The sequence below is a fragment of the Nicotiana tabacum genome, chromosome 15 (genome assembly GCF_000715075.1).
Source record: "Nicotiana tabacum cultivar K326 chromosome 15, ASM71507v2, whole genome shotgun sequence".
NCBI classification, from domain to species: Eukaryota; Viridiplantae; Streptophyta; class Magnoliopsida; order Solanales; family Solanaceae; genus Nicotiana; species Nicotiana tabacum.
Genome location: NC_134094.1, coordinates 81873191 through 81945279, shown reverse-complemented (window position 1 = coordinate 81945279; position 72089 = coordinate 81873191). Strand labels below are relative to the sequence as shown.

The 72089-nt window shown below is 36.8% G+C and overlaps 3 protein-coding genes and 1 long non-coding RNA gene across 6 annotated transcripts in view; 2 read left to right on the top strand and 2 right to left on the bottom strand.

The window, feature by feature from the left end:
• The window catches only part of LOC107804673 (uncharacterized), a 9757-nt gene extending 1545 nt beyond the window's left edge, over positions 1-8212 (top strand). The window contains exons 2-4 of the long non-coding RNA XR_001652281.2: positions 624-750; positions 6808-6990; positions 7477-8212. This is a non-coding gene — a long non-coding RNA (uncharacterized LOC107804673). The remainder of the gene's footprint in view (positions 1-623; positions 751-6807; positions 6991-7476) is intronic.
• A 19099-nt stretch (positions 8213-27311) lies between these two features.
• LOC107804531 (F-box protein At2g26850) lies at positions 27312-31290 on the top strand. Of its 2 annotated transcripts, none has more exons than XM_016628473.2 (5): positions 27312-28977; positions 29197-29282; positions 29722-29894; positions 30017-30091; positions 30833-31290. In XM_016628473.2, exons 1-5 carry the CDS (start codon positions 28312-28314, stop codon positions 31018-31020), a joined length of 1188 nt encoding a protein of 395 aa, XP_016483959.2. In that variant the 5' UTR covers positions 27312-28311; the 3' UTR covers positions 31021-31290. The 2 variants fall into 2 exon arrangements, with proteins under 2 accessions (XP_016483959.2, XP_016484020.2); XM_016628534.2 differs by having other exon boundaries at positions 27803-28977; positions 29203-29282.
• A 440-nt stretch (positions 31291-31730) lies between these two features.
• Positions 31731-38112, bottom strand: LOC107804396 (uncharacterized). Of its 2 annotated transcripts, XM_016628374.2 has the most exons (7): positions 35783-35909; positions 35056-35151; positions 34601-34693; positions 33865-34098; positions 33325-33427; positions 32699-32928; positions 31731-32163 (listed from the first exon to the last, which is right to left on the bottom strand). In XM_016628374.2, exons 2-7 carry the CDS (start codon positions 35094-35096, stop codon positions 31941-31943), a joined length of 924 nt encoding a protein of 307 aa, XP_016483860.1. In that variant the 5' UTR covers positions 35097-35151; positions 35783-35909; the 3' UTR covers positions 31731-31940. The 2 variants fall into 2 exon arrangements, with proteins under 2 accessions (XP_016483860.1, XP_016483797.1); XM_016628311.2 differs by lacking the exon at positions 35056-35151 and having other exon boundaries at positions 35783-38112.
• A 1715-nt stretch (positions 38113-39827) lies between these two features.
• On the bottom strand, positions 39828-46708 carry LOC107804306 (CDPK-related kinase 7-like). Its single transcript, XM_016628213.2, has 11 exons — positions 45313-46708; positions 44514-44644; positions 43933-43974; positions 43747-43855; positions 42438-42516; positions 42058-42354; positions 41665-41777; positions 41069-41176; positions 40860-40922; positions 40568-40735; positions 39828-40394 (listed from the first exon to the last, which is right to left on the bottom strand). Exons 1-11 carry the CDS (start codon positions 45796-45798, stop codon positions 40257-40259), a joined length of 1734 nt encoding a protein of 577 aa, XP_016483699.1. The 5' UTR covers positions 45799-46708; the 3' UTR covers positions 39828-40256.
• Between the last annotated feature and the right edge of the window lie 25381 nt (positions 46709-72089).

Here is a 72089-nt window from a genome sequence, read left to right as displayed (position 1 = left end):
GTAGAGTCCAGGGTTCTGATCCCTTCTTGAGAAAGTTAAAAAACTCCGCATGTACTGTGGAGAATGGTGGATGTATACGTAGCCAGTAAATCAGCTTTATGGTCTATTACCGAATGGAATATTCACCACACCCTGCATGCAAATTTGTTTAACTTTTGTGAGGGTAAACTTGAACTCCGAAATGCACGACATCTTCCTGACTCTGATCCCACCCAGTTGAAAAGGATATCTTGTCCAGTAATGGGCTCGAAGCCAATTTATTTACTCGATGACTGGCCTATCAAACAAAGTTTGAAATACGATCATCTTAAAAGTTGAACTAGGACACCTAGAATTGCTAAATCAATTGTTGTTGGAGACTCAGAAAACCATTTGAATGTTGCAATCAGATTTCAATTTTGAACCCTTTTCGTTATCAGAAAATGTGATTTTCCCTTTAAAATACTTGCAGGGGTTAAAAAACCTGGTTGTAGGTGGTGGCTACATTCTGACACTTCAGTTACCAATGCATACACTTTTAACTCTCTTATGTCAAATGAGTTTACTGTAACTTACTTGAAAAGTATGGTTTTATACTGGTTTTGTAATTATCCTGATAATTTGCTGCTTTTGAGATGCTACAGAGTAAGTAATTCAGAATGAGTGGAACAAGAGAGAATTGATCAGCAACCACCAAGACTCCAGCAGATTTTCTGAAGTCTATTCATGGACGACCTGTTGTTAAATTGAACTCAAGTGTTGACTATCGAGGTTAATCACTCTGATGATTCCTTTTGTTTCTTATATTTTTTTGAACTTGCTTTCCTCTTGCTTATACATTGTTTTTATTTTGTAGTGTTATATTCAACAACATGACTAAGCCATAGCACAAAGTATACTAATAAGAAATGTAGCGTAGTTGCCCTTTTCTCACTTTAAGATTTGTATTTGGACCTCTAATAATTAGTAACAAGAGTAGATGAAAAGGTCCTTGAGATACTAAAGCTATGACACAAAATAAGGTTTTACTAGAGTGAGAAACGTTGAGTATTCTCGCGTTACAGATACTTATTTTCTTATCATCACATTTCAAATATTTGTTAGTCCAGATGACCACCATTTGCCTTATCAATCAAAAGATTACCGCCATTTGCATTGACTATGAATGGTCAGTAGACCAAACTAGCGCTAATCCCAGTACACCTGTGTAATAAATATCTAAATTGATGGATTGTAAAGTAGGAGTTGCTCTGTGATAAAAACTATACTAATACTTTGTGAAAAGTTGATCTTGGTCGTAGGCATCCGTGGCATCCATTATGAAAGTGAGACTAGTAGCCTGTTTTGCCAAGCTTCTAAAATCAACTTATTTCGAAAAGTACTTTTCTCAAAAGTGCTTTTCAAAAAAATTACTTTTGGTGAGAAGCAGTTTGTGTTTGACTAATTAATTGTAAAAGCACTTTTGAGCAGCAATTAGTATTTGGCCAAGCTTTTAAGAAGTGCTTCTAAGTTGGATATCTTTGGACATAAGAATTGTGAAATTCCGGAAATGGTATTTGAAAATTAGAGTTGTGTTTGGACATGAATACAATTTGAAGTTGTTTTTGAAATTTTGTGAGTGATCTGAAGCGAATTTTGAAAAAAACCTTTTGGAGTTTTTCAAATTTTCGAAAAATTCCGAAATTCAACTTCAAGTACAATTTGAAATGGCCTAACACTGATTCCGAAAAAAAAAAGTGAATTTTTCGAAAAAAGTGAATTGTTTAGGGTCAAACTTGCCCTAAGTGTATTTTTTTCGAAACTGTTTTTCAGAAAAATGCTTTGGGTGAGAAGCTACTTTTTCAGCTTCTCAAAAACTGTTTTTGCTTTTACTCAAAAACACTCTTTTTCCTTCTAAAAGCTTGGCCAAACTCTTCACTGTATCTTTGAAAAAAGCACTTTTAGCACCAAAAAAAAAATATTTGGTCAAAAAGAAGCGGCCAAACAGGCTATAAGCTTTTTGACCTGAAGTTAAGAATCATTTGATGCAATTAACATATTGAACATTAATTCTGAGAGATTTTAACCGTATGCGGAAGTTGGAAATACTGTTTGCAAAGTTTATGTGTTACTGGTTAGTATACTTTATTGTTCTCTAGATCTCCTGTATCAATGATTGATTTTATTAGTTGTTTTATGTATTTGCCAATGGGTTCCTGAATAAAATGTTATGTCGAGAGAACCATTTGCTTTTTGGTCCTTTCTTGGTGCTTATGAATGCTTCATTGCATTGTTATTTGGTATTGGTCTCCTTCTCTGCAATATATTCCTATATTCCTGATGTAGTGCATCTTGAAAAGGAATTATCAGCTACAATCCTTTTGAGCCATCACATTTACGGATTCAGCTCCTCTTGAGGGAGCATCTTCTCCTGGTTGTCCCGTTCCAATTAAATTTTTTGACATGTGTTCTTTTAACAATTCAATGAATTTGATTTATTTTATTAATCAGTATAGTACCTTTCCTATCATTCTGCCAATGACTTATACAATATTTTGGCAAAATGGTAAGAAAGATAATATTTTAACTATTGGTTAAACTATATTGATTAGTAAGAAATCACATGTTAAAAATTTAAACTAGAACTGGACGAACAAGAGAGGAGCTGAATCCAAACAATTTGACTCGTCAAAATGGGTGGGCAATTAAGTTTTATGGTTACGACGTCAATGAAAAATCATAACACATGACCCAAATGGAGACTGACGTTCGAAGAATACTTTAGCAAGAGTCAACCATAAAGTTCTACAAGTACTAATTTTGAGGTAGTATATGAAAATTAACCACCATGCTTGCCAACCGTAGTGTTCATTAAACATGGCGGAGGTCCTCTTGTTTATGGAAAGAGACTAGACAATATTAGGTTTTCTGAGGGAGAAAGATGGTTTGTAGGTGGAGGAGAAGAATGCTCTAACCGATTGAGCTAAATCAGTTCTATCGTGAGAAATTTGGAAGAAGAAGGATATAAAATTGAGTCTGACAGTGAAACGGAGAGAGGGAATGTGAAAGACTGTTGACCATGGACCATGGTTAAGACGTCTGAGCTAATACAATAAGTTTATCCATTGAATTTCACATGGGATGTGTCAAAAACTTAATATAGAACTGGAGAAACTTGGAATGGTTACTAACGGGATAGGAGCATAAGATGTTGGCGAAAGGAAAAAATCTCGTCAAGCGGATGGCAGAGAGTGGCTGCCCAATCAGGCCTTTAGCTTGGGATGGTCTTTCCAAACTTTATATTGAAGCAGGAGAAGTGGAGAAAGCCGACTCCATATTGCAAAAAGCTGCGGAACATACCCACTGGAAGCCAAAATTTACTTCTTTTATAGCTATTATGGAAAAATAAGCAAAGAGAGGCAACATTCATAATTCTGAGAGCTGTTTTACCAAATGAGACAAGCTGGATATGCTGGTCGAGTTCGCCAATTCCAATGTCTTATTCAAGCCAATAGCAATGCCAAAGAACCTTGTTATGGAATTGCTGAGAGAATGAATGCTGATAATGTGTTTCCAAGTAGAATGTTGGCAAACATGTTGCCAGACGCCGATCCATTTAAGAAGATCGATGTGTCTGAGTTGTTGATATCTTTCTTCTCGAAGCAAAAGTGCTTCTTGCTTCTCTTGTGTACCTATGTAATTATACTGTAGTAGTAGTGGTTAGTTGCATGATGAACACTTAACAACAGATATCATCAATTCCTCTTTAACTGGGTATGATGCTATTCTTGCTCTGCATGGATTTAAGATGTATTGCTGTCATTGGTTTGATGTATTGTAACTTTGGTTTAACTGTGTCTAGAAGCATTCCACGACACAACACGAATCTTCCTCTGCCTGCATTTGACTCAAGACTCGAGCTTGAAAGCTGTACAAATAAGTGCTGAATCTTATGGAGCACTACAATGACATGCCTTCTCACATAGATCCCCTCACGAAATGGTGTGTTTGAAAACTAAACTTTGCTTGAGTAACTTGACATTATGTTAGCCATCCCGCCATCTAAAACTTATAGCTAGTGCTAACCTTATTCACTAGCTAGGTTTAAAGTCAAGTTTCAGATTCCACCTTTCTCCGAAAATGATATTGCAATGTTCTAATGGTATATAAACAAAAATATTTGCCGTTCCCCGAAGTGATATTGCGGTGTTTTAAGAAATGATATTTGTTAAGATCATCCACTTCAGTTAGTGACTACAATCTCGTTACTTTACTTAACTCCATTCGTTTCCGTTGTAGTCCAAACAAACATGAAATATATGTAAGATCCATTGCTATAGATGTTGGAGTACCGCTTTTTCCTGTCCGAGAATCTCCATCTGCTCTAAGTGAGCGAGAGCTAGAGTCCTCATTCAGCTTGGTTATTCGAAAGACTTGTCTCTTTACCCCTTGCATGTTTGTCTTTTCAAAAGTCATACCCTTCTTCTAAATCCGCACTAGTCCTATTTCATGTGCAAAACCTCTTTAATAAGGACCTCTCTTTAATCTTTCTCCCTCATTCCTCATTTTGTTTATAGAAAGAGAATAAGTTCTATGTATTGAGTAACAACGTGTGTATGCTACTGGGATTTAGGCGGTTGGTGGTTCTGAGAGTTGCGAGTCCTACAGTCTCAACTTGCACTCAAATCTCATTCATTACGCGTCTTACTTGATGCACTGTGGTCCGCGTCTTGACGGTCGTTTGCGCAATTTGTACGTCTAATTGGTTCCAGCCACCCCAACCTTAATGAATGGATTGTGAAGGGGTTAGTCAAGCAGTTGGGGATTTTGGTTGGTTCCTGTTTGCCTTCCCTTTTCATAGTCCATTAGAGGGTAGGGTGGTCAACTTAGAGGGCAGCCACCTCCTCTTTTGTTTCAAAGACATTTAATCACAAACAACTTACAAGCAAATTATGCTTAGCGTACAATTAACTAGTTTTCGAAAATCTCTATAATTATCTATCTATCTACAACAACGGCCCAGTAAAATCCTACAAGTGGGGTCTGGGGAGGGTAGTGTGTACACAGACCTTACCCCTACCCCAAAGGAGTAGAGAGACTGTTTCCGAAAGACTCTCGGCTCAAGAAGACGGAAAAGACGAGAAGAGAAGGGACAATATATTAGTACCATCAGACAGAAATCAAAGAAATAATAACATCATAAGAACTAGAAAATAGTTGAAATGCAATAACAAAATCAGAAAATATACTATATTAAAAGCAGGAAGACCATTAATATAGTATACTATATCTATACTTTTAATATATTATATCTGTACTTTTAATATAGTGTAGATAGATAATTATCTTTTTCACGCTAAGAAGAACTTATTTTATTTTTCTAGTGTTGGCTTTAACGAAAGGAAGTGAACAACAAATGTAGAATAAAAGCAAAAGAAAAAGGCAAAAAATTGGCAATCTAAAAACATTTGGACCAAATTATAAGGAAGCGCAAATGCCAATTTACCTCGGCCCAATTTTAGAAATTCAAATTAGGGCTATCTCTTCAGCCCGTCGATTCCATTCTCCATTTCTTTCTGATAGAACTCAAATCTCCATTTCTCTTCGGCAAAATTGAGTTGTAAGTTCCCTCTTTCTCTCCTAATTTTTGTAGTTAATTATCTATTTGATTATTAATTATTTGGAGCTGATGTTAAGACTAAATTTGAGCATTTTTTAACTATTATTTTGCTAATAGAGATTAGAATTAGGAGCTGTTGGTTTAGCGGTTAGTTTTATTAGACAAGGTATTCTTGATTCTTCTCACACACACGGTGGAAAAAAGAAAGAAGCTATATTTGTTTTTACTTCTAAAGATTGAATAAAATTATAATTCTTTTTAACTTAGAGCTTTTCCGATAAGTAACTGTTGTGATTTTATTGATGTATACCAGTAAAACTGCAAAAGAATGAGTGGTTACATCCAAAAAGACTCAGCTTTATAGTGTGTAAAGAGCTAAGAAAATCTATTAGGGGACGGGGGCTCGGAAACATTGGCCATGGCTAAGTTAGACCAAAAGTTAAGCAAAGATGGAGCTCATCCGGCATTTGATTATAAAATGGATTGACTAGCACTAGAGTACGAGCTAGAATTTGAAGTTTATGAGTTCTGGATTTTAGTCCTTTTAAGTTATGCAAAAGAATGAGTGGTTACATCCAAAAAGACTCAAACTTTATAGTGTGTAAAGAGCTAAGAAAATCTATTAGGGGACGGGGGCTCGGAATCAAATGTCCTGGCTAAGTTAGACCAAAAGTTAAGCAAAGATGGAGCTCATCCAGCATTTGATTATAAAATGGATTGACTAGCAGTAGAGTTCGAGCCAGAATTTGAAGTTTCTGAGTTCAGGATTTTAGTCCTTTTAAGTTACTGAGCTCTAACTTAATAATTTATACATATTCAATAGTTCTGTTAAGGCAAATACAGAGTTTGGATGAAAGCTATTGCGTTGGCCAAACCTGTAACCAAAGAGCTCCCCCCGGACTAGCAGGATGAATTATCCTAAGTAAATGTTTAGGATTACTGTATCCTACATAGAGGGTGGAATTGATAATCTTTGTAAGAGCTTAATTGGACAAGAACTTTTAGGAAACCAGTGCCCCTCTATTTTTGCTGATGTCGGTATGATTTTTTGATTTTTTTTTTAAATCTACTTTATTTTTTAAAAAGTTGTTTGTATATAGATATTTCATTTGGAGCATCTTGATTAATGTTTGGTTAAACTTCTAAGTTGTTCAATGAGGGTTATTTGTTGGATGCATTTGTTTGTGTAATGTGATTTAGTTATCTGATTTTTTGAACTTGTTTTTCAGTTTTGTATACTGAATGTGAGCTTGTGTATTAAAGAGTTCAACGTCAGTCATATATCAGCAATGCCTCACAGAACTCGGCCTATGGCAGCTCTTCTACTGTTTACTGGACTTAATGTTGTTTTGGTCTCAACAATAACTCCTGTCTATGATTTCGTATGCTTCCATCCATATTGGGAAAGAAGAGTAAGACTTGTTCTTTGCATCTCCACTATCAATCTGAAAACTGTTCCTCTATTCAGCAATCATTGGCTTGTATTACGTCTTTACTGTTTCTTGTTTATAATCCTCTGTCCAAGTTATTGTTCGTGATGAGACATTTATTAGAATAAATGTTTTTGCTATTTGTATCTTTTTGTTAGTAGAACTCTTAGTATTTTGCCTTAAATGAATCTTACAATTATCATGAACGTGCTTTGCGTTGTTGTGGCTTTAGCGGGGCAGTTAGATTATGTTATGAAGTAAGTTGATTTTAGTAAAACCAAAACTTAAGTTTAGCAGAGAGTTTTTATTAAATATTTGCTAATTTGAGGTAGACTTTAATTCTTTTTGAACTTTCCCTAATCACCTCTACCCAATTTCGTATTAAATGCTCTAATTCTGTGTATTTTTTTTTGTCTCTGTCCTCTTATTACCGTATTATTGATAACTTATTTCCTAAATCTATTTCAGAGAGAGCGTCGGCGTCAGGAACGTGAAGCAGCTTTAAGAGGTTCAGCAGCTGCTTAGTGTGATATCAGGGTTGGAAATTCTATCTAGCATACTCCCTCCGTTACAATTTATGTGAACCTATTTCCTTTTTAGTCCGTGCTAAAAAGAATGACCACTTTCCCTATTTGGAAACAATTTACCTTTATACAATGATTTATAGCCACACAAAATATATGTGCCTCATTTTACACCACAAGTTTAAAAGTCTTCTCTCTTTTCTTAAATTCCGTGCCCAATCAAATGAGTTCACATAAATTGAAACAGAGGGAGTATTATTTAATTTAGCCTTGTCTCGAGAGAAAATCAACTTAATTAAAAAATATGAAAGAAATTGGAGCCATACACGATTGTACAACATGTTTTTGTTGGTTCCATGGTAAATATGGAGTCACAATCTGAAGTTGAGCAAAGTGCTGTGCATGGCTTACACTAGAAATGGAAGAAAGAAAAAAGAAGATAATGCTTCTTACCATGCATGCCTGCTATTTTTGAAAAGCCTTGTGACAGAAGTTATTTAGAAGCTTAGAGCATAGTGCTAGAACGTTTTCAAAGTTGATTAGTGTTCTTTTGCTTTGTATGATGTAAGATTATTGATAACTTAACGATACTTGCTAATCTTACAAGCCATCGGATGGTTTTAATTCTTTGGTGTACCCCTTTCATTTTAGTTTAATTACAACTTTATCCCTTTTTTTTCTCCTTTTATGAAGATATTGTGTTGAACATGGATGCCAATCTAGCTTCTACTTTATCTTTCTCAACAGGAAAACTAAAATAGCTATGGTTATAGATTTCTTGCCATATCAGAAAACTTGCATAAAGTTATTATAGAGATCTTCGAAAATTAGTTAATTGCATGCTAAGCATAATTTGCTTGTGATTAATGTCTTTGAAACAGAAAAGAAGGTGGGCGCTCTAAGTTGACCACCCCATCCAGTAATGGACAATGAGGGGGTATATCAATCAAAAATTCGAACCGCTTGATTGACTCCAAGAGTCTGCGACGGTCATGCAACACTATCTTGAATTCTCCTGATAAACGAGCGTGCTCACTCTCGATGTCCATTATAACCAACGTCCTGATTTGCACAAAAATGTGCAAAAATATAGTATGAGTACATGACAACATGTACTCAGTAAGTAACAAGACTAACCTCGGTGAAGTAGTGACGAGGTTCAAGTCATGTGATACTCACTAATCAAAGAACATGTGCAACATTTATATAATTACTTGCGACAAGGATATTACAGGATGCAATACCATCAACTCAACAAATATGAGATATCAACTCAACATAGATAAATCAATCTTGACAATCAAATCATCAAATAATAACAGAGGCATATGATAGCATGTTAAGTGCAACGTGAAAATATGTGAAATGCATGACAACGCAACGAATTCACTTGCATGATCAAGAATGCCACCTTATACTACTCATTATCAACCGAGAATAGAGCTGTCAAAATGAGCCAGCCCAACCCAGCCCAAGCCTCGCGGGGTTTTAAATTTGGTGGGCTAGGGCTGGCCGGTCTGCCATCTAAATGGGCCTTAAAATGGCCAGCCCAACCCAACCCTAAGAGGGTTGCGGGCTAGGGCGGGCTGGCCCTTCGATTTTTTAGAAAAAAAAATTCTTCAAATCTTTAAATATTTCTTTGTGACATAGTCTCTTAATCATCGATTTCTGTTTGTTTAGAGCGTACAAGAATCTTGATATTTGACTTGTAATCTCGTAATTGAAATGCAAATTCTCTATATCTCTAACTCTTCTTTTCTAATGTTACATTAATATTTTTTTAATACTTTTCTTTTACTTTTTCCATGTTTAGGGATTGCTTCAATACGTTTATATGTTGAGATTATTTAATTTAGGTTTAACATCATTTGTTGATTTTATCATTATAATCCATAAAAATTTTAAAATTCATGAAATTTGCTAGTGTTGTCAATTTTCTTTGGTTATTAAAACTTGACCTTTTTCTATACTGAAGAGCAATTTAATTATTAGTGATATATTAAAGTAACTAAATTGATCATTGGCCACTTAAAATAATATTTTTTTTTTGAAAAAAATATTATTGGCCACTTAAAACTTTCCTATTTTGTTGTTAATTAAGCAAAAGAAAACTAATCTGTCATACTACATGCATATCAAAAATCTAAATTCTAATTGATATGGAAGGGTAAATGAGCAATCTAAGGTTGGGGAATGGAGATTATAGTTAATAGTTTTTTTAGTTTTTACTTTTTTTAAATATTAAATATTAAAATTTAAATGTAATTAGTTTTTGGCCCACGGACCGGCACAACCCAGCCTCGTTCAAGCCTCAAGGGCAAGTGGACTGACTTGGGTCGGACTTATAAGCCTCAATTTTAAATGAGCTAAAAAAATTCCAACCTAACCCTATCCAAGTAGCGGGCTGGGTTGGGCTGGCCTCACGGGCCAAACCCATTTTGACGGCTCTAACCTAGAATGCCATACTTAAACTCCCCATTGAAATCAATCACATCAATTTAAGTACCATAATCCGTGTGTAAGCCATCAAGAGAGAAACATGAGAGGGCAACTCTAGGAGGATAGATCTGTATCCACACGCTGCACGACAAAAACCTCATGCCATAGCAATAAGCGCACGACAAAAACCTCGTGCCATATCGGTAACCATATCATCATAATCGTATGTCAAAGACCTCGTGCCACAACATTATTACAATAACAATATTTTCATGGAAGAGACCTCGTGCCAACACCCAATCAATCTGCTCAACATGTCCATATGTGCCATGATCATAACAAATTCAAGATAACAATTTATCATCAAGAGACATATTCTCACAATTCATTAATAATGTGCACAAGGACATGAAAGCATTAAAATGCAGATGTGTGCTCAAGATATAAGACGTGATTATGACAAAATCAATTTAGCAATAATTTTACAAATGCCCATCTTGGCTAATTAGTAGATACTAACCCTAAAACATGATCTCTAGCATAAAAGGATAAGCTCACGCAGTCATACAAAGGATTACACATGTAACATAAATAGCACACAATTAAATTAAGGGATAGTAAAAGACTAGAGTCTAATTCGATTTTTTTCGTACATAGCACCCGCATATACGCTCGTCACCTCGCATATACGTTGCTTTATATACATAACAATTAAATAATTAAGGTCCAATCCTAAAGGTTATTCTCTGACACAAGATTAAGCAAGATACTTACCTCAACAAGCCCAACTCAACCCTCTAAAATCGACTTTCCCATAGAAATCACCTCTAACAGGCTCGAGTTTAGCAAAACATAACTCACTAACGTCAACAAATGCTATAGGAATCAATTCCAAATAATAAAGCTTCAATCTTTATTTAATTTCCAAAAAGTCAATAAAAGTCAACCCAAGCGCATACGGTCAAAATCCGAGTCAAGAGGTAGATCCTGACTACCCATAACCCCATGTATCCAAATATGTGATTAGATTTCAAGATGAAGTCCAAATCATATCTCAAACCCCTAATTTACATTTTCTTAAATAGTAGAAAAAATTCTCAAATTTTCCTCAAATTTCTATATTTTGGGTATTAATAATCCATGAGGAAACGCGATAGATTATCAAAATCAAGTAGAAATCACTTATCCTCTTGCTTTGTATAAAAATCCTCTTAAAAATTGTCCCTCTCCAAGTCTAGGGTTCAAAATATAAGATATGGGTCTAAGTCCCGAAATGACACTTAATAACAAGTTGTAGAAGTCGCAAATGCGACCTTCACAAATGCGAACTTGGTCCATGCAGTAGACTTCGCAATTGCGACCAAGAACCTAGCAAATGCGAATAAGTTGCGAATGAGAAGCACCTTTCGCAAATGAAGATGTCGCAATTGCGATACAAGCTTCACAAATATGAAGCCGTCCTTCACAGATCCATATCGCAAATGCGAGCAGACCATCGCAAAGATGATGTATGCAGCACCAGCAGATCTTCCAACTTTCAAAACTCAATCCAAAACCAATTCAAAACTCATTTGAGCCCCTCAGACCCCACACCAAACATCCATACAAGTATATAGACCACATACGAACTCGTTCGTAAGCTCAAAATACCAAAATAATATCCATAACTAAGAATCAAGCACCAAAACACATGTAGCATGCCTTCAAGTTCAAGAACTTCAAAGATTCACAACCAAGTGCCTGTTTTATGCCTAACCAACTCGGAATGCAACCAAATATTGCACGCAAGTTTCAAACAATAAAACAGACCTGTTCCAAGTCCTGAAATAACAATCTGAACCCCGATAGTCTCAAAGTCATCTCCCGACCAAAGTTGTGAACTTTTCAAACCTTCACATTGCCAACCTTCGGCAAATAGAGCCTAAACATCCTAGGAACCTCTAAATTCAAATCCGAATATACGCCTAAGTCAAAAATCACCGTACGAATCAATTGGAACCCTCAAAACATTAATCCAAGGTCGTTTACACAAAAGTTATATGTTGGTCAACTCTTACAACTTAAGCCTCCAAAAGTGGAATGAATTGTTCCAATTCACTCCAAAACCTTCCCGGAATCAAATCAATAATCTTGTAAGTCATAAAACCAAAATCAAGCATACAAGAATCATCAAATGGGAAAGCGGGGCTCAAATATATAAAATAACTGACTGGGCCGTTACATTCTCCCCCTCTTAAACAAACGTTCGTCCTTGTATGAGTTTAGAATCATACCTGAAATGCCAAAAAGGTGAGGATATCTACTCCACATATCATGCTCGGTTTCCTTGTTGCCTCATTGACTGGCTGACTATCCAGTGGACCTTCACTGATGCGATCTCCTTGGACTCGAGCTTCCGAACCTGCTTGTCCAAAATGGTCACCGGCCCTTATTTATAAGTTATATTCTCATCCAACTGCACAGTATTGAAGTCCAAAATAGGGGACTTATCTTTATGATGTTTCCGAAGCATAGAAACATAAAATATCGGATCAACTCCCGAAACACTAGGAGGCAAAGCAAGTCTATAAGAAATCTCACCAATTCTTTCCAACACCTCAAAAGGACAAATAAACCTCAGACTCAACTTGTCCTTCTCCCCAAACCTCATCACACCCTTCATAGGCAAAACTCTAAGAAGAACCTTCTCGCCTTCCATGAAAGCCATATCACAAACCTTCCGATCCTCATAACTTTTCTGCATGGACTGGGTTGTGCGAAGCCTCTCCTGAATTAACTTCACCTTCTCTAAAGCATCACGAACCACGTTCGATCCTAATAATCTAGTCTCGTCAGGCTCGAACTAACCAACCGGAGAACAACACCGCCTCTCATATAAGGCCTCATATGGAGCCATCTGGATACTAGACTGATACTCCCTTCGTTTCAAATTATATGATGTACTTTCCTTTTTAGTATGTTCCAAAATAAATTAAACATTTCTAAATTTGGAAATAACTCAACTTTAAACTCCTCATTTTACCCATTTTACCCTTAATGAGAAGCTTTTATAACCACACAAATGTCATGGCCCCACAAAGCTTTTACCCCTTAAGTTTTTAAAACCACAAGTTTCAAAAGTCTTCTTCTTTTTTCTTAAACTCCGTGCCGAGTCAAACTACCTCATCTAAATTGAAACAGAGGGAGTAGCAATTATTGTAGGCGAACTTCGTTAGTGGTAGAAACTGGTACCACTAACCTCCATAATCAATAGTGCATGCTCTGAACATATCCTCAAGGATCTAAATAGTTCGCTTGTACTGCCCGTCCGTCTGAGGGTGAAATGCAGTACTCAACTCAACATGCATGCCAAACTCACACTGAACCATCATCCAATGCGAAGTAAACTGAGTGTTACGGTCTGAGATGATAGAAATAGTTACACCATGCATGCGAACAATCTCTATGATATGGATCCTAGCCAATTGCTCCGAAGTGTAGGAAGTCATGACCGCAATGAAATGCGCCGACTTGGTCAACCGATCAACAATGGCCCAAATGAAATCAAACTTTCTTAAAGTCCATGGCAACCATACCACAAAGTCCATAGTAATGCACTCTCACTTCCACTCAGGTATATCAATCTTCTTAAGCAAACCACCTCGTTTCTGATGCTCATACTTGACCTGTTGGTAATTCAAACACCTAGAAACATGCCCAACAAGTCACGATACATCTTCGTAACACGTGGATGAACAGAATACCGTGAACTATGAGTCTTCTCAAGAATAAACTCTCTCAAGCCATCGACATTGGGAATACAAACTTGACCATGGAGTCGCAAAACAGCATCATCACTAATAGTCACCTCCTTAGCACCAGCGTGCTGCACCGTGTCTTTTAGGATAAGCAAATGGGGATCTTCATACTGATGAGCCTTAATTCACTCAAACAAGGATGACCGAGATACAACATAAGCAAGGACTCTACTTGGCTCCGAAATATCCAAACTCACCAATCTATTGGCCAATGCCTAAACATCCATAGCTAAAGGTCTCTCCACAATTGGAATAAATTCTAAACTCCCCATGCTTTCTGCCTTTCTTCTCAAGACGTCTGCTACCGCATTAGCTTTCCTGGATGATAGAGAATAGTGATATCATAATCTTTCAGCAGCTCCAACCATCTCCGCCGCCTAAAATTCAAAATTTTCTATTTAAACAGATGTTGAAGAATCCGATGATCTGCATATACCTCCCAAGACACGCCATATATATAAGTAATGCCTCCAAATCTTGAGGGCGTACATAATAGCTGCTAACTCCAATTCATGCATCAGATAGTTCTTCTCATGAGGCTTTAACTGGCGCGACCTATAGGATATTACCCTACCGTCCTACATCAACACACACCCAAGACAAATATGCAAAACATCACAATAGACCGTGTATGGCCCCGATCTTGAGGGCAAAACCAAAACTGGAGATGTAGTCAAAGTAGTCTTGTGCTTCTGAAAGCTCTCCTCACACTCATCAAACTATTTTAATTGAACACCCTTCTGAGTCAACCTGGTCAATGGATCTACAATAGACGAGAAACCCTCTATGAAGCGACGATAATAACTAGCTAAAATAAAAAAAACTCCTGATCTCAGTAACGGTAAAAGGTCTGGGCCAACTCTGAAATACCTCAATCTTATTCAAATCCACCTCGATCCCCTCACTAAATACCACATGGCCCAAGAATTTCACTGAATCCAACCAGAATTCACACTTAGAGAACTCAGAATATAAATTCTTCTCATTCAGAATCTGAAGCATAATCCTCAAATGTTGTTTGTGCTCTTCCCTACTACGGGATTAAACGAACATATCCCAATGAACGTAATGATGAAATAATCCAAATAAGGCTAGAATACATTGTTCATCGAATGCATGAAATCTTCTAGGGCATTAATCAAACTAAAAGACATCACCAATAACTCATAATGCCCAAAACGGGTCCGAAAAGCCATCTTAGGAATGTATGAAACCCTGATCTTCAATTGATAGTACCCTGATCTCAAGTCAATCTTTTAGAGCACCCTAACACCTTGAAACTGGTCAAATAAGTCATCAATGCAGGGTAATGGATACTTATTCTTGATGGTAACCTTGTTCAATTGCTTGTAGTCAATGCACATCCTCATAGAACCGTCTTACTTCTTCACAAATAGTATCGGTGCACCCCTTGGTGATACACTCGGCCTGATGAAACCTTTATCTAATAATTCCTGCAACTGTTCCTTCGATTTCTTCAACTTTGCTTGAGCCATTCGATACGATGGAATAGATATGGACTGAGTTTTCAGTGCCAAATCAATACCAAAATCAGTATCCCAATCGGGTGGCATGCCCGGTAGGTCTGAAGGGAACACAATCTAGAAACTCTATCACTACGGGAACTCAATCAACAATAGGAGTATCAACACTAAAATCTCTAACAAAATCTAAGTATACCAAGCATCCTTTCTCAACCATCTGTTGAGCCTTCGGGAAAGAAACCACCCTACCAGGAATGTGACCAAGTGAACCCTTCTATTCCAACCTTGGCAACCCCGACATAACCTACGTCACGGTCTTAGCATGATAATCTAAAATAGCATGCTACAGAGATAACCAATCTACATCTAAAATCACATTAAATTCCATCATATTAGGCAACAATAGGTCAACCTTAGTCTCATTGCCCCCAATAGTAACCACACAAAAACGGTAAAAAGGTTCCACCACAATAGAATCCCCAACAGGTGTAGACACATAAATAGGAGTATCCAAAGAATCATGAGACATATCCAAATATGATGCAAAGTAGGATGACACATACGAATAAGTAGAACCCGGATCAAATAATGCTGAAGCATCTCGATTATAGACCGAAACAATACCAGTAATGACTACATCTGATATGATAGCCTTAGTCCTACTAGGGAAAGCATAACAACAAGCATGTCCTCCCTCTCTAGGATGACCTCTACTCACATGTCCCCCACCTCTAGTTGGTTGTGCAGGTGGTGTAGTATTTGGAACGAGAATTATAGCTTGGATACCCTATCAAGGTACACTAATCTAAATCCTGGGACAATTTCTCATTATATGCCTCAAATAACCACACTCGTAATAACTTCTCTACGGACGTGGGTGTTAGAACTGATTCTGCCTTGGACGACTGGAATAACCGTTGTAAGAACCCGGAGATGCACTGAAAGATGACTGTCCACTATGAGTGCTCTGATATCCACGACTAATTGGAGCACTACGTGAAGCCTAAAGTGCTGATTGAACTAGTCGACTGACATAGCCCCTATCATAACGAACCTTGCCCCTAGAGTAGGCACCATTAAATCCTCCAAAAACCACGACGCTTCTTAGCCTCCCTATCCTCTCTCTAATGTATGCAGATACGCTCTAACCTCCTAGCAATCTCTATAGCCTGATGAAATGCAGTCTCAATCTCCATATCCCGTGCCATCTCAAACCTAAGGTTATAGGTGAGTCCCGTAACGAATCTACGGACCCTCTCCCTCTCAGTAGAAACCAAAGAAGTTGTATCTCGTGATAACTATATAAATCTCATAGCATACTAGGTCACAATCACACCCTCTTGGCGCAAATGCTAAAACTCATCGTGCAACTCGTCCATGTAGATCTGTGGGATAAACTCCCCCAAGAAAAGATCTGAGAACTGGGACCATGTAAGTGGTGGTGCACCAGCTGGCCTACTCGACTCATAAGTCTGCCACCATCATGCCGTCCCGACAACTGAAAAATGGTAAAGTGGACTCTGTTCGAATCCACCAAATCTAAGGTACGTATAATACAATGACATTGATCCAAGAAACGCTATGAATCCTCAGTATCCCCTCCACTGAAATGCGAAGGATGAAATCTCTGAAACCTCTCCATCCTCTTCTGCTCCTTATCAGACAAGACTGGCCCTACCTCAGGCTGAACTATAACTATTGGCTGTATCGGTAGAACACCTGGTGTCTGATAAACATGAGCCAGTTGTTCTCGTGTACGTGCGATGGGAGTCTAGTATCCTCCCCCAGCCTGTGAAGTAGCTGGTACAATCGGAATCAACCTTGCCTTAGTCCAGCTCTCAAACATACTCATAAAGTGAGCCTAATGTGGCTCCGACAGGGGGCGTTGGTGCCTGCTCAGGTGATCTCGCAGAATGTGTCCTCACCATCTGTGAGAGAATATAAGAGTAAAGGTTCAAACATTGGGATGAATAAATCCACACGGTAAAGAATAAAGGAAAGAGACGTTTTCTTAATAGCCCAGTAGCCTCTCGAAGATCAGTACAGATGTATCCACACCGATCCACAAGAGTCTACTAAACTCTCTCATGACTTGTAGAACCTATGAAACTAGGGCTCTGATATCAACTTGTCACGACCAAAAATTTTATCAAAAGTCATGATAGCAGCTTAACCTTCAAGACTAGGTAATCCATTCACACTAATAATATTCAATCATCAAAGCATGATATAATAAGTCTGAATTATCACAAATAGCGGAATAAGTAATCGACATAAGCCAAAATAGGCAATACACATTACCAACTCACAAAACCGGGTAATACAGAGTCATAAGCTCTCAACCGAATATAGAACGAGTCTCAAAGTACAATACTGTCTAAAAGTAATACAACAATAGGAAATAGGGGAAGGGCACTCCAAGGTTCTGCGACGACCATGCAACACTACCTTGAATCCTCTTGATCAACGAGCATGCTCACTCTTGAGGTCCACTGCAACCAATGCTCGGATTTGCACAAAAATATGCACAAGTATAGTATGAGGATAAGACAATGTGTACCTAGTAAGTATCAAGACTAACCTCAGTAAAGTAGTGACGAGGTTCAAGTCATGTGATACTCACAAATCAAAGAACCTGTGCAACACACACACACACACACACACACACACACACACACACACACACACACACACACATACACACACACACACACACACATATATATATATATATATATATATATATATATAATAATAATAATAATAATAATAATAATTTGCAACAAGTATATAACAAGATGCAATACCATCAACTCAACAAACATAAGATATTAACTCAACATATGTAAATTCATCTTGACAATTAAATCATCAAATAATAACAAAGGCCATAGGATAACATGTTAAGTGCAACGTGATAACATGTGAAATGCATGACAAAGCATAAAAAATTTACTTGCATGATCAAGAATGCCACCCTTGTACTCCACTGATTGTCAACCGAGTATGCTATCCTTATACTCCACTCATCATCAACCGAGAATGTCATCCTTATACTCCCCATCAAAATCAATCACATCAATCAAAGTACCACAATTCGCGTGTACGCCATTAAGAGAGAAACATGAGAGGGGACCCTAGGGGAATAGATCCATATTCACACGCTGCACGGAAAAGACCTCGTGCCATAACAATAAGTGCACGACAAATATCTCATACCATATCGGTAACCATATCATCATAATTGCACAATAAAGACCTCGCGCCACAATATCATCATAATAAAAATATCTGCATGAAAGAGATCTCGTACCAAGACCCAATCAATCTGCTCAAATTCTCCATATGTGCCATGATCATAACAAATTCAAGATAACAATTTATCATCAATAGACATATTCCCAAAATTCATCAATAAGGTGTACAAGGACATGGAAATAATAAAGTGTGGATGTGTGCTCAAGATATAAGATGTGGCATCAACAAAATCAATTTAGCAATAATTTTACAAATGCCCGTCTTGGCTAATTAAGATATAATAATTCTAAAACATGATCTCTAGCATGAAAAGATAAGCTCATGTAGTCATACAAAGGATTACACATGTATCATAGAGAGCACATAACTAAATTAAGGCATAGTAGAAGCCTAGAGTCGAATCCGATTATTTTTCGTACATAACGCTAACATATATGCTCATCACCTCGTATACACGTCGCTTTACATACATAGAAATTAGAAAATTAAGGTCCAATCATAAGGGTTATTCCCTCACACAATATTAGGCAAGATGCTTATCTCAACAAGCCCTACGCAACCCTCTAAAATCGATTTCCCTTAGAAATCTCCTTCAATCGGCTCGAATCTAGCCGAAAACAACTCAATAACGTCAACCAATGCATATAGGAATCAATTCTAAACAATAAAGCTTCAATCTTTAATCAATTCCCAAAAAGTCAACAAAAGTCTGCCCGAGTCCACACAGTCAAAATCCAAATCAAGGAGTATATCCCGACTACCGATAAGCCCACGAGTCCAAATATGTGATTAGATTTTAAAATCAAGTCCAAAACATAGCTCAAAACCCATTTTTTCACTTTCTTAAATTGTAGGAAATATTCCCAATTTTTCCTCAAAATTTCATATTTTGGGCGTTAATAATCCATGGGGAAACAAAAAATATTATCAAAATCAAGTAAAAATCACTTAACATCTTGCCTTGTGTGAAAATTCTCTTAAAGTTTGCCCCTCTCCAAGTCTAAGATTCAAAATATGAGCTAATAAGTCTAAGTCGCGAAATGGCTCTTAATAAGCAATTGTAGAAGTCGCAAATGTGACCAAGCGTTTGCAAATACTAACCTCGCAAATGCAAACTTGTTCCTTGAGCAGCAGACTTTGCAATTAAGATTAGGAACCTCGCAAATGCGACCAAGCGTCGCAAATGCGAAGCACCCTTCACAAATGCGGATGTCACAATTGCCACACCAACTTTGCAAATGCAAAACTAGCCTTCACAGCTCCACAATGCAAACATGATCAATAGTCCGCAAATGTGTACTTTACAAATGCGAACAGACCATTGCAAATGCAATGTCTACAACACTAACAAATCTTCCAACTTCTAAAACTCAATCCAAAATCAATTAGAAACTCATCCGAGCACCCTCGGGCCCTACACTAAGTATTCACACAAGTATATAAACCACATACGAACTTGCTTGTAATCTCAAAGCACTAAAATAACATCCGTAACAAGAATCAAGCACCAAAACACATGTAGTATGCCTTCAAGTACAAGAACATCAAATATTCGCAACCAAGTGTCCGAGTCATGCTTAACCGACTCGGAATGCAGCCAAACTTTGCACACAAGTTTCAAATGATAAAACAAACCTATTTCAAGTCTTGAAATAACAATCTGAGTCCGATAGCCTCAAAGTCAACTCCCGATCAAACTTGTGAACTCTCTAAACCTTCAAATTGTCAGCTTTTGGCAAATAGAGCCAAAACATCCTAGGAACCTCTAAATCCAAATCTAAACATACGCCTAAGTCCAAAAGCATCGTACGAATATATTGAAACCATCAGAGCACGAATCCAAGGTTATTTATATAAAAGTCAAAACTTGATTTACTTGTGATGAGTTGATAACTTTTGTTTTGTTGAGTTGGTGGAACTACATCCAGTTATATTCTTGTTGCCAGTTATTTAATATATTTCACATGCCCTTTGATTAGTGAGTATCACATGACTTGAACCTTGTCACTACTTCACCGAGGTTAGTCTTGATACTTACTGAATATATATTGTCCCATACTACACTTTTGCATATTTTTGTGCAGATCTGGGTGTTGGAGGCAACAAACCTCGTGAGTGAGTTTTTGATTGTTCGAGAGAAGTCAAGGTAGAGCTACATGGACGTCAGAGAACTTTGGAGTCCCCTTCCTTACTTCATGTCGTTGTATTACTTTCATACAGTATGTACTTTTAAGACTCGTTATGTTTGCGGTTTAGAGCTCATGACTCTATAGTACCTGGTTTTAGGAGTTTGACTTATGTACCACTGTATTGGCTTTGTTGGAGCTTTATTCCGTTGTTTATGTTAAATTAAGACTTATTATATCTTATTTTACTGTTTTTATATTATTGTGTGATTGACTTATCTAGTCTAGGAGGTTAAGTACCATCACAATCTTTGGTGGAATTTTTGGATCGTGACATTTGGATTATTATATAATCCTTCACTTTCTCTTGTCTTTTTTCTCATATAAGATTTCTTATAATGTCATATATATCATTTTCCGGAAGCTTACCGACCTAAAAATCTATCAAGTCCTTTTTCTTTGGCGTCTCCTCATTAGCCCATCATCCGTTGTGTACGTCACAAATTATGTGTAACAAAATTTCGAATCATGTACAAAGTTCAAATTGGACCTTAAATATAATAATGTAGCGAAAATCGCTTTTAAATTTTGATTGCTCAAATATGATTTCTATATATGTTTCGACAGATGAGTAGTTAAAAAAAACTCAACAATTTCATTGAGCTCAAACAAAATTTCTCATAATGTATCAACTCCACAAAAGTATTATAAACCTCATGTTTGTCATGTTGTATATTAAAGATTTAATACTATAAAAGTTTATTTGGTCACTAATACCTCGAGGGCAAATTACATAAAAAAGTGATACTTACCAAAAATACGGCTCAATATCTTTCTATTGTAAATCCAGTCAAATCTGTCTTTCTTTTTTTTTTTCATTTTTTCTGCAGAATATTAAAACAATGAATAGGAAGATAATTCAAACAATTTTTAGTAGAGTATATGTTATGTACACTAATAGGTAAAGAATTTTCTACATTATTTTATAAGTTGACCTACAAAAATAAATAACTTTACATTAGCCTAATATGGTAGTTCGAAAAATAAAGAATTAATAACATGCAATATATAATATAACTTAAACTTTATAAAATGTTAGTTATTCCAGATCCAGACGAATTAACTAGTCATTTTCGTTCAGATTTTATGTAGCGATCCGGCCGGTCGTTTTAAGAATTAGAGCCCCGATCCCCTAATATCTGCTTTCCTTATATTTATTTCTGCTTTTGGGATTTGTCGGAGTGTTTGGTTATGAAATTCGGGGAGTTTTGGGTCACTTAGTCCCTAGTTGTGAGTTTAAGCCTTAGAGTTTGGACCGTAGTCGAAACCGTATGAAGACAGATCCGGAATGGAATTCCGTCGACTCCGTTAGCTCCGTTGAGTGATTCTGGGGTTAGGAACGTGTCCGGAATGTGTTTTGGAGGTCTGTAGTAGATATAGACTTGAATTGGCGAAAGTTAGTTTTTCGGCAATTTCGACCGATAGTGAAAATTTTGATATCGAGCTCGGAATGGAATTCCGAAAGTGGCTGTAGGTTCGTAGTATCATTTGTGACTTGTGTGTAAAATTTGAGGTTATTCGGACTAGATTTGATGTTGTTCGGCGTCGTTTGTAGAATTTGGAAAGTTTTAAATTCTTAGGCTTGAATCCGTGCTTAATTCATGATTTTGGTATTGTTCGACGTGGTTTAAAGGCCCGACTAAGTTCGTAGGGTATTTTAGGAGTGGTTGGTATGTTTGGTTGAGGTCCTGGGGGCCTCATGCTTAACGAGAAGAAATTTGAACTTAGGTAAAATCTGGTGCCTTTGCTGGTTCTGGTGTTTCGCACCTGCGGAAAAGAGACCGCAGGTGCACGAGCCGCACATGCGAAGATGGAGGTGCAGGTGCGAGAAGAGTTGGACTTGGCAGTCTCCGCAGGTGCGGAGAATTTGTGCGCATCAGCGGACTCGCACATGCGGAGATGGAAGCGCAGATGCGAGAAATCGAGAGTTGGCCTGGGGTCACAGGTGCGAGAAAGTTCTGCATCTGCAATGCCCGCAAATGCGCAGAAGCGGAAGGGATATCCGCAGGCGCGCGCACGCAGGTGCGACCCTTTCGTCGCAGGTGCGAAGGCAGAGGGGGGCAAGTGAATTGGGCAGATGCGCACGTTTTCCGCACAAGTGCACCCACAGGAGCGAGCCTAGGTTCCGCAGGTGCGGAAATACCTGGGCAGTGATTAAAACCGAAGGGTTTCGCGATTTTTATTATTTTTGGCTTTGCAAACTCGGGTTAGGGCGATTTTTGAGAGCATTTTCAAGGCATTTCTTGAGGTAAGTTCCTTGTGCTTATTTTTGGTCAATAATCTTGCCCTGCTATGTATTTTTCCACCTAGTTAATGTGTATTTAAGGTGAAAATTGGAAGTTGGAGGCTAGGGATTTGGAAGTTTGAATTGTGGATTGGAGGACCATTTGGTGTCGTATTTTAGTAAATTTGATATGGTTAGACTCGTGAGTGAATGAGCTTTCTAGTTTCGTCAATTTTGTCGGGTTTCGAGACGTGGCCCCGGGGGCCGGGTTTGAGTCAATTTTGGGTTTTGACCTAATTTATAGTTTTTCTTGTGGGATTCATTCCATTAGCGCGTATTGATGGTATTGTACTGTTTTGAATAGATTCGGGCCATTTGGAGTCGGATACTCGTGGCAAGAATGTGATATCGAGTTGATTTGAGCGGTTCGAGATAAGTGGCTTGCCTAACCTTGTGTTGGGGACTTCTCCCTTAGGATATCTTGATATTATTTGGTGTGTGGGCGCCGTGTACGTAAGGTGACGAGTAAGTTCACAGGCTGTTATTGCAAAAATCCTGTTTATCCTTTTTAAATCATAAATTGCTTCACTTATTAAATTGTACTAATATGTTTAATTGTGTAGTTTAGACTAGAAAAGCATGCTCACGTATTTTAACTGCCTATTTGACATTTTATGCGTCATGCTTAGTTAAATCCCTATTTTCCTTATCTGTGTTCAGTATAAACTGTATAACTCGATCCCATACCTGCCATTTTATCTTGCGTTGCATATTTAAATTGGGACTACAGACATATTCCGGGAGATCCCCATGTCTTGCATATTTATTTTGGGACTACGGACGTATTCCGGGAGATCCCCCAGCACTGCATATTTACTTTGGTACTACGGACGTATTCCGGGAGATCCCCCAGCACTGCATATTTACTTTGGGACTACATATGTATTCTGGGAGATCCCTCATGTACTGCATATTTATTCGGAACTACGGGATGACATACCGGGGGATTTTCCACTGTGTTTACCTTGTTTTGAGCCGAGGACTCCCTTAACTATTAAATTTTTTAAAATCTCTTTAACTGTGTCACCATAAATTTTACTTATATCTTTTACTATTTAATTTATTATATCTACTCCGGTAGGGCCTTGACCTGACCTCGTCATTACTCGACCGAGGTTAGGCTTGGCACTTACTGGGTACCATTGTGGTGTACTCATGCCCTTCCCTGCACATGTTTTCGTGTGCAGATCCAGGTGCGAGCTATCAGCCTCGGAGTTAGTACGTGCTGCTAATTTTAGAAGACGTCAAGATACCACTGCTTGCGTCCACAGATCTTCGGAGTCCCCTTCTACTCCCTCGCCTAGAGACTTTCTTTATTATCTTCAGACTTTACTAGGGTGGAGTTGAGCACAGCCTTTCACCCTCAGACAGACGGGCAGTCCAAGCGCACGATTCAGATTCTTGAGAATATGCTCCGTGCCTGTGTGATGGAGTTTGGAGGGTCATGGGACCAATACTTGCCACTTGCAGAGTTTGCTTACAACAACAGTTATCAGTCCAGCATTCAGATGGCACCGTATGAGGCTTTGTACGGTAGGCGATGCCGGTCCCCAGTGGGATGGTTTGAGTTGGGCGAAGCCCGATTGTTGGGTACGGATTTGGTCCAGGATGCCCTGGATAAGGTGAAGGCAATTCAGGAGAGACTTCGCACAGCCCAATCCAGGCAGAAGAGTTATGCGGACCGGAAGGTTCGTGATTTAGCATTTATGGTTGGTGAGCGGGTCTTGCTTCGGGTATTGCCTATAAAGGGCGTCATGAGGTTCGGGAAGAAGGGTAAGCTGAGCCCGAGGTTCATTGGTCCTTTTGAGATATTGCGGCGAGTTGGGGAGGTTGCTTATGAGCTTGCCTTGCCTTCCAGCCTAGCAGGAGTTCACCCGGTATTCCATGTGTCTATGCTCCGGAAGTATCACGGTGATCCGACTCATGTATTAGATTTCAGCTTAGTCCAGTTAGACAAAGATCTATCTTATGTTGAGGAGCCAGTAGCCATTTTGGACAGGCATGTCAGAAAGCTCAGGTCAAAGAATATTGCTTCAGTAAAGATCCAATGGAGAGGTCAGCCGGTCGAGGAGGCGACTTGGGAGACTGGGCAGGATATGCGCATCCAGTACCCTCATTTTTTCACAGTTTCAAGTATGTCTTTATACTCGTTCGAGGACGAACGATTGTTTTAAGAGGGGGAGGATGTAACGACCCGACCGGTCGTTTTGAGAATTAGAGCCCTGATCCCCTAATATCTGCTTTCTCCATATTTGTTTCTGCTTTTGGGATTTGCCAGAGTGTTTGGTTATGGAATTCGGAGAGTTTTGGGACACTTAGTCCCTAGTTGTGAGTTTAAGCCTTAGAGTTTGGACCGTAGTCGGAACTGTGTAAAGACGGATCCGGAATGTAATTTCGTCGACTCCGTTAGCTCCGTTGAGTGATTTTGGGGTTAGGAGCGCGTCTGGAATGTGTTTTGGAGGTCTGTAGTAGATTTAGACTTGAATTGGCGAAAGTTAATTTTTCGGTGATTTCGGCCGATAGTGAAAATTTTGATATCGAGCTCGGAATGGAATTCCAAAAGTGGCTGTAGGTTCGTAGTGTCATTTGTGACCTGTGTGTAAAATTTGAGGTCATTCAGACTAGATTTGATGTGGTTCGGGGTAAGTGGCTTGTCTAACCTTGTGTTGGGGACTTCCCCCTTAGGATATCTTGATATTATTTGGTTTGTGGGCACCGTGTACGTGAAGTGACGAGTACGTACACGAGCTATTATTACAAAAATCTTGTTTATCCTTTTTAAATCATAAATTGCTTCTCTTATTAAATTGTACTAATATGTTTAATTGTATAGTTTAGACTAGAAAAGCATGCTTACGTGTTTTAACTGGCCATTTGACATTCTGTGTGCCATGTTTAGTTAAATCCCTATTTTCCTTATCTGTGTTCAGTATAAACTGTATAACTCGATGCCATACCTGCCATTTCATCTTGCGTTGCATAATTAAATTGGGACTACGGACGTATTCCGGGAGATCCCCTGTCTTGCATATTTATTTTGGGACTACAGACGTATTCCGGGAGATCCCCCAGCACTGCATATTTACTTTGGGACTACAGACATATTCCGGGAGATCCCCCATGTACTGCATATTTATTCAGAACTACAGGACGACATCCCGGGAGATTTTCTACTGTGTTTACCTTGTTTTGAGCCGAGGGCTCCCCTTAACTATTAAATTTTTGAAAATCTCTTTAACTGTGTCACCATAAATTTTACTTATATCTTTTACTCTTTAATTTATTATATCTACTCCGGTAGGGCCTTGACCTGACCTCGTCACTATTCGACCGAGGTTAGGCTTGGCACTTACTGGGTACTATTGTGGTGTACTCATGCCCTTCCCTGCACATGTTTTCGTGTGTAGATCCAGGTGCAAGCTATCAGCCTCGGGGTTAGTACGTGCTGCTGATTTTAGGAGACTTTAAGGTACCACTGCTTGCGTCCGCAGATCTTCGGAGTCCCCTTCTACTCCCTCGCCTAGAGACTCTCTTTATTATCTTCAGACTTTTGTATAGAGCTACATAGATTATAGCAGCTTGTGACTTAGTGATATTCCGGGTCTTGAGAAATTATTTTGTATATGCCGAGTGGTACTACTATTGGCAATTCACAATATGTTGTTGATCTTTAAAAATGTTATGTTTTTCTTTATGTTTTTTTGTAATATTAGGCTTACCTAGTCATAAAGACTAGGTGCCATCACGACATCTTACATAGGGATAATTTGGTTCGTGACATTTTATGACAATAATCACAACCTTCTTACGAGGGCATTAAAGTCGAGAAAAGTATAAAGAAAAGGAAAATAAAAGAAAGCTACAAAGTTGCTTAACCAGTGAACCATATAAAAACTTGTCCACCAATGTTGTTAAGTCTTTAAACATTAAATAACGTACCCTACTAATTTAGTTTGTACAATCTCCAATTCATATATTCTTTGCCATTTAAAATTTTTGCAAAAAAGATTTAATAGTCTTAATTATAAAAATATCTCTGTAATCCTTTTTTTCTCATTGTAAAAACATCATATCTTAATTAACACTGTATCAACTCAGACACAGTAAGGAAAGACTTAGAAAAAAGTAATAAATGACTTAAATGTCAAATATTTTAATTTGTTAAAACGACTAATATTTCGAAGCGAATATTTTTTTATTCATATTTTTTAGGGTGAGATTGTCTGCCACATTATTTTAATTCCACATGGTTGTGTCTGTGGTCCTTACAGTTGTTCTTGTGTAGTTGAGTAGAAGTTAGGCAACTTTCAGCTACCTTCCTATGAGGTCTCATAACTACATGGGTAACCACCAAAGGATACGTGTAGCTGATGGGCTGCTCTTCCCTTTTTCGAAAGGTTTCGAATTCGAGTTCTGGATATGAAATTTTTTTTGGTAGGGAGCGCTTCCCTCAAATGGGACATATACGGCGCGAATTCGGAGATAATTGGGTCCCAATACGAGTACGGGACACCGGACGAGAAACAAAAAAAATTGGGTAATGACTAGGTGAACTGTGACAACTACCTTTTTAATCTCTGCTACCTAAGTCTAAAGTCTTACCTATTGACCCTGTCAACAGGTTATTAGGACACTAGTTTAAATAGAGAATCATTTTATTAGTCCTGACAAAATCTTGGATGAAATTGATGATCCACTTTGTATTCATCCTCATCTTCAACTATCTTCCAAATTTTTTAAGACTGTTTTTTACTTTTCTTGGTTTGTGAACAAATGGTCTTGTTATATATTATATGACATAGATAGAAAACCGTTTGTTGTTTGTCTTTCATTGTCACTTGAGGAACCATCAAGATTGGTATTACCAAAGTTGATAAAACTTGAGTCTTTGAGGGGAGTTTCTTGCTACAATTTTATTCTTGTTTAATAACCAAAGTATACAAATCTTGGCTTGCATTTGACCCCACAAGATGTGTCATAGTACAATTTTTTGTTTCCTCATATCTCTGGCGGGCAATTCACTGTAGCTGGATACCAAAACAGTTAAGAAGCAACCTCTTTAATGTTGGTTTTTCCTTCAGTGAATTGTGTGGTTTTGTGAGTCACAACAATTAAAGCTTGCCTGCTGTGTATCTACCTATGCCCACTTTCTTTAATTGTACTTTTTGCCACAACCCCATTTGAAAACTCCGCCAAAATTTGCACAATCTAAGCACTTTGCTTTTTACCCTTTTTACTATATAGTGGTATAAAACTAGTGTGTCTCTCTAGCATTGCAGCAGTTCTTGAATTTTCTTGGCTCAGCAAATTTTTTTTTTTTTTTTGAGTGCAATGCTATTTTTGTTGATTTCTTGTTTTCCTTTCATCCTACTATTTTCTAAGTCATTTCTTAAGCCACTTCCTACTTGGAAGAATACAATGGGAGCTTTCTCAAATCTCTGGTTTTGTGAAGAGTTTTTAAAGTTTTTGGATTCATGGTTCAGAAAAGGTAGGAATGCTATTAGTTACTTGAATTTGCCTCTAATGAAAAAACCTGTTAAGTCAAAACTAGAGAATGTTGTGGAGAAGGAAGAGGAGATTTCTTTACTGGAATTGCCTGATTTGACTTTGGAATGTATCTTCGAGAGGCTTCCACCAAATGGTCTTTGTAGTATGGCTGCAGTTTGCAGTTCTTTGAGAGAAAAATGCAAAAGTGATCATTTGTGGGAGAAACATATGAAGGAAAAATGGGGTGCATTGATAGGATCTGCTGCTTATAGAGAATGGCAATGCTACATTGCCTCAAGAAATAATGTTTTCCTCTTGGAAAATTCAAGAAAAAAGAAAGATTTACTTGGGAAATTTTCAGAAATTAGGCAACTTTTATGGAACAGATCAAAAGGAAATGAAGATAACAGCAAGGTTAGAAGTTCTTCAGCAATGAGCTCAATTATGGATTGGTATCTCTCCCTTGAGTCTGGCAAGTTTTGGTTCTCAGCTCAGGTTTTTAACCGCGAGGTAATTGCAGAAGAGTTTAACTTTTATACACTGATAATTGCGTAACAACTTTTACCAATATCATGTTGTACTAGGTTACCTGCATTAGGTTACTAATTCCAGAAGTCATGGGTTGTTACCTGTAGTTTTTACAAACATTTTTCTTTTATTTATATAAAACTTGATTCTTTTAGTATCTCTTGACCTAAGTGCTGATAGATAATGTTTTTTCTTTTGAAGGTGCAGAATGGCCATGTTGGTTTTACGCTATCTTGTTATGATGCTGAAGTTAGCTATGATTGTAACACAAATACCTTCAGAGCAAGGTAAAAAGTTTACCCTTGGATGAGGAAGATAGATGAATTATAGGGGTGGCAATTTGAGCTATTTGACCCGCCCAACCCGCCCATTTGTTAAACTCAACCCATCTTGATCCAGCATATTCTTAGCCCATTTAAAGTTGGGCTGATTTTTAGCCTAAATTGATCCATGAGTAACTTTGCTAAAATATCTTTAAAATAATCTTTTTTTATATATGTTATATATGACCATAATAAAAGAAATTTTTTTATTTGATAATTAAACAATTCATAAGAAAATAATACACATTAATTAAAGCTTGATAAGAGTTGGGGCGGATTGACTCAGCCCATTTCGTCCCGCACAAAATCAACCCAACCCGCCCATTTGACAGCTCTAGATGTATTCAAGATTTGTTTTTTCTTTTAATCCTTTAGCCTGATTATGAATGGACTAATTTTGCAGGTATCCGACACAGGGGAGGCGAATAGTAGAGGAAAACATAGAATGGAATAGGCTAAGAGCACCAACTGTTGATACTCCTCCTTATGTTCTTCATATATCAGATTGCTTAAATGATCTGAAACCTGATGATCACTTTGAGATTCAGTGGAGAAAAAGCAAAGAGTTCCCATATGGTGTGTTTTTTGGTCAAATTAAAGGCTATTTGTTTTTCCATTAGAATTTAGCACTTTCTTGATTTCATGACTTTGTTTTTAATCTGATTGGCATTGAAATATACTCTTAAATTGTACTGCAGGTTGGTGGTATGGAGTTGTTGGACACTTGGAGTCCTGTAATGGCAACGAATTGAATTGCCATTGCCATTCCAGTGGTAAGAAAGATTGACCTTTCAATCACTAAATATCAGAATCATCTTTTCTAAAACTTTCATAACAGTAATATATTGTGAGCTCTAATGTTAACAATTGAAAATCATGGTTAAATAATTCTAGAATCTCTGTTTAGTTTCTTCTTAGAAAAACACTGAAAGTAGTTTCTTTTATTCCCCATTTCATTTGATACACTAGTCGAGTCCCAAAAATAAGGCGAAACTTTTTTAGGCTTCTTTTGAAGTATATAAAGTGTGCTGATCAAAGATCAAAATCAGGATAAAGAATTAGGTGTAGTTTCTTATATAATGCTTCTTCCATCATAAGTAGCTCCAGATCAACTTACTTTGAATTATAATCTCTACATTGCATCTCTAAAACTGGTAAGCGCAAACACTCTAAAATTGTGTTTGATTCGTAGTTGCAATCAAACATGAAGTAACATGTCACACACTTCATAAAATGTACTAGACTCTAGGATGCATTTTTAGCAGAGAAGAAGTCCAATATGCAAAGGGTGGATGACTAGGAAATCATGCTGTATCTTCTCATTATGCAAAGGGAGAAGACTAGGAGATCGTGTTGTATGTTTCGTGAAAGTATTGAAGTGCATGACTATCTCATCTAGAAGCTTAAACTGTTAGAGAGAGCACGTTTTGAAAGACTTAATTATGTCTTCAACCTGTACGTATGATGAATGAGAATTTCATGATTACCATTCTCACGGCCAGTTTTATTCACAGACACAGTGCTACTGGAGTTCAAACAGTACACCCCCGGCTCGAGATGGAGGCAAATAGTGATAAACAGAAAGGAACACAGAGAAGTGGGCAATGAAGCAGATGGTTTTTATGGAGGAATCAGAAAGCTTTATAGTGACAAAGAGATTTCATTGTGGAAGAGCCTCTGGCCTAGCAGCACTTTGGAATAGCACACAAAGAGTTGAGAGCTCTCCATTTTTTCCCTTTTTCTTTTCTGTGAAGAGGCTCCCTTTCAGCTATTCTGATTTTTAATAGAATGCAGCTTATAAAGAGAGCATAATTGAGGTTTTGAATTTATGCTCACCTCTGGCCTCTGTGTAGAGGCTAGAGGTTTTCCAAATATATATATAGAATGAAGAGATCTTGTAAGAACATGTATTTTTGTGCATAATGAAAAATTTAGTTGGTAATAAGAAAGATGAAATAAAGCTTCTTCCTTCTATCTGTTTCCTACTTGGTCCAAAGGTAGAGAAATACTTTTTCCTTTTCTTTTTTGTCTTCTTTCTTCAAAATAAGGTATGAGTATTTGTGTTATAATAATGATTTTAGGGCTCATTTGGTACGAGGGAACCAAACGACCCCTTTAAAGTATTTCAGTGACTTTCATATGATTTTCTTGGGATGAGTACTAGAGTACCTGTTTTTTCCCCAACTTTGTGAGTTTTTCCTCTTCAATAACAATTAATTAGTGACTTAGTGTAATTGGTGAATAACTATGGTACTTTGAAATGAAGAGTCTCTAAAACAAGAGATTCTTTAAATCTCACACTGCAAGAAACGTAAATGTAGATATTACATATATCAACATATCTATAAATTTAACATTTCTTGATCAGGGCAGCACAATTTTCAAGAATTTAACAAAGAATGACTCAAACAATACTTTGCATATCTGCAATTGATTCCACTGAAGTCAATATGATAATTTACATACAACATGTAGAAACAGGCTATTCTCTCAAGTAGTACCTAACAACTCTGACATTCACAAAGAAAATTTTGATTTACAAGTGAATAAACAAAAATTGAGTGAAAAGGTGTAAAGAATGAAACGAGCATGCTCAAAAGAATCCAGTTAAGCATCTGAGAACTAACATTCTTCGTTGTCTCTTGTATAAACAGGTATTTCCCATTTCTTGGTATTCTTTTTAGGATCATCGCTAAGACTGAGATCAGTATCATCTTCTTTCATTGTTTTAATAAATGTTTTTGCTCCCATCATAATAAGCCTTTCTATCATGAAGAGCTGGTAATTATTCTCAATCACTGGATCCAAGATACTGCTGTAATTTGATGAATAGGCCAGCTTGTACCTGCAAATAGTAGGTACCAGAACAAAGATTATAGCAGGCAATGCTAATCATGACGTCCGCATGAAGACTAGAAAATTTAAACCTGCAGTAGTTAAGGTATTCCAGTAGATGATCAAATGCATTTTAACATGCAGCAATGAAACACAAGCTTTTATGATTGATACTTTCTCCTACTACAACCAGCACTATTCGTTTGACCAGGAACTTGCTTCTGTCTGATCCTTACAAGTTAGCAGATGTTTTCTTTTTAAGTAAAAGTATAGTCTTGTTTTTTTTATTAAAGAAGGTAACAGATTTTATATAAAGTAAAGGTATAGTCTTGTTAAAGATTTATACGCCAATAGAAAATGTAGAGAACTTCTAATGTTAGAGAAACTAATTTTTTTTATAATAGTGGACTGAGACACAGGCTAATGAGTTTTAGGAAGACCATAAGGAAATAAGAGTTATATAGCTTCAAGCAACCAAAAGAAACAGTGCATATTAATCTGGTAGAGGACATGACGATTAACACATGAGTTGGAAGATCACTAACCTCACAGCCAGAGGAGAAAAGAAGCCTGGTGTCCTCTCATTAGAAGCAATAAAAAGGGTTCGCCCACGCTGTACCCATTTTCCTATTCTGCAAAGAATGAACTCTGGACGTGTATCTCTGTCCAAATGAGGGTGCAAACTTCGATCAACCCCAAACCTGTCCTTCCTTGTTTTCAAAACATCACCTCTTCGAACATGTATAGCATCATAATCACCAAGCAGCACCTTGATCTATAAAAATGACAGAATCCATCAAACCACAGGAGAGTGTATCTATTAGTAGTTTCAAAACATATCGCAGTGAGGAGATGGAAAGGGCCTTTATGGCAGCAACCTCACACAGCCACTTATGCAACAAATGAAAAGTTTGAGGCATATTATATAAGGAAGCTAATAAAGAACAAAAACTATAAGTTGCATTTATAGTTTTGAACCAAAAAGCTTCAAGATATGATGTTTGATATTGAATCCAATGGACTCAATATATCGAGAAAACAGAGTAGGAGATGTAATAGCAATCTAGTTTTTCCGCTGATAAAGGATTTCAATTTCACAAATAGATGATAGAGTGCCAAAGTAAATTTAAATAGTTTGATTGAAAAAGTGAAAAGCATGCAGTTAACTAACCTTTTTTGCTGCATGCCGTAGTTTTTCCGCAGCCATTGAAGGAAGAAACGAATATGGCAGAAGAATGGAGCTGTGATTTTTCCTGTCCTTGCATTCCGCAAACCTGAATGATTACCATTATTAACTATACAGTAACTCTATCCGAATTCAAAAGTAGATCCATATAAGATTCAGAAAATTTTCAGAACATTTTATCCCCTATTACAAGCTCCATTTTTCCAGCAAATGAAAGCTTGCACATGAGTGAGTACTTAAAGTCTAACTGGTTTATAAAGGGAACAAACCAAAAAAATAACTAATAGTATGACTTTTCAGCTGTTGTGAACTAATCCTCGCATAGCTAATCTTCTTGTTCGTTTTCTTGAACAAATTAAATTAAAGGTTTTGCAATCTGGAAAAACAATGGAATTAAATTCATCTATGGATAGCCTCTAATATTAGAAGGATACCATCCTTCCACTAGACAAGAAAAATAAAGAAGAGAAAAGAGAAACTCGAGCAATCCAATATTGTATCACTTGAAGGGAGGCAACAATATACCAAGAAAGTGGGCTTGCAGTTCGATTGATAAGCAAAATGTTTGAGTACAAACTTTTTTCTTTGAGATCAGTCCTGCTAACTCCTTCAACGTGGGCGACCCCTCTAGAACCTAACTTCATGCTTGTTGCCAGGACATGATGCCACATTTCGGAGTTGTCCAAAATTACAGGTACAGTGTCAGAGATGAGATCCACATCATACAAAGAATCCATAGCACACGAACTATCGCCCCACCTGGCAATCAGATGGACATAAAGGAAGTTTATAAGCTAATATTGTTAAACAATTCATATGCTTGTCAAAGGCATATCACATTAGCACAAACCGAATTCTTTGTAGCTTAGGCACAAATTTTTTATTTTTTTTTGAAAAGGTAACATATAGCTTAGGCACAATTGAGAAAACAATATTTGAACACTAATTACTGCATAGGGCCATGCACGACTATGGTTATCACACACATACTCTGCAGTTCTATTTTGGTTGGTTACCTTTCTTTGAAACCAGAAAATTCCACAAGAGACAATATTTTTATATTTATTTTTATATTGTTTTGATAAGTTATAAGAGACAATTAATCAATTTTCTCATACCGTCATACATACATTTTACATACTGTTGGATGCAACCTAATTAACAAACTCCACCTTGCCATTAATAAAGAATGCACCTTTCCTCAGAAGTCGATGCAACCTAATCTATGAATTGCAACGTGGCTATTATACAGAAAATGCACCTTTCCTCAGTGGTTGAATTGCTGGACCAATGAAGAATCCCTTTTTTGTTGTGGATTGGATTGAGACACATCCTTGAAGGCATAACAAACGTTCTGCAAAAAGCAGTAGTCTATTCTTAGATAAGAAGAACATCAAAACTATAAATGCTCGGACTGTTAACACAACTTAAAAATCGTTGGTGCCTTATTGCAGATTTTCTGGCTTGGAAGCAACACAAACATGGAATTCCATACACACAGATATGTGCTTAACCAAATTCACAGTAATATAATATTAATTGCTGCATGCATGTCAAGTCTTATGCCCATACTATTAGCATAAATGATCCTAGGATGACCAAATGAAACGGGCATAGAATTCCTATGCGCTCAAAACTCAAGAGTACCATCTTTTGAATAGATTAAATTTCTGACCTATATAAACACAAAAGAAAGGTAAGATCTGAACCACTCACATATGTTGAAACAGCTGATTAATCCAAGATGCAGACTTCATTCTCTCAAAACATTCCGAAGTTTCCGTATACTTCTAACAGAGACATTAAATTGACCTTGAATACATGCATTACACAAGGTAACAAGAACTGAATCTCGGAAAAAGAATCACTTAAATTGCAACAATCATCAAATGCTAAAAAAGGGCAGCTAGGTGCACGAAGCATCCCGCATACACGCAGAGTCCGAGGAAGGCCCGCACCCAAGGGGTGTGATGCAGGAAGCCTATCCTAACACAAGCGTCGGTGGTTGATTCCACGGCTCGAATCCGTGGTCACACAGAGACAACTTTACTTTGCCCCGCTGCTCCCCTTCAAAAATCATCAAATGCTATTATTTATTTTTTTCCTAATAAGGGAAACAAGCAATCATCAAATCCTATTCTTGTTATTTGCTTCAATCAACAAATGCTACTATTACACCAGCCCAGCTCAAAACAGCAGCAAATGCTCCGTAAACTATACAAAAAAACATTTTTGTATTCATAACCTGCTTATGTAAAGAATCCACTACGAGCTGAGCTACAAAGAAAAATACTAAACCAAAAATTTCTCCTTTTTAAAGAAATCAAGAAACAAACATGTAGCAAAGTAAAACCCACTTCAACATAAAAAAGATTCAAACTTTGCAAACTAAATTAGCAATTATCAAGAAACCCAAAATTGAGATACCATGAATTTTTTGTACCTCTGAAGAAACATAGCTTCTTCAAGAGCACACCTAAGGCTTGATTCTTGATGACCCAAACCTGCACAAGTATCACAATGTTTTCCAGGGCAGTCAATTCTATTGCCCCAATAAAGGTACTTGTGAGGCCCATTAAATTGTTTATGGTTTTTAGAGTACACTGAGTTTCTTAAGCTTTTTGGAGTTGAAAAAGAGAACCCATTTGGGGAAACTAATGGTGAAGCAATGTATAGTAACGTTATCGCTGCAATTGCAACTGTGAGTATGAGTGTTGAGGATCTTGGTTTTGGCTTTGCCTTGTGGGTTTTTTGGATCGCCATTTCTGATTCTTGAGTAGCAGAGGAACAAATAAATATGAAGATCCAGAGGAAACTCAAATTGGTTCCTCAAATTTTTAAATGTTTCAGTTTAGTACTTATCTTCAACTACAAGTCTACGACCTATATTTATGATGTTAAAGAAAAGGCAAAAAGGCCTAAGAGCCCCTAAACTTGCATCACATTTTAAAGCACCGTTACTTAATGACTTGAGTACTATTAAACACATCTGACCATGCGTTGCTACTGACGTGGATAAAATTTAGTACTTTCTACTGTGATATCTTTCACTCATTCATAGTTTTTTAACACTTGTAAATTGTGATCCTACTAATTTTCTTCGGTTATTACTTTGTGACATGTATTTTGCATGACCCTCTTTTATAAACTAATTTATTAATTTAGGCTATTTCGCTATTTATTTTTCTTCTCTTTTGATTCATAGTAATCACCAACTCTGCTCCACCGCAAATCACCACACCACTTCAAACTTGTTAGTCCCGCCAATATTGCTGTATTTGTAAATAATAATTCTGCAAAATATAAGTTAACATAATGAAACAGTAATTAATTCGAGCCCACTGAATTCACAGTGTTTCCTTAAGGAATTTAATCCCCTCCTAGTACCCAAGATAATGGATTATTTCCTCCCAGGATAGAACGAATCACACACTGGTGTAGCGGTACTTCAAACCCCAGTGTTTCAGCGAACACAAAGTTCGGTAGCAAATCACACTTACAGTTGCTTTGTTTGAAGTTAAAACAATGCAGAACGAAGGAGTAGAAACTCAGAAAATCGTATGGAAATGCTGAGAGGAAGGAGTGCAATATATAGCCAAATCTGTTGAGCGATTTCAGTCTTGTGTCTTGTGTATTGTATGTTGTTTCTTTCTTCAACAGCTGCTGCACATATATATAGCAGCCAGTGTTGAAGAAGAACAATCGTCCACCATCCATGGTGGAGCAAGCATTAGCTTGTTTGTGGAGCAAGTACTTGTTTGTGGAGCAAGCACATTCATGGTGGGAAGAGCATTAGGCGGCTGCCTGGTGGTCAATACACGGATTGGAAAATATCTGTTACAAATGCGGATAATCTTACGTTAATATTTATTATTAACAAATAAATTTGGTCCAAAAAATTAATCAATCAATCATTTGACCAAATTCGAAGCCGAAGCCGAGCCGAGCGACGACGACGGCGGCGCGAGGCTTGCTTTCTTCTTAACTCTTTAAGAGCTACAAGAAGAGCAATTATATATATACCCACCAAAAATCTTTTCCTCTTCCAATATGGGACAATGTCTCATTGTCAAGAGGGGAAAACTTAAAGTTTTACTCAAAAAATTTTATTTTCCCTCCATTTCCCATTCACTCTCATTTTAAGACTATTTCATCTTAAAAACAAAAAACCTCAACAAAACCACCACCTCAAACCACCAGTCTCATCACAATCTCACGACCGAGAAAATCCCTCCTCACTCAAATAAACCACCTGGCCACCCATAAATTATAATAGACAAACAAAAATACTCCTCTGTAATTTTATTCCAGCAATGCACTACCACCACCACAATCATGCTATTAACACAGCGCCACTAACTAAAAAGAAAAATCATATGCTAGTCATCGCCTTCTTCGAAAATAATTTTTTTAATTTTCTTCAAAAGTATCTCATCGGTTCTTCTATATATTTCATCAATATTCCCTTGCTTGAAAGTCCATAAATGGAAATTAAAGCCCATGTTATTCATCTCTTAACCTCATAAATTACAGAGAAATAGAGATGTACAATAAGTCTTTAACATAGAAATGGTTGGTTGATTCAAAATTGTAATTCAATATCGCAAGTTTGATCGCATCCTTGCCTACCCACCGCAAATCTAAACATCTTAAGAAGGTGAAACAGGAAACGAGAAAAAGGGGTGGGGGAAAAAGAAAAAGAATGGAGGAGGGTGGGAATCAGGAAGAAAGGGGTAGGCATTGGGGATTTTTTTTAATTTTGTTTTTTTATCCTTTAGTATTTGTTTTCTGAATTTAGTACATTTTTTTTCATTAAAGTAAGTCTATTCACGCGCTCTATCAGCGTGATTAACACATACCTTGACCACATCAGTTGGGTCTTTGCCACGCAACTACGGTCAACGGTCAAACAAGTTTATTATTATGCAAATGAACAAGTAGAATTGTCTAAAGGGGAAAATCATAAGTTCATTTATTGGGTTGACAAATGAGTGCAGTTTAAGTGGTTCAGAGGCTATTTTACCTTAAAAAAATATCCCCGTTCTCCATTTCCTTTTTGGACATTTTTATTAGTTACATAAGTATTAATTTTCTTTTAAAAAAATTATCGTTTTATTTATAATTCTCTAATAGGGAATGGCTTATATGAAAAAAAGAAGAAGAAGTTTCTCCTCTATGGTATAACCTTTATATAATAATGATTTGTCAATTTTTTCGGATAAACATAGAGATTCACTGGTGTTCTTTGATAAATATAAAAATTCACTTATGCTGTTATGCATATGTGTATCCAATAGTGCTTTATCAATTAATTTTTTTAGGCCTTGGTAAATATATTTTATGCTACATCGAAGAATAACTCTTTATTTTATTTAACCTACGATAGGAGAAACCTTTTTTAAAAAAATCATTCTCTATCAAAATTATGAAGAGCTAAAATTTTAAAAAAAAAATTATGTAAAGAATGAGGATCCAACTAGGAATTGAGGATAGATAAACTATGAGGCATGTCTATCAGCGAACATAAATTGCATTCAACAAATACATCTTATAAATCGCGTTCGGCATATACCACTTATAAATCGTATTTGATATATGTGACTATGGCATGTATAATAAAAACTTTTCGTTATGCTTTATCGTTAAGGTGAATTCTACACATTCGTTTTGCATGTTTATGGTATTCTCTAAAATAAAACTGAAATATTGAGGCAAAAGTGAACATTTTTTGGAAAATCGTATTTACTTACGCAATGCCACAAAAATAGAATAAATCATCTATTATACTATCGCATTAAATAGTTTTATGTCCATTAAAATATAACTGTTGTATCTGCCGTTGTCTCAAAGGTTTAAATCATTTCACTGAGGATTATTGGCCCTCCTTGGACCAAACCTAGTTGTTTAAACTCCTGATGAAATTACTATGGATCATAATTTCTAAGAGTAAATTATGTTGGTGGGACATTTACCTATAAGTAAAACTCCCAACTGCCAGACAACAAATTCTTTTTTTCTTATAAACAAAGAAAAACTCAAAGCTCAAAAGCAATTGCCCCTAAAAAGGTATGCATCAATTGCACATAACCTCCTATCATTTCGATTTTGGTAAATGCCCTATCATTTGCTCAAAAGACAAAAGCATTTCACCCTCCAACGTTATACATTTGAACCAAAATTTTCAGACGAATGTGTGAGGTAGTAGTAGTAGTAGTAATATTATACAGAACAAAAACAATTATTACTATTGTTGTATTGGCTAAGGAATTAATATAGTTAATACAAAATTTAATGAGTTTTGTAAAATTATGAGATTATAAATCATCTGTGCCTCCTAAAGAATATTAACAAAATCGGAAACAAAAAACCCAAGATTAAGAGTTGCAAGCCTATTTTAACAGTAGAAATGCCAATTCGGGACATGAAGTGAAGTCTTAAGCCACCACAATCACATATCCAAACCAACTCACAAGCAAAACTGACTGCAGTTGCGGAATGGCTGTCCATATATTGACAATCTAAGAAGGTTACAGACACAATAAAAGAGAGAATTTATTAAGCTAAGCGAAATGGTAAACAAGGCTTTACCCTCCAGAAGCCACAAAAACTCATCTCAGCTTTCAGCTGTCTTTTCTGACCCTACTTACACTTTTCTGTACAATCCTCTTAAGTGGTATGCCATCCAACATTCGAAGAATAGAAGAATTACATGACAAAATAAGACTTGACACCAAATATGCTGCTAATGCCATGCATTATCAAATAGGATCTGTAGCTTCGTCGTAAACCAGCTGTCTCACCATTTAACAGATCATCTTTTGCCACCATTCGATCAAGCAAAAAGACTTTGATTCTTCGATTTAGTAGTCTGAAGGCTAGATGAAGCATTGGATAAGTTCATAAAGGAAGGTTATATTCTAAGCTTTTTGAAATGTACGCGAAGAAACTCCATGCAGAAGCCGGACAAATCCCAAGAAACTGAGCTTCCCATCAGAATGCCTTATCCAGTCCTGCAGAACTACATGAACTGGAACTGAAGGACTAAGCCCGAGTTCCTGTTTGAAGAAATATAGTTAAAATTAGTAAGCTAGAAGCTGAGAATTAAAGATGTTTCCGCAATTTTGCAATACTCCAGTTAATGAAGTTCAGAATTCAATTTGGGCAAGTTTAGTCATGCCACCACCATATTAGAATCATGATAAGAAAAGGGGGAGGGGGGAGAATGTACCGAGGCAAGTTCCTCTATCATAATAGGCCTGTTCCCCTCCTTTTCAAAGAACTCATAGCCACGACGAGCATGTTGCTCCCAGCTTTCCATTCCCTCAAGCTGATGTACACTTATTGCAGCAGCACAGAATTCTTCAAAATCCAACTTTCTGTATTGAAGAGAACTAACCTGCTCGGGACATGAAAAAAGTCGGTGAATAAAATTCGTCATTACTTCACTATGTCCATCAGGATTGTAAGGATAAATTTCAAAACTTCAACAAGATAAAATCAAAGGAGCTTCCTAAGCTTACCGTATTGACAAAGTCTAAAACCCTTGAATCCTTCATTGCATCGGTGGAGTTCTTCATCACAGCCTGCCAAGTCATTGAACTCATTTCAGTAGTGGAGAATCGTAAATAAAGAAAAGGTATATTGAAAGAAAAATAGAAAATCAGTCAACATTCTGTTTAGTTTCTTTTTATTTTTCAGTAATGATGATGGTTGAGGATAGAGCGCTTACCATTTTGAAGTTTGGTAGAGCTACAAGTCCACTTTTGCTTGGCCCTAATAATGTAAACTGATCCCGAAGATAAGCTAGTTGTTGTATGGTCAATGTCTTAGCAAGAGCCTGTTACAGTACCGCAAACGATAAATCATACGGCTAACCAATCGAGCGGCTAACATTTTTTTAACAAGTCAAAATACTATCATTCATATTACTCCAAGATTGTGTTCCTGTACAATATGGATAATCTACAGACTAGCATCTTGCACACGGATGCTTATGACATTGCATTTCTTTGCTATTTATATACTATAATCTCTCAGTAACAGGACAAATCTGTTTCCGTACATATTTACAGGATCACAGAAACGATGAATAGGTTATATTAGAACCTTGCTGATCACATCATGCTCCCTTAGCTATTTGGTGCAGGGGCGATGGAAAGAGATCGAAGAAATATAACAGGAACTAAACATAAAAGAACTTATATGACCTTAACATGCCTAAAAAAGCATGGCACTACTTACAGAAGCGCTCATATTAGATTTTTTGGCTAAATTATATGACTGCTGAACTTAGAAGACAAGTTCCACCAGAACAGATTTACATACCCTTAAAGCAGCTTTTCGAAGAGAAGACGAATATACATAAGCTTTTGCAAGCTTATATACTATCATATCCAAAGGAATCTTCACATCATGATAACCAGCCAACCAAGGATGACCTAGACAAGTAATGAGACAGGTTAAGAAATCAATAATACAGCTAAAATCTGATAAATTACTAAGATAATCAAACATGAAACCACATAGGTAATTTGGTTATTTCAAGAAGTCATTATAGCTTCATCTATGACGGCGATGAGTTCTTCTCGAGACAAGACTTGACAAGGACATTAAGGAACTTGAAACTGGTAGAGCTATATCCTTACTCCACTATTATAAGTTCTACTACAGGATGCTGAGAGGATATACCCAAAATTGACATTGTACAAGGAGACTTACTGAGAGCCTGAGCTGCAGTTAGCCTTTTGCGGTAATCCTTATTCAGCAATCTTTTTACAAAGTCTACCGCATCAGAAGACAAAGAGGGCCAAGGGGCTTCTTCAAAGTTTGGATCAGTTTTCAGGATGGCCCTAAATATACCAGACTCTGTTCGTGCCCAGAAAGGTCTGCTTCCACAAAGAAGAATATAGGCAATTACACCAATGCTCCACATGTCTGCTTCTGTTCCATAAGATCTATGCAAAACCTCAGGAGCAACATAGTATGCACTTCCAACAATATCATTAAGCCTTTCATCTGCCAATATTTCCATTAGTCAACTATGGCATGCTACAAGAACAGAATAAAAATGATAAAAACGTCGTATGCATTAACATTACCTGGTTTTACGTAATCAGAAAGACCAAAGTCAATGGCCTTTAAAGGAGAGTTCTCATCCTTAGAAACAAAAAGGAAGTTCTGAATAAAACACCAAAAACAGCTGTCAATATAATGAGTTCAGAAACCAAAGAAATAAAAAGAGCATATGAGTCAGAGAGCGAGGGAGGAAAGAAATGACACTACATTTGTTTCACTTATAGGGTGGGATTAGAAGAAACCCCGGACATTTCTAGCAGACACTGTAAGAACAAATGCAGAGCATAACTAATTTCTTCAGTGGTCTGCCCGGTAGACAAACCTCCAAAAGCAGTTTGATTTGGTTGAGCTGATTTGACTCTCTCAATACTTTACAGGGGCTTATGCAAAATTATGATTGGGTTATCAGCATTCATCATGTGATATTATGTTACCGAAAATTTCCCGTGAATGCTCTTTTAGTCACCTAATTAGTTGAGAAGGATCCTAGATATCCTATATGAACAATTGAACATATAAAATGGAATCCATGAATACTCACTTCATCTACTGTAACTTGTTGCACAATTTTAATATATCAGTTATGATGTTGAGAGTCGTATAATTGCTACAATGATGATGCCTTGAGCGTTTTCTTTTGATATTTGAGGTTATTAATCATGCTAGTGTGCTTGCATTCGTGCACTTAATGTCCATCGACAAAATTAGTGCAACACTTTCCTCAGTAAACTTGACCCTATTCATCAAGAAAATTTTATCAACAAATTACTAACCAGTTCTCACAGACACTGTCTTCTGATTTATTTCCATTCCACGTAGACGAAGAAGCTATACTAATATAAGAATATACCAATAAGATATCCGATTACGGTAGTGAAGCAATTCTACACAAGTTTTACTAGATTTCCTTATTGATTGCACTATGCGTTTCATAATGCTTCAACTAATATGTAAGGATACATGTCAGATATTTACTGGAGCTAAAACAGCAACCAGTACTACCCCCCCCCCCCCACCCAAACTGAATATGGAAGTTCAATCATTTAATCAAAAAGTTTAAAAACCTTAAAGATTTTCCCCCATTTTTTTTCCTTCAAGTATCTTGAAAATAATGATTAAGTACCATCAATAAATATAAAATTGCCGAGCTTTTCGTAGTTGGATATACTTTTCTTGCTAACTTATAGTTCAACAATAACTTGTTAGGTAGGCCTAGCCATTCAAGTGAGTAATCTGCTACTAGAAACAGAAGTTTTAAACCAAAGTAGAGGGCATATTGCAACGAATGGTTGATTATTGATATGTCATAAGGAAATAAAAAGAATTCATTACCTCAGGCTTTAAGTCACGGTGAACAACCCCTTGAAGATGACAGTACGATGTCACGCTGAGAAGCTGCACCATGACAGCTTTGGCATCTTCTTCTGAGTATTTCCCACCCCTTCAAAAGAAATCGGAAGTCAGGACATTTACATAGAATAACAAGTATGCAAAGCTGAAAATATATTAAGTACGCACCTTGCAAGTATCCGGTCCAGTAATTCTCCTCCTTTACATAACCTGAAGAAGATTTCACAAAGATAAGTATACACAAGTGGGTAAACATAAAAGCTAGAATTGATGAACTACAATAGATATCTCTCCTGGTTTGGCAAACAATTATAAAAACATTGGAAATATGAATCAGGGTGATTCTTTATGTATCTTAATCTACAACTCTGATATTAAACTAGCTTGACAATAGAAAACTCATATCATCCATGAAGATTGCTGGCATTAAATCATTTGCACATCCAAAAAAATCCTAAGTTAAATTAGCTCCCGATGAATGACGACCATTTATTTCAGTTTTGCCAACATTAATTATTCAAGCCAATGCAAACATTTGGAAGGATGTAGACCAAAATAAAACAATTTTTTTATCTGTAGTCTACAGATCTCCATCATGTAATTAAGGTGCCTAATAGAAAACAAAAGATCATATTTCTTTTGAATGCTGAAGTATAACATTGACATGTTACCCTGAAAGAAGGTCTACACATTCTGAATTCAACATAACTAAAGTAAAAACATCATTAAGATTGACTAATTTAACTTACTCCATGACTATATATACATTTTCCTCGTCCTCATAGGCATCATAGAATTGGACCAGATTCCTATGTCCTGTTAAAGCACGCAATATTTTGACTTCCCTCCTTACGTCCTCAATTGCAATTGCTGTAGTCATCTGCAAAGGATTCCTCAGTTTCATTAAAATGAAAGAACAAATATAATCAGGTTCAATACTGCTTTCGGCGTGCAAATAACAGGATAACATCATGTAAACACAGTTGACAAGAAAATGATTGGAATCATCTTCCACATAATGCTTTGCTTCAACTTTTCTATGTAATAATAGATAAACCCAGAATATTTTCAGTAACTAGAAACAGTATCAGGGCTATAAGTTAACCTTTTCTTTTCTTGATAGGTACCAAACTATACAACATAAAATCCAATATCAGATATTCTGGACTGTCCACATAAAATCCACAATAATTTTCACTTCTGGCCAAGGTCAATTTCTCATAAACCTAATAATGGAAGTTCCAACAAATCTATCTAGCCCACTTGCCATCCTTATCAACCATTTCTGGAACCAGCACTTATCGAAACAATGAGAATATCCGACTATTACTATATTTCTGCAGAAAGACTGCAGCTCATTCAAAGTCACCAAACACTTTGCACCTCAAAGCACTTAGAATTGATGACATCTCGACCAGTCAAAATTACAATCAGCAGCAATGACAAATGAAGACTTCAACAAGATTTAGCAATCAAACAAAATATAGAAATAGAACTCCTACTATTCTTCCTTTTTTTAAATAGGGAAAACAGCATAAAAGGGCAAACCTTTGATTTTGGGATAACTTTAACAGCCACATCATGCCCTTTCAAACTCCCTTTTTTCCCCTTAGCTGCAGAAGTATAACCAAAATGTCCTCTTCCCACTTCTTCTCCAAGCTCATAGTGGCTTAAGAAATTCTTTGAGTATCCAAAATTCTTATCCAACCCAATATCACACTCACTCCCCTCAGGAATTGTAGCTTCATTAGGCTTAATTGAGCCATGCCTCCTAGCAAGCAATGCCCTAATATGCTTAGCTGGTGATGGTGGTGGAAATGGGCGCTTGAGAAATCTCAAAGGGGTTGAAGTTACACTAGAATTGGAAGCAGGGGAATTCTTGAATCCACTAGGCAAAGGACTTGGGCTGTAAAAAGGAAACTTTGGTGTTTTCCCAGTGTGGGAACTCAATTCAGCCTCATTATCAATGGGAATTATGGGATTTTCAGACAAGTTTTTTGGGGGTTCAATGGGTTTTCCATGACAAAGTCCCATGGAATCAAGAACACAATTTAGATTGGATCCACAGAATTCAATTAATCAAAAGGAAAAAAAAAGATGTAGAGTTAACAACTTTATACCAAGAACTAACAGGGAAATACAGAGAATTAGACCATTACAAGGAGAAAAAGAAACAAGAGCAAATTCTCAAGAGTTTGGAGCTCAAACAAACAGAATACAAACTACAAGTAACCAAACAAATGAGAAGAAAAAAAAAAGGAATTCTCAGACACCCAACAATTGGAGAAGTAAGAAAGTCACAATCTTGGAAATGAAAAACAAGAAAAAGTGGGATTTTTAAGCTTTGAACAGCAGAACCAAGAAGGGATCAACAAAGAATTTCAGTAAAGGTATTTAAGCTCCAAGCACAATTTCTGGGGAAAAGAGAAAATCCAAATAAGAAAAGGAATAAGACTTTGTGATCAAATGATCAATGCCAGAGAGACAAAGCTCATCAAGAATCAAAGATTTTACTAACAGGTTTCAGCTGAAGAAATGGAAAGAAATAAGAGGGAAGTATGGAATCAAAGTATCAAATTAAAGCAAGAGAACCTAAGGGAAAATACTTTTTTTTTCACCAAGAGGAAGGTAAAGAATGATAGAGGAGCAAAAAAGTGAGAAAAAAGATGCTTAGCAGAAGCAGGAAGAAAATAAAGGTGAAGGGGAAAAGGAAAGGAAAGAAGCTAATCTCCTTTAGTTGTCTGATTTCTCAACTTTTTCTTTAGTATTTGTGTTTTTTTTTTTTACTCGATTAATTTCACGAAATATTTAATAGATAAAAGAGAAGAAATCACCTTACATTTTTGCTTAAACACGAAACCTCATCATTTTCAGTTTCATTGACTTCTTTTGATATGTTTTTTTTCTTTTTCTTTTGTTGTGGGTGTTTTTTCTTTTTGGATTTGCTTTGAATGAAAATATTATTAATTGTTAATAATGTAAGTGAGGTTTGAGGTTTGGATCCTTCCAGCCTGTCTTTATTGAGAGAGAGAAAGAGAGAAGTAATTGTGTTTTGTTATGTGAACATTTGTGAACAACTATGCTAACCAATATTGCCTGTAAAGTTTGAGGTTTGACTAGTACTATCTGGCTTTTGTTGAACTTTGAATTTGTGCTGTATTTGTTGTAGTATTACCTTATTTCTGTTTTCACAATAAAACTGTCTAATATTTGACTTCTTAAAAGAGAAAAGAATAGTATCATAAACTTCTGCTCTTGAAATTACTATCTTTAAATATTTTTATTTGCCAATGGAAAATACTAACCTTTTTTAGCAGTCAGAAAACAGAAGAAATTTCGCTGTATGATTATTTTGTAAAATAGCACTTTCTGGCTTTCTGCTACATCTTTTCTTTTTTCAATGGAATCAATTTTATAACCCTTTTTAATGTATTGTCTCTCAAGGTATTAAAACTAAACAGAAGTTGTATTTGACAAACGAGAGAAGTATTTGATATGTAAGCTATTGTTGATGGTAGAATTTTCCATATTCGGTGAAAATTTATTTAGGATTATAAGCTTCCAAAAATGGCTTCAACCTATTTTTAATTAAGTTTAACTTACATCGTATTCACACTTAGTTTTTACATTAAACTAATAAATTCAAAACATGAATATATCATCAATATATATAGTCTCACTTTGCATAATTTAATGTAAATACCGGGTAAGATATATAAGTATTTATCTTTAATTTATATATACCGATAATATAAAGAATTTCTACACTATTAGAATTGTCATTTCACAAAGGAGAGAAGTCTTTAATATGTAAGCTATAGTTGTGAGCAACATTTTCTATATTTGGTGAAAATTTATTTAGAATTGTAAGTGTCCCAAATTGCTTTAACCCTATTCATAAATGAATACAAACTGTGTCAACTAATAAGTTGATAGTTTGAATTCACCATGTTAAACTCATGAAAATTTCAATTTGTACAAAATGGTTGTTTCTTAGTAGGTATAGCTACTTAATATTTATCAATTTAATGAAGGGTTATTTGATCATAAAGAATACAGGAGACTCAACCACTGCAGTTTGTTCAACGTCTAGATTTAGCCCATGTCAAAAAGACTGTCCATAAGACTGAACATGTTGGATTATTCATACTATGGTGCTCGTAAATTGATCTTGATATTAGTTGACAAAGAGAATATCAAATATTAATAGTAAAACATCTTGACTTTTATTAAGTAAAATGCTCCGCTTTACGTTCTCATTTTTGAAACACCGAACTCAATTGTACTTGTTCTATTCTAAATTATGAAAATGATTTGTAATTGTCTAAACATATTTGAAACCATGCTCATATCCGTAAATGTAGTAATCTATTTCGCGAATCATTTCTCAATTTTCTTCCTCTTAGTTTGAATAAGTTTATAAATTCAAATCAAAATTATCAATCATAACCTTACTTTATTATTTTACCATAATAGTGCGTCCTTGTCTCACCACAATTTTTCTTTAAAAATAAAAGAGCAATAGGCGTGTTATCAACTTCATGATAACGATTGTTTGTGCCACACGCATATAAAAGTTTAAGAGTTTATTTATTATTAGAATTATAGTTTTAACTTGAATTAGCAATTGATGTTGATGACCAACCTGTAGCATGTTTCTCATGATTGGGTTTCCCCTTAAATCTTTATGCAATGAGAAAAGTGATAAATATGGCTATAATTGTGTAATGTCTAATTCATCTTGGATCATTTTTGGCGCTATTAATAATATATATTATTGTGTATAATATGTCAACCCTTTTAGGAATTTTCCTAAAGAGATTCTTAACCATTTTGAACTGTCACCATTGAATACTATCACGTGTATTATTGAATAATTTATCTTCTCAAAATTAGGTTTTACTTGATTTATTCTTCGAATGATTGTCTTAATTTGATTTTTTAATTGTAGAACATGTTGTCTTCATGCAATCATCTTTCTGGCATAATTAAAACCTTTCATACAGTAAGGATGCGCCTTAATCCGAAGAAGTGGGCATTTTGACAAAAAAAAACAACCCAAATAAGATAGCGTTTCAACATTTTTTTTTTTTTTTTTTGAGTTTTCCGCGTGTCTGATATTTGCATTGGGATCCTAATTACTTCGAATTCACACCGTATAAGGTCCATTAAAGGTAGAAGCATTGCTAGCGAGATTTATTTTTTATGTACATGGCTCGATCTTCAGACATTTGATTAAAGGTAGAGGAACACAATTCATCTTTACAACTCTTATGATAATTTAATGTGTTTACCTGTCCTTTTTTTTTAAAACCGAAGATCACATTTTCGTTGCTCATTTAAAAAATTCTGAAAAAAAAAGGAGAACACGAGCAGTATTTACTTAATATTCTTCTTTATCTAGTACTCTCATCATTTTAATTTCCAAAAAAAAAAAAGAAAAGATTTTGTGACCATAGACTGGAGATTATACGGTTATACCTCCCAATTTATCACGTTAATATTCTGACATGGCCTAAGCTGGCATCACACTGTTATAGACATATATAGGCTTGTTATTATTAGCAGTGGTTAACTATCTCAAATCATTGAAACATAATTGGAGCTGCATTTGTTTCACTTATTCACGTCTTCATCTTTTTCTATTGTTCAATTCAAGGTCAAATTTTATGAAATGAACTACCACTTTATTAGATGTGATGGTAATATGTAATATGTATTTTATAAAAATTGGTTGAGATGCACGTAAACTGGTCCGAACACAATAGTTAAAAAAAACCTATATTAGCTAGGTGTCCGTAGAAAGTTTGATAATACGAAAAAAAAACTCACCCTTAATTGTGTAGTCATCATCGACTTACATCGGGATCGAAGTACGTAGTCGTGATTAATTTTATTATTATTGACATTTCTAATTAAAGAATACATAGATACAGTTACTTTTTGTTAATAAATCTGAGAAGCCACGAAATATAAAATCCAAGCAGTGAAATCATCTACTTAGATTTTCTTACATAATTAATTGAGGCAGTCAAAATCCAACTTCCATCCGTTTCCATAAATTGCATTTAAATGGACACTCAAGCAAGAACCTTAATTACATTGTGGTGCATACCCTAATGGCTATATAACTACCCTTGTCAGTTTTTATTCAATCTCTTCACAGGTCAAAGTAGATCCCCACAGAGTATAATTATTGAGAAAATTGACAAGGGTTACCTATGGTTTTCGGGAAGTTCTATGAAATAGTAGGTTTTGATTTTTGAGATTTTTTTTTTTTTTTTTTTGTGAAAGTTTTCTGCAATATTAAAATATACATAATTTCCCGATTACTAATAGTGGTAGTTTCAGTGTTAGTATGATTCACTAAAGAACTTGGTTCTTAACCGCGTTCCTTAAACTTGAAGTAAGGTAAACAATAAAGTAGTTTTTACGTGAAAAATCACCCGGCTCAAAAGGTGCAAAAACCATGACCTACTACATAAGATTTTCAATTTTGACTCCACTAGAACAATGAGCCAAAAATGTACCAATTACAAGACTGTAATTTAATACTCTCCAGTACTCCTACTATGACTATTTGATTTACAAGTTACTCTAATTTGTAAAGCAAATACTCACTCCAACTCAGTAATTGTTTGTGACACTTGATTACAAATCTATTTCCTAAAATACATTTGCTAGACTGACTCAAGAAGAATACAATACACGTACTCGACTAGAGTGAACAACATATGATTCTTCAGTTGATGTGTAAAAGGATAAAATCAGAAGCCCAAAGTAGATAGTATATAAACGCATGAACTTGAGATCTTCTAGGAGTCCTATACATAGTCATATTCTCCTTTGATAGGACTCCTACTGTTCCAAGGATTCCACAAGCTTTGGGACTCTTGTCTCTGACTGAATTATCCGTATCTTCTTGAGCAACAACCCTTATCTCATGTAGCAGCCTTCTTCTACCAAACTCGGACCTGGATAACTTTAAGATAAATTTACTGTCTTGTACAGACGTACAATCATCAACCTGAGGAGTTGGTTCTTTGTAACACCCCGAAAAATTTCGAAGTATTTTAAGACCATTAAGAAGATTGACGGGTGCTAATTATCGTAATTCGGGTATGAACATGACTAATAATATGAAGGATATCAATTGATCATGATAATATATGTATGCGGTGCATTAAGAATGATTTATGGTCTAAGAAGAGCCCTAAGGCTAAGTCAAGTTGGAAATTATATGATGGGGTTAAGTTTCAAGTGAGTTCGCACAGGACCTAACTTCAAACGAGCATAAATCTCAAGATATGAAGTGTTATATGGTGTATGACCTATCAAATGAAAGGTATATGTATCTAGTTTCTAATTCTTTAAACCTTTCATCATTTGGATATTTCTACAATAGGTTATGACCTTTTTACTAAAAGGTAGCAGAACAGCTACACGAGTCTTGCGTAGCCTACGCAGCATAGTAGCGTAGCCTGTGCACCGTGCGTAGGTAAATCCAGCAGCTGCCAATTGAAGAGAAATGGAAGGCCACCCTACATAGCCTTTGTGCGTAGCCTACGCAGGGGGCAACACACCCATGAGGCCTATTTTTTAAAGTATAGAAATAAGGGGTTTAGAGAGAGAAATAGTTAGTTCTTCAACTTGGAATGAATTTCTAGATAGAAAGAGGAGCTCTTCCACCATGGATACACTTCAAGGTAAGTTATTTTGGTACAAGGATGATTGTATAATATCATTTAGGGATAACACTAATATTATTATTATAACACCCCGGAAAATTTTGAAGTATTTCAGTGTAAAGCCCCGTAAATTTCGCAAGTGAATTCAAGGTTTCGTGGTGCCGGAGTAGGCTTACATGTTTGAGGATGGTATAAAATCTTCGCGGCAAGCTTGCGAGCTACGGTTCGGACTTTTTGGGTTGAACAATGCACCGAAAAGTGAAGGAAAAATTTTGGCGGAAAAGCGCGTTTATGCGGTCTATTATGCCACCGTATAATCACTCTGCGGGCCGCATAATGGCCGCAGAAGTGAGCAGGAGAAGGGCCAGTCTGGGGGCAATTATGCGGTCGGCTATGCGACCGCATAACTGTTATGCGGTGCATTATGTGATCGCATAACAATTATGCGGACCGCATACACGGACAGATTTCTGATTGTTTTGGTCTGTAATTATGCGACTGATATGCGGTCCGCATATCCATTATGCGGCCGCATATGCGACCGCAGAACCTGTTCCGGAGCTCTATTTTGGGTTCTTACAACCTGACCCTACTTCGTTAAATACACACAAAGGGTTATTTTTAAATTCTGATATTTTAGAGAGAAGGGAGAGTGTTTTAGAGAGAAGGGAGAGTGTTTTAGAGAGAGAGAGAGAGAGAGAGAGAGAGAGAGAGAGAGAGAGAGAGAGAAACCCTAGGCTATTTATTCATCAAGTCTTGCTCAAATCTTGGAAGATTATCAAGGAAAACCTACGAGTTCTTCACCTAAGAGGTAAGGTTCCATACCCTAGTTTTCAATTTCGAATTTGGGTAGAAGATGGTTGATTAGGAGTATGATTCATGGGTATGAGATTATTATTTATACATGTATGTACCAATAAGAATTGTGGGAAGATTGTTGAGCTGAAATAAGTAAGGATTGGGTTGTGGAGTGAAGAAAATCTTGTAGAAGAACCTTGTGGTTAAATTTTCACACCTAGTGTCTGATAAAATGCTCAAATGAGCTGAGACCATGAATATCTTCCTAATTATGGTTCAATTTTGTTATGTCTCAAAAATAGATCGGGATTGCTAAGAATTCCAGATCATTCTAGAGTTAAGGAAGCTCGATTGAGGTATGTTGGCTAAACTTTCTCTCTTGGAATTGAATTCCATAATGTTCCTTAAGTTTCAAAGTATGGGTTGCGTATTAAAAGGTTATGGCTTTGAGTCGTGTTTCAATGAAAGATAATATGCCAAATTGTATGAGAAAATCTCAATATTATTAAGACTCTTAATTGCTCATATGTGTACCTAAAGTCTTGATTTGGAAATGTCTTATTGTTGATAATCTATAAAGATGGTTGGAAGTGAAATACGTTAATTGGGGATATAGAGTTTGGCCAACGTGCCAAGAATTTAAGTTATGATTGTGTCTAGTAGTGCAAATGATTTGAGAAGATGCGATAAAGAATATGAAATGAGCCTCGACTCAATTGTTTAAAAATAACTTCGAAGATAGAATTACCTAAAAGCTTTTGTACTCAATCCATGCCCATTAGTAGTTGCTTTAACTAATGCTTTGCTTTATAAATATATCTAGTGTAATTCGAGTTCTATATACTCATGTGTTGAACTGATACATTGTCATTGCTAGGGAAGAGCATTGTAAGAATAAATGTTGTATTGATTGTTTATGATTTTCATGTGTGTTTCTATTGTTGGATGGTATGCCTCATTCTTTGGGAAGAAACCATTTGTGTTTGAAGTTTCCATTTCAAATGGATTTGAAGTATATAATTTCTAAAATATCCTATATGTTGATATTTGATGGTGATATTTGAAATTTAAAGAGGTGAAAGTGTGGAATATGAAATACGGCCATCGTGCCAGGAATAAAGAATCTTGTGAATGGCCTAATGAGCCAAGGAAATATTGTCGTTGTGAATGACTGGGAATGCTAATGAGAATTTATACAATGTGAAAGATGTTGAGGTGAGTACAATTGTATTTATGATATTTCTGTTTACAAATCAAATCAAAAATATTTTTGGGAGCATCATTATTAAAACCGAGGAAGGGTGGGTCATAAGTCCCACACCTGAAACTACACATTCCGGTGTAGGGGTGGATTGTAATTATTCCCCTTATTTGGGATGAAATTGGAACCTTTGGGAAATTGTGATATTATTCCCCTTAATTGGGATGAAACTGGAACCTTTGTGGATTGGAAAAGTCAACCCGCACGGCATATGTAGGAAGGCGGCCTAGCTGATCGGGTGGAGATCAGATGCCATATTGCGCATATGGTGGTACTACTCTTGGTAACAACTTTCTTTCGCATCACATATCAAACCACATTGTTCGTGGGGAGATGGCCTAGTCGATCGGGCATGATCGGACTCCGTGCTAACAAAGACGGTGGTATATCGGTGCTAATGATCTCCCAACCAAAATTGTATATGAAGTTCGTATTTTGAAAATTATTATGTTTTAACTGAACATTTGGATATTGTTGATTATGACTTGCTGTTTCTATGTGTTTCCTTTTCTTATATGGGCATTCTATTTTGAAAGAGGACTTTTAGCTATGCATACTAGTGCTATTCGACAGTACTAACGTCCCTTTTACCGGGGGCGCTGCATCTTTAATGGATGCAGGTGGTTCTACAACGAGCGACATTGATTAGTGATAGCAGTGCACTCTTTTCAGCTGATTTGGTGAGTCCCACTTTATTTCGGGGTCATGTATCTTTTGTTTCTCATGTACTGTGTTTTGAGGTATAGCTGGGGCCTTGTTACCGGCATTTTCATATTACTCTTCTATTGTATTTAGAGGCTCCGTAGACAGGTTGTGGGTTGTGGTTGAAGTTGGGAATTGAACTAGAAATGTTGGTATTTGAAAATCATGTTTTTCATTAATTCTATAAACTCGTAATATTTTGGAAATTATGAATGAAGCTGCTAATGAGAATGAAAAAGGAGGTTGTTAATAAAATCCTTTTCACTGAATAATTAATGGAGTACATTTTCTCTTTTTTCATGGATGAGTTTGGGTAGAAGAAAATCTAATAGGCTTGCTCGGCCGGGTTCTCTCGGTTGAGTGACGGTCGCGCTCCCCGAGTTTGGGGCGTGACAATTATGGATCAAATCCATTGGAAATGAGTTGAATCTTCAAGAACACCAAAAAGAGGAAAAGTGAGATTCTTCCACCAAGAAGTAATCTCTTCACTTGAGCTTCATATATATGTCATATTGGAGTATGGGTAGCATGTTTATGAGTTTTATTTGAATTTGTAATTGGATATTGTATGAACCCTAAGGGTAGGTCTTGAGAATGCCATTTTGGGTAAAGAAGAAGATTTATAGTGATGAATTGATATAAATGGAATTATTTTGAGTTTCTAATGATTCTAATAGACTTGATAACTTAATTGATGAACGAATTGAATTGAAAATTACCATTTGGATAAGATACAACACTAGTTCTTGGAATGGGTGTTCTTGAACCTAGGGTTTTGTTGGAGAAGGCAATGAATAGTGACTTGATAATGTTGGGTAATTAATGTAGTATCAATAATGACTCCAAATGAGTATTAAATGATAAGAATAGAATTGGATAGGCTAATGGTTAAACCTATTGGATAATTTGGGATGGTTGGAGGCTTGTTGTCAAATTGTGAAGTCCAAATTGATATTTATGAACCATTTCGTATTTGTTTTGATGTAGCTGTCATATCTAACGGTTGATATTGAATTGTGGGTGATATTTGGACATTTTAATAAATTGGAGCATTGTAGTATTTTTTGGAGCTTGAAGTTTGAGGTAAGTTGATTAAGACTTACTTTTCTTGAGGGATTCTCTTTAAAAGCATGACTTAAGTTGATACATTGTATTATTTATAAATGTGCATCCGTACTTGTGGGGACAAGCGGGAAAGATATCACCATATATTTCTAAATTGTTTCTTATGAAGTATCATGTATTTTTATAAAAATTTTGTTTTCAAAACTTGTTGGCAAAATGACACTTAAAGAAATTCTTATAAGTTTTATTAAAACTTATTTGTTGATAAGAGTACAAAACGCTTGAGTGCTAAATATATGTTTTCATGAAAACGTTTATCTTTTAAAATTTTAACAAAGGAAGCACTTGTTGTATCTTTAGATTGATGTTAATTGCTAAAGGATTTAACATGAAAAAGGTTATTCATTTAATTTTGTTCAAATGGTTTGGATTAGCTATGCAAATCATGATTTGATAAAAATAAATCCTTTGAGGCAATTATGCTGTGAATCTATTTTTGATATGTCAAGTATTTTGGGAGTTACTAGTGGAGACCACCGAGATTGGTTCGAATGTTGAGTTCGTTACCATGAAACTACACATGCCGGTATAGGGACATATTCCAAGGCAAAGCCGAGGTTTGTGGGATAAAGTCCCCCATTGAGAGGGCAGATGATTATTACTTAAAGTAACGAGGTTAAGTCGACTCGTATGGCACTACGGGAAGCCGCACAGACAAGTAGGGTCATATACTTATTGCTAGGATGATCATCTAGTAGTTGTTCATTATGTCAGTGTCAGTATAGTACTCTCGGTGAAAGGTAAAAGAGAACTTTCTTATATTTAGGCCTAAGGAGCCGAAAATAATTTCAATGACTTAATGAGATTGAAATGGTTTTATGTGATTTCTATTAAAATCTTGGATTGACAGAGACATTCTAAAATTTTATAGCATGGCTTACATTTCACTTGTCTTTTATTTGAAATGATAAAGAGCATGGATTATAACTGTTTATCACTTTATGTCTAATATTGGTTGCATAGTTTTTGTAAAATCTTGTCCTAGGAAATTGAGTTAGAGAGAGTCTATGACACTTATTGAATACCGATGTGGTGTACTCAGCCTTTAAGTTCCCCCCTCTAGGGCCCCACTTACTTTATATATTTCAGGATGAGGTATGCTACGTGGCATGCAGACAGGGCTAGGATGACTCTCTCCATGAGGTATATGGTGAGGCACCACTCCTATTTCATGGTAGCTATCATGTTATTTTCTTAATTTATGTTAGTCGGGCATTAGCCCAAGTGTAGTTCTATTCCTTAGTATAGAGACTCCATAGATAGTTGTGAAAAGTTGTAGTAATGGGGTTGTACGCGACATACATGAAAAGATAATTATTTTACTTAGTCTCATTGTTATGATTATGAGAGGCTTCATGTATGATTTTGAATTGGAAAATTGTTCCGTGGTTTAACTTGAATAAATATAAAATTTTCAAAGAGATTCCGCAGTTAAATTGGTTTTCATGCATATGGTTTGGGTGCATCATACAAGTTGGTTCGCTCGGGTCGGATAGTGTACCGGTTGCCGGTCACGTGGATTTGGATCATGACAAATTTGGTATCAGAGCACTAGGTTCTAAGTCGAGTCCTAGGAAGTCTATGGAGCCGTGTCAAGTAGAGTCCCTCCTATCGGTATGTTGCCGGCCACACTTATATCGGGGAGGCTACAAGGACATTTAGGGAGTTTCACTTTTTCTTACTCTAGATCGTGCATTGTGCCTGAAGTGAAAAACATGGTTCTCGGGCGTATTGACTACCTGGCATGGTAGATACAAAAGTGACGAGCAAAAAGCTCAAGGTTCAAAATATTACACGTGTTGCTTGAAAAATAGTTGGGAAGTATCAGACTATCCATTAAAGAATTAAATGATGGGTTAAGGTTGAGAACATATTTAAAATTGATACAGTTAAGATGTACAACTGTGGTGAATAAGAATCATAAGTCGAATTCTAATAACTCATGGAAAAGAAAATGAGGTGACGATGTCAGTTGGTACTGTTAGAATAGTGTCAGAACTCACGAAAGATTGTACTGAAGGTTGAAAAAATAGGTAATACCTATATAGGAAAGTTTTAAATTATAGTTCAAGGTATTAGGACAGCCATTTGCTATGACAATCATTGTTTACTAGTACAACAAAGGAATAAATAAATAAAAAGGAAACACAATGGTTACAAGATAAATGGGAAGGTAATACCTCAATTTACCGTGATGTGATATCGAGGAATGACAAGAATCGAATTGGTAAAAGAATGTGAATCAATCAAGTTTGTACCGAGCACCTTGTAATTCATAAGGATGGGGATCTATTTGGGATAATACCAAGAATGACCAAAAGTATCTTTTAGAAAAGTGGATGTAAGTAACCTTCATGATTTTCAGAAAAGTAAACAAGAAAAAACGTAAGAGATGACCCTTAGTCTCACAAGAGATTGGGAGACTCTCGACTTGGTAAGGTCTTCTCATAGTAGTGGCTCATGTGATGATGTAACTTACAAGAAATAAAGTTTCACGTGGGGGAAAAAATTGAGGGTATTTGAAGCATGTCATATGCATAAAAAAATGGGTAGGTGAACTTTGAATACCTCCCATATGTCAAATGTGATACAAATGAAAGTCAATCTTCAGTGATGCACACTGAGGTATGTGAACTTAAATGGGTAAGTGAAAAAGTGTTAATGCATGATATGCACAAAAGGTGTAACCTTAGAAGATTTCAAGAAGTGAATAAGTTGTCGAAGGAGGTGAAGTGATATGTAATAATAACCTTGAGTTTGTCTAATTGGTATAGGCCTTATTTTGTCCTTTTGAATGGTGGAAATTAATAATTTCCGAAGGTAAGCTCCAAAGCACCTCTACATATGTCAAGGGGAGATGTTAACTTGTTATTTTGATGGAACCTTAAGATTTAAGAGGAATAAATATTTGAAGTAATGTATCGGGCCAAATTGGAACTTCGGGCGGATTATGAATATTTCTTATGTAGTTTAAAACTCAAGAGCTTGCAAACGATAATGGTACACATGTGAAGTTGATGAGTTACAAGTGATCCAAGGTTATGTAGTGATGCCACACGAATCCTAACATGTTATCTACTGCAACGAGATTGAAGACACCTCGAGATATGAAGGTGATTATCAAACGAATGATTAAGCACCCACAAGTAGAATCCATTGAATAATGGGAAAACAACAAGGTAATATTAATTGCACGAGGTATGATGATGTGAAGGTGTGATATTAACTATAGTCAGAAAAAATTTATGTTATGATGAGGACATGAAGATAGATTGCACGTTCCTTACATTCAACATTGTGAAATAGTGTATGTTATTGAAAGTTATATGAAAATTATATGGGTATATCCTGAGATAGTTGTATTTAAATATATTTGAGAATGGACTAAAGGGAAAGATGCTAGAAAAAGATTTTTAAAGTAAAATGGGCACGAAAAGTGATATGCTAACTTTATTGTTGTTGTAAGGACATGAAGAGATGACACTTGGTAACATGAGTTGCGGCTAGAAGTGCCATGATACCTGGGTATAATAAAAGACAAAGAAATCCTTGATGAGCATAACCATTTTTCTTCTATTGTCAGGATAGTAGGTACTACTAAGTGTAAGTGCAAAGTAAAAGTCAAGGCTTCGTGGAAATTTGAAAGGTGAAATAAGATTTTGAGTTGGGAATAAATAACTTGTAGTAGTATATGGGCGAGTGTATAATCAGATGGTATGGAGTACAAATTTAATTAAATCTTTGAGTATCATGTTCGAGCTTTAGATTTTGGGTTTTACACCTAGGTGGGGGAGCGTCAGAGCAAGTAGAAATCACCTTAAAGGTGATAGTTGGAAAAATAAAATGGATAAATTTTATTCATAAAAAAAAGATTAAGGAAAAATCTTCGATAAGATTCCTGATGAAATGAGTAAAATTGTCATACAGTGCTGATATAGGGATCACATGTTTATCACGAGCAATAGTTACGGTATTCAACATTGGAGTTATCAAAAGGTACTATCTAATAGTCAAATATTTAATGGGCTACTTGAATAGATTCTTATAACTTTGGAGCATGTGTCACTTGAATTAAATTCAAGCAAGGACGAAAATAAGGAAGTACTTTGGTCATATGTTGGACTTAGTAGAACAAATGAAGGTTATAAATGAGGATAAAGTATGTGAACACTTGGCATGAAATGAGGCAAAAAAAAGGCTATATTATGCGTATTCCCAAATACGAAATATTTTTGCAAACCAAAACAATGTGCTTCAGTAAGAAGCATAGGGTCAGAAAAGAAAAAAAAACTAAAAGGTGCAGGTAGTATCCTAATAGCATTGTCACTTGGGAGTTGAAAGCCTACAATCTATGGTAGTATTTCTATGGTAGGCACAATGGCAAATACAACTTAAATTTCTGGTAAGAAAATATCATAAAGAACTTAGTGATATCGATTAGTTAATTAAGGTTAAGAAAATAGAAATATGTACAGTAATATTCAAGAATAAATGGAAACTTGTGCCATGAAAGAAAAGGAGGTGGATTGAACATTTCTCAGAGAGCGAATTTGTTAGCACTCATATCAATCAATTTGGGATCTAAAGAAAACTCAAAAGGTTACTAGCGTAAGTGGAGGTATATATCACCCACATGATGGATGGATCTAAGTAAGATAAATACCTTGTTAGTCTTCGGATGGAATAAAAGAACATTATGGAAGGATTTAGTAACTAGAGAATCAAGAGTCTTATGAGGACAAACTATACTTAGAAGTAATTTGATGTAAATATGAAAGGCTTTGAATGAAAGAAGAAGGATTTTAACGTATGAATAAAAACAAAATGCTCTTTCACTTGCGACTTGATGTATACATAATAAAAAGAGAATACAAATATGCATGGTAGTAATATGTGTTTCAATATAGAGTAACCGGTGTTGGAATGAGAGAGGCATTGTAACGACCCGACCGGTCATTTTGAGCATTTGCACTTCGCTCGGTAGTTTACAGGCAATAGTAGCTTCGTATGATGTATTTTGACTTGTGTGAATCGTCATTTTTGATTTTCAGGTATTTCGGAATCGAATTGGAAGAATTGATTTCATTGTTGAAGCTTTAAATTGGGAGAGTTGACCAAGTTTGACTTTTTAGCATTTGACCTCGGATTGAAATTTTGATGGTTCTGTTAGCTCCGTTGGCTGATTTTGAACTTAGGAGCGCATTCGGATTGTGATTTGTAGGTCTGTGGTTGAATTTGGCTCGAAATGGCGAAAGTTGAAATTTTGAAAAGTTTGACCGGGAGTGGACTTTTTGATATCGGGGTCGGATTTCGATTCCGGAAGTTGGAGCAGGTCCGTAATATCGAATGTGACTTGTGTGCAAAATTTGAGGTCAATCAGACGTGATTTGATAGGTTTCGGCATCGATTGTGAAAATTAAAGTTTCAAAGTTTATTTAATCTGAATTGAGGTGTGATTCGTCGTTCTGATGTTGTTTGTATGTTTTGAGGCCTCGAGTAGGTCCTTGTTATGTTGTTGGACTTGTTGGTATATTCAGACGGGGTCCCGAGGGGCTCAGGCGTGTTTCGGGTTGTGTTCGGACTATTTTCCTCCATTTTGACCTTGCTGGTGTGTTCTGGTTTTCTGGTGCGTGGATTGTTCTTCGCGATGGCGGATCAGTTGATGCGATCACGTAAAGGGAAAGTGGAGCTTGGCTATTTCTTATTTGCGGTCACGATTGGCCAGAAGCAATCGCGTAGGTTTGTGTTGAAGACTGTCCGCGTTCACGTATGAGGAACTGCGGTCGCGAAGTGTTGAGATTTTGCAGCTGGAGCTGGAGGCCTTCTTCATCATGTTCGCGTAGTTGGAGACGCGTTCGTGAAGGTCTGAGCCAGCTGTGAGTCACGTTCGCGAGGTGTTTACCGCGAACGGGAAGTGTATTATGCCTGGGCAAATTACAAAGTACTTTATTTCGAGGGTTTCAGCCATTTTTACATTTTGGGAGCTATGGAGCTCGGATTGAGGCGATTCTTGAAGAAGGTTTCACCATATGAATTGGGGTAAGTGTTCTCTACTCGGTTTTGGTAATATTCCATGAATATATCTTCGATTTTAGCTTTTGGTTGATGAATTTTAAAGAGGAAATTGGGGGTTTTGGCCTAAAGTTTATTTTTGAGTTTTGAATATCGAATTAGGGTCGGATTTGAGTGAAACTAGTATGGTTGGACTCGTAATTGAATGTGTTGTTGGATTTTGTAAATTTTGTCAGGTTCCGAGGTATGGGCCCGGGTTGGACTTTTGGTCGATTTTGGGCTTTTGATTCAAGATTTGATCTTTTTCGATCGGGATTGGTTCCTTTAGCATTGTTTGATGTATTTGAGTTAATTTTAGTTAGTTTCGAGCCGTTCGGAGGTCGGAACGTGTGAGATGGCATTTTGGAGCATAATTTGGCTTGCTCGATATTGGTATTGGCTTGTTCGAGGTAAGTAACTCTTCTATTCTTAGTGCTGAGGGTATTGAACCCTGAAATACGTGTTATATGATTGGTATTAAGGTGACATACATATTAGGTGACGGGCGTGTGCGCATGCACCCTGTGAATTATGATTCTGTTATTTCCATGGCACTATATAATGGCCCTATTTTGTTGGTATATGTCTTATCACCATGTGATAAAGTAGTTAAGCTGTCAATCATGCTAAATATCATGTTTGAGCTTTATGCTGATATTGCTAGGATCCATAGTGATCGTTTCTTGCTGTCATCTCACTGATTTCATTGACATATTGTACTCAGTCATATTCATGCATTCATATCATATCTCAGTCTCAGTTGTTGTTTATTGATACATCATATCATTGTTATCAGGCTAATTTCATGGCATTGTGAGCCCGTGAGTGAGACTGGAGAGATTGATGACTGAGTGAGGTCGAGGGCCTGAGTGAGAGTGACATTTTTGGGATCGGGTTGCACGCCGCAGCATATGATATTTATTATATTTTATATGGATTGGGTTGCACGCCGTTACAATATTGGATCGGGTTGCATGCCGCAATAATATTGGATTGGGCTATACACCGCAACAATATAGCGCTTGGCCTGAAGAAGCCCCTCCAGAGTTTGCACATCCCCAGTGAGCGCAATCGACTATATATATATGTGGATCGGGCTGCACGCCGTAGCGGGTATTATAAAGTGCTGAGTGATTGAGTGTGCTGAGCCTTGAGCATAGTGAGAGAGAATGCGAGACAGTGAGATTGAGTACTCTGAGAGTGTGAGTACATGATTTCATCTCTGAGATGCATTGCATTGACATGCACACATTACATACATGGATAAAGATGTATTTTCCTCATGCTGTACGGTATAACCTCATTCATGATTTCTCATACATGTTGACAGGTGGGCATAGTGATACATTTGTTTTACACTGGTTATCTGGAAAGAAAATGAAACATATTATTTATTATGGAGAGGATTTTTGAAAAATTATTGTTTTCAAACTTATTCATAGTTTTGGTAACTCTGGTAAACGATTTGGGTTTTCATTGAAGTACTCGAAAGGCAGAACTATTTTCAGAAATCATGTTTTTGTTGAACATTTAATTGTTAAGTTACTTCTGGTATTACTTATTTTATGTTGTTATGAACTGTTGTTGGTTATTAAAGTTGGGACCCGACCTTGGTACAAGCTCGTCACTACTTTCAACCTAAGGTTAGGCTTGTTACTTATTGAGTACATGGGGTCGGTTGTACTCATACTACACTTTTGCACCTTACGTGCAGATGTTGGTTGTTGTTGTTGCCGTGTTCGATGGGAGATGGATTGAAGATGTACCTGCGTCCCAGCTGTAGCTGCCTCTTGTTCGTGGTAGATTTAGATCTATAAAACTCTGTTTATGTACTCTTCAAACAGACTATGTATTTATTTTATTTCCGCTTTGTAAATTCTATTCTTAGAAGCTCATGATTTGTACTACCAGTTCTTGAGGAATGTATAAGATTAAGATATTTCATTACTTAATTTCTTTATAAATTGTTATTGGAATTGGTTAATGGTTAACTAGCTTACCTAGCGGGTTGGGTTAGGTGCCATTACGACTAGTCAGATTTTGGGTCATGACAAGGTGGTATTAGAGCTCTAGGTTCATAGGTTCTACAAGTCATGAGCAAGTGTCTAGTATAGTCTTGCGGATCGATATGATGAAGTCCATACCTATCTTCGAGAGGCTACAGGGCATTTAGGATATACTTCCCATCTTTATTTCCTTATCATGCGGCATTGATTCATCTTGAATCGTAACTCTTTGAATTTCTTCTACGCATTCGTATGCGCATGTGAGCGCTAGGTATCAGATGTGCATCATCGTCTTGTGATTCTATGATTGAGGTTCGAGATGTGTATTCTGTGTTTAGGTGATGGGCCAGTCTGGAGGACTTGAGGCCATAGTTAAATCGCAGCTTGAGCTCGGTAGCTTCAGTGGTAACTTGTATATTTGGACTCATATGTCTGGTAATGTCCCTACGAGAAGCATTCTTGGCTTGATGAGCGGTAGAATGGCTTTGTGATGAGAATGATGTGACTACAAAATATGTTCATATGGTTTGAATGTCACGAGAAGAGTTTACTTGAGATGTAGCAAGAACTATTGGGTGTTTGATTTCTGTCTTGATTTGGCGTATGGCCTCGAGTTATGGGTGTGTTGAAGGGCCTCTCATGTTATTTAGTTGTGGAGTGCAACAGATTTCATCTCGTGTTATAAGTTCAGACTCAGGAAGATTAAGTGTTTGCGTAATAGTTATGACTGTGGAAGAGTATAGAGAGATGTCAGTTTGAGGCAGAGCAGGCGGGTATCTCCTGCGAGGTTCCTGAGGTTGTGTGGTCCTTATGATATTTTGTAGAGAGTTCTCTTTTACCAGTGAATAATATATGTTGCAATTTGAGTTTGGATCGTTGGTGGAAGTTGGCCTGACTATTATAAGGGTGAATGCGAGATTTGCAGATGATGTAAAGTATTAGATGGTTTGCGTTACATGAGCTCAGGAAGGATTTGGTTGAATCTCACTGCGATATTATGGCAGTAATAGAGTATGGGCATTGTAAGTTATGTGTTTTGATCTATGGCTTTGAGCCAAGTGGGGGAGTCTGCTATCGGCGAGTTGATTGCACAGTTATGTGTTGTATTGGATTCGATTTGAGGTATTCTGGTGAATCGATTATGACTTGCAGAAGTTGAGATTAAGGATGACTCGGGTAAGGGAATTTCTGGATACGGGTTGTATTACACTTTATAGGTATATGGGAATCATAAAATAATTGAGTGGTTATTTGCAAAGGAAGTAGTGTACATGGAGTAGGAATTTTCTCTGTTGCTTAGGAGTGGGGGTTACTCTTTAGTCCCTTGGGTGTTGGTGTGCTAATGGGGCGCATGCCGTTCGGTCCGTTTGGTCTGTTTAATTGAGATTTGAGTAGAGTGGATGACTCTCGAGAATGGTTCTAATGGATTCAAGATTTATATGTAGAGATTTGGAATTTTCAAGATTTATATATGGCTAGAAACTGGGAGTTGAATTGGATGGTGTCGAGACTTGTGGCATTTTTATATCATTGTGGATTTTGCATTTCAGTATCAAGAAGGTGAAGGAAACATCTTTAGGTTCACATAAGGTCTCTTTAGAGTGGGTGCCTCGGTTGTGGTGCTTTGGGGTTCTTAAGAGGGGAGTCAATGGCTTATGGGCCTTAGGGCGTTATGGTTTTATACTAGGGTCTCTTGTGTGGTGAATTTTGGTTAGGGATCGTGGTGTTTTAGCAAGGAGAAGTATCAATTTGAAGGCAATTTGGAAAGGACTTGGAGAAATATGACAGCGTGGTAGTAGGTTGGGTTAGCACAATAATGGGTATGATCGGTTCTCTGGGTACTTATGACGTGGCTAGTCTCTACAGGTGTTTCGTTGCAATGCTCTTGGGTCTTGGCAACCTGCGTGGCTGGGTTGAGTTAGAGAGATTCGGTTCTGATAGCTTGGTTGTGTGCAAATGGGTTTCGAAGAGTTCTCAATGGTTTTTACCACGGTTTGAGGAGTATATTTCCTACCGGCGTGATGAATATGTTGCGTATTGGGATTTTCTCCGGGATGAGATCAAATGGAAGGTCCTTGGCTAATTGAGTATGTAGTTGCTTGTGACTCGGAGTGGACTATGAAGTTCTCGTATTTTTCATATGATGGCATGGTATATGCGGTGTGTTATGTGGGATTGAGATTTATGTGAGCGGGATCATAGTTTTATTTGGAAGCATGGACGGTTTCAGATGACTAGGTAAATGATATTACTATTTGGCATGGCTTGATGAAAGTGTAGATTTCAGAAGGGGCAGTGTATTTTGATTTATGGATACTTCACTGGTACTGCAACACTTTTCTGGTTGATCGACTGCTGATATTCAAATTTTTCTATGTGGTACGGAAGAATTTTAGAAGTACTCCTCGTGGGATGATCATGACGTGTTAGACATTCTGGCGGTGGAGTTGGGATAAGTTATGGTGATTCATGTGTTCTATGGATTTGGAGACTGGGAGTTCTTAGGAGCGGATTGTTTCATGGTTGTGGACTGTGAAGTCATGGCCAAAGCTAGCCAGATGATAGTATGTCTTACGATTTAGTCATTGTGGATCTTCGGAGGGTTATTTATCTATTTGTGGGTGACCAGAGTCGATTTGGGGGTCCATTGGTAGGCCCAATTAGGATGTGTATTCTGCACCTAGCCGGATTGGTTGGCTCCATACTTGTATTGTTGAGGGATGTACCATTCGGTTGGTGTTGAGCTTATTCGTGTTCTGATAGGTTCTGTGAGTTACTCTGCTATGCTATGAGGGGTTGTGATTCGTTGGCTGTATGCACACATGGTGCAGTTCTATTGTGGCCTTATAGTGGAATTTGAGCGAGAAGAGTATATGGTATTGCTTGGTTGATGGCGTATTAGTTATGTTCTTTTGGGTTTTGTGGGGGATGGTGTCATTTGCTTCTCAGTGGTTATGGTAATGCACTTTGAGTACTTGATGTCGAATTGCGCATGGTTATTGATTTTTAGCAGGGTGGCTTGAGGTATTTCATATGGACCAGTATTTGGATAGGATCGCGCATTGCAACAGAGTTATGTGGAAATATGATCCTTTATGTTAGATTCATGTGTTATGGTTCTATGGTGTGTGATGGGTTTAAGCATTTCGTGGTGGTGGTACTTGATGAGCTTGCGGGACGGTTCTCTTGTTTGAGTTATTTTTCCATGATTGAGTACATTTGGAATGTTTCTTATTAGTGCACGGATTGCACGGGTTGTGGCTTTAGATTGTATGGGTGCGTCATGTCACTAGAGTGGTCGTGTTGGATGAGATGAGGTCACTGGACCCAGAATGGATGCTATCGGATCTGATTGTGGTATATTTGGAAGGATAATATCGGAAGTCAGCTTAGAAATTGGCTATAATTCTTGTAGAAGGAGAGGGAGCTCCATGACTTGTTGATCTGATGAATGGCTATGATTTTTCGCGTGATTCTTTCATCATCGGCAGTGTACGAAGTTTTTAGGACGAGATTTGGTTTGACATGAGGTTTATTACCGGAATTGGGTTGTTTGAGCAGCTACTGTGATTAGAAATCATTGCTTCGAGTATTTGAGTTATGTGGTATATCATGCGACTGTATCTTGGGTTATGGTTGCGGCTTTGTACAGCTTGTTCAGACTTATACAGTGTGTAGATGCGAGATTCTGATCTTATAGAAATTGTAGATGTTGGAAATTGGATTCTAAGGTTCATGGGCTAGGTTGAATTAAGGAACTAAAGTTATGTTGTATTGTCGGGCCTATATGGGATAGGGTGACGTGAGATCACCCCTGGGTATGTGCATGGCAAGGTTATACGGCAGATTGATGGCTTTGAGAGCAACTCTGGACACATTCGAGGACAAACGTATGTTTAAGTGGGGGAGGATGAAACGACCCGACCGGTCGTTTTGAGCATTTGCACTTCGCTCGGTAGTTTACGGGCATGAGTAGCTCTGTATGATGTATTTTGACTTGTGTGAATCATCGGTTTTGGTTTTCAGGTATTTCAAAATTGAATTGGAAGAATAGATTTCATTGTTGAAGCTTTAAATTGGGAGAGTTGACCAAGTTTAACTTTTTAGCATTTGACCTCGGATTGGAATTTAGATGGTTCCGTTAGCCCCGTTGGGTGATTTTGAACTTAGGAGTGCGTCCGGATTGTGATTTGGAGGTCCGTGGTTGAATTTGGCTCAAAATGGCGAAAGTTGAAATTTTGGAAAGTTTGAACGGAAGTGGACTTTTTGATATCGGGGTCGGATTCCGATTCCGGAAGTTGAAGCAGGTATGTAATGTCGAATGTGGCTTGTGTGCAAAATTTGAGGTCAATCGGACGTGATTTGATAGGTTTCGACATCAGTTGTGGACGTTGAAGTTTCAAAGTTCATTAAATCCGAATTGAGGTGTGATTCGTCGTTCCGATATTATTTTGTGTGTTTTGAGGCCTCGAGTAGGTCCGCGTTATGTTGTTGGATTTGTTGGTATATTCGGACGGGGTCCCGAGGGGCTCGGGCATATTTCGGATTGTGTTCGGACTATTTTCCTCCATTTTGGCCTTGCTGGTGTGATCTAGTTTTCTGGTGCGTGGATTGTTCTTCGCGATCGCGGATCAGTTGATGCGATCGCGTTAAGGGGAAATGGAGATGGGCTGTTTCTTATTCGCAGTCACGATTGGTCAGAAGCTATCGCGTAGATTTGTGTTGAAGACTGTCGGCGTTCGCGTATGAGGAACTATAATTAATGTGAAAGGAATAACATCTAAGATTCATATGAAGTCAGGAATAATTAAGAATGATGATTAATGTGAAAGGGGGATAATACTATTCCTAGTAATGTCTTGCAAAACATTCGAGGGCGAATGTTCTTAAGTGGGGGAGAATGTAACACCCCGAAAATTGTTGAAGTGTTTTAAGACCATTAATAAGATTGACGGGTGCTAATTATAGTAATTCGGGTATGAACATGACTAATAATATGAAGGATACCAATTGATCATGATAATATATGTATGAGGTGCATTAAGTATGGTTTATAGTCTAAGAAGAACCCTAAGGCTAAGTCAAGTTGAAAATTATATGATGGGGTTAAGTTTCAAATGAGTTCGCACAAGACCTAATTTCACACAAGCATAACTCTCAAGATATGAAGCGTTATATAGTGTATGACCTATCAAATGAAAGTTATATGTGTCTAGTTTCTATAGCTTTAAACCGTTTGGAATTTAGAGATTTTTACAAGAAGTTATGACCTTTTTACTAAAGGGTAGCAGAACAGCTACGCGAGTCTTGCGTAGCCTACACAACATAGTAGCGTAGCCTACACACCGTGCATAGGAAAATCCAGCAGCTTCCAATTGAAGAGGAATGGAAGGCCACCCTGCGTAGCCTTTGTGCGTAGCCTACGAAGGGGGCTACGCACCCATCAGACCCATTTTTTAAAGTGTAGAAATAAGGGGTTTAGAGAGAGAAATAGTTAGTTCTTCAACTTTGAATGGATTTCTAGAGAGAAAGAGGAGCTCTTCCACCATGGATACACTTCAAGGTAAGTTATTTTGGTACAAGGATGATTGTATAACATTATTTAGTGATAACACTAACATTATTATGGATCAAATTCCTTAGGAAATGGGTTGAATCTTCAAGAATACCAAAAGGAGGAAAAGTGAGATTCTTCCACCAAGAAGTAATCTCTTCACTTGAGCTTCATATATATGTCATATATGATTATGGGTAGCATGTTTATGAGTTTTATTTGAAGTATGGGTAGCATGTTTATGAGTTTTATTTGAATTTGTAATTGGATATTGTATGAACCCTAAGGGTAGGTCTTGAGAATGCCATTTTGGGTAAAGAAGAAGATTTATAGTGATGAATTGATATAAATGGAATTATTTTGAGTTTCTAATGATTCTAATAGACTTGATAACTTAATTGATGAACGAATTGAATTGGGAATCACCATTTGGATAAGATACAATACTAGTTCTTGAAATGGGTGTTCTTGAACCTAGGGTTTTGTTGGAGAAGGCAATGAATAGTGACTTGATGATGTTGGGTAATTAACGTAGTGTCAATAATGACTCCAAATGAGAATTAAATGATAAGAATGGAATTGGATAGGCTAATGGTTGAACCTATTGGACAATTTGGGATGGTTGGAAGTTTGTTGTCAAATTGTGAAGTCCAAATGGATATTTATGAACCTTTTCGTATTTGTTTTGATGTAGCTGTGATATCTAATGATAGATATTGAATTGTGGGTGATATTTGGACATTTTAATCAATTGGAGCATTGTAGTATTTTTTGGAGCTTGAAGTTTGAGGTAAGTTGATTAGAACTTACTCTTCTTGAGGAATTCTCTTTAAAAGCATGACTTAAGTTGATACATTGTATTATTTGTAAATGTTCATACGTACTTGTGGGGACAAGAGGGAAAGATGTCACCATGTGTTTCTAAATTGTTGCTTATGAAGTGGCATGTAATTTTATAAAAATCTTGTTTTCAAAACTTGTTGGCAAAATGACACTTAAAGAAATTCTTATAAGTTTTATTAAAACTTATTTTTTGATAAGAGTACAAAACGCTTGAGTGCTAAATATATGTTTTCATGAAAAAGTTTATCTTTTAAAATTTTAACAAAGGAAGTACTTGTTGTATCTTTAGATTGATGTTAATTGCTAAAGGCTTTAACATGAAAAAGGTTATTCATTTGATTTTGTTCAAAATGGTTTGGATTGGCTATGAAAATCATGATTTGATAAAAATAGAGCCTTTGAGGCAATTATGCTATGAATCTATTTTTGATATGTCAAGTATTTTGGGAGTTACTAGTGGAGACCATCGAGATTGGTTCGAATGTTGAGTTCGTTACCATAAAACTATACGTGCCGGTGTAGTGACACATTCCAAGGCAAAGCCGAGGTTTGTGGGATAAAGTCCCCCATTGAGAGGACAGATGATCATTACTTTAAGTAATAAGGTTAAGTCGACTCGTATGGCACTACGGGAAGCCACCCTGACAAGTAGGGTCAAATACTTGTTGCTAGGATGATCACCTAGTAGTTGTTCATTATGTCGGTGTCGGTATAGTACTCCCGATGAAAGGTAAAAGAGAACTTTCTTATGTTTAGGCCTAAGGAGCCGAAGTGTAGTTCTATTCCTTGGTATAGAAGCTCTATAGATAGTTGTGAAAAGTTGTAGCAATGGGGTTGTACGCGATATACATGAAAAGATAATTATTTTACTTAGTCTCATTGTTATGATTATGAGAGGCTTCATGTATGATTTTGAATTGGAAAATTATTCCATGGTTTAACTTGAAAATATATAAAAGTTTCAAAGAGCTTCCGCAGTTAAATTAGTTTTCATGCATATGGTTTGGGTGCATCATACGGGTTGATTCACTCGGGTCGGATAGTGTGCAGGGTGCCGGTCATGTGGATTTGGGTCGTGACATCCTTTATCATGAGGAGCTGGTTCTTAGAACAATTAAGCAGCTACATTGAGGACCTGATTCTTTGAATCATTGCATTTAGACATACTTTGTTAATTATCAGAACCTCAATACTCAACAAATTCTCCCTTTTTGATGATGACAAACTTTGTAAATAGTAGAACCTGGTAATCACAATAAAGAACCAGATAATCATAACAAGTACTATTGACAGACATGTATGTTCACGACCCACAACCTCCGCAGATCATGTGGGTCCTATAGCCTTGATCTCCTCATAGCCATACTGCTTAAGGATAACATCATTCAAAATATCATTGTGTCTTCCATACTTAAGCTTAGGCAAGGCAATGTTGAGCTTGTCAAACAACTCAGTAGGCATAGCATGCTTAGGCTTGGAAGTGTCTGCAGCTCTTGCCATATGCTGAATCATCAGGCTAGGGAGAGTGATAGGTCTACCAGTGTCAAGCAGTTCTATTACAGCTATGTCCAGTAGGGTAGCTTCATGCCTTCTTAGACCTCTGAAGAATGTAGGAATTGATAAAATTAAACAACAACTTGTGGAAGGGAGTCATATCAGTCTTGTACACCTTCTGGGAGCATCCAGTTCAAACTTTTGAGAAAACTTTCTTGTGACCACAATGCCAATGTCAACATCATTGTCTATGGTTGGCCACTTCTTCTTCAAGTAATTATCAAATCCCAAAGAGGAGATATTCAAAAGCATCCCTAGCTCCTCAGCATTAAACTCCATTTCAAATCCCCCTACATTACTTTTGCCTACCTTCCCATCAAATTTGAAATTTGCATAGAACTCCACCACAGTATGAACACATACAGGAGGAAAAGCTTTGACAAACATGTGCTTCCACCCCTGTAGCTCAAGTTTTTTCACCAGTTGAGCCCTCCCCTTCTCATCAGTGTTTGCAAGAATCTTTCCATTAAGTACTTTTCTGTTCCTGAACTTAGTGAGTCGATCAACTGCAGCTGACATATTCTTTCTTGTCTTTCCCCTACTGTCCTTTGCAGAAGGGGTAGCAGTTTTTGTAACTTTGGCAACCTTTCTCTTTGGTGTAGGGGACTTAGCTGGCAAAGCAGACTCAGACTTATCTTCTCCATCTAGCTCAACCGCACGTTCCACAATTGAGACCTTCTTCCTTGGCTTCTTGGCACTTCTAGAATTCTTAATGACTTTTTAATCAACAACCTTTCTTTTAC

What these genes read in the sequence shown, in the direction of transcription:
- LOC107804306 (XM_016628213.2), bottom strand. Translation starts at nt 45,798, where the DNA reads ATGGGACTTTGTCATGGAAAACCCATTGAACCCCCAAAAAACTTGTCT. An exon ending in AACTGCAGCTCAGGCTCTCA is followed by an intron (nt 41,778 to 42,057) that starts GTAAGTCTCCTT and finishes TTACTTGTCTAG; the next exon opens with GTCATCCTTGGTTGGCTGGT. An exon ending in TGATAGAGGAACTTGCCTCG is followed by an intron (nt 40,395 to 40,567) that starts GTACATTCTCCC and finishes TTCTTCAAACAG; the next exon opens with GAACTCGGGCTTAGTCCTTC.
- LOC107804396 (XM_016628311.2), bottom strand. Translation starts at nt 36,102, where the DNA reads ATGGCGATCCAAAAAACCCACAAGGCAAAGCCAAAACCAAGATCCTCA. An exon ending in ACTGCAAGCCCACTTTCTTG is followed by an intron (nt 33,428 to 33,864) that starts GTATATTGTTGC and finishes GTAATCATTCAG; the next exon opens with GTTTGCGGAATGCAAGGACA. An exon ending in TTTTCTCCTCTGGCTGTGAG is followed by an intron (nt 32,164 to 32,698) that starts GTTAGTGATCTT and finishes TACTATTTGCAG; the next exon opens with GTACAAGCTGGCCTATTCAT.
- LOC107804531 (XM_016628473.2), top strand. Translation starts at nt 28,312, where the DNA reads ATGCTATTTTTGTTGATTTCTTGTTTTCCTTTCATCCTACTATTTTCT. An exon ending in AAGCAAAGAGTTCCCATATG is followed by an intron (nt 29,895 to 30,016) that starts GTGTGTTTTTTG and finishes ATTGTACTGCAG; the next exon opens with GTTGGTGGTATGGAGTTGTT. An exon ending in TTGCCATTGCCATTCCAGTG is followed by an intron (nt 30,092 to 30,832) that starts GTAAGAAAGATT and finishes TTTTATTCACAG; the next exon opens with ACACAGTGCTACTGGAGTTC.